Source organism: Onychomys torridus, chromosome 1, assembly GCF_903995425.1.
Source record: "Onychomys torridus chromosome 1, mOncTor1.1, whole genome shotgun sequence".
In the NCBI taxonomy this organism is placed as follows: Eukaryota; Metazoa; Chordata; class Mammalia; order Rodentia; family Cricetidae; genus Onychomys; species Onychomys torridus.
In genome coordinates, this window is record NC_050443.1 from 109,318,686 (window position 1) to 109,389,004 (window position 70,319).

At 45.9% G+C, this 70,319-nt stretch overlaps 3 protein-coding genes across 5 annotated transcripts; all 3 read left to right on the forward strand.

Moving 5' to 3' along the window:
- Positions 1 to 1,289: 1,289 nt before the first annotated feature.
- Hmx3 (H6 family homeobox 3) lies at positions 1,290 to 3,255 on the forward strand. The gene is made up of 2 exons (XM_036181535.1): positions 1,290 to 1,689; positions 2,283 to 3,255. Exons 1-2 carry the CDS (start codon positions 1,290 to 1,292, stop codon positions 2,951 to 2,953), a joined length of 1,071 nt encoding a protein of 356 aa, XP_036037428.1. The 3' UTR covers positions 2,954 to 3,255.
- Positions 3,256 to 12,809: 9,554 nt separating this feature from the next.
- Hmx2 (H6 family homeobox 2) lies at positions 12,810 to 14,488 on the forward strand. The gene is made up of 2 exons (XM_036183751.1): positions 12,810 to 13,077; positions 13,935 to 14,488. The coding sequence occupies exons 1-2, from the start codon at positions 12,810 to 12,812 to the stop codon at positions 14,486 to 14,488; spliced, it is 822 nt and encodes a 273-aa protein (XP_036039644.1).
- Positions 14,489 to 18,657: 4,169 nt separating this feature from the next.
- Bub3 (BUB3 mitotic checkpoint protein) lies at positions 18,658 to 31,062 on the forward strand. 3 transcript variants are annotated; one of them, XM_036169924.1, is made up of 8 exons: positions 18,660 to 18,879; positions 19,127 to 19,321; positions 19,948 to 20,017; positions 21,533 to 21,684; positions 24,612 to 24,770; positions 26,646 to 26,823; positions 26,949 to 27,165; positions 29,378 to 31,062. In XM_036169924.1, exons 2-8 carry the CDS (start codon positions 19,127 to 19,129, stop codon positions 29,385 to 29,387), a joined length of 981 nt encoding a protein of 326 aa, XP_036025817.1. In that variant the 5' UTR covers positions 18,660 to 18,879; the 3' UTR covers positions 29,388 to 31,062. The 3 variants fall into 3 exon arrangements, with proteins under 3 accessions (XP_036025831.1, XP_036025817.1, XP_036025826.1); XM_036169933.1 differs by having other exon boundaries at positions 18,661 to 18,861; XM_036169938.1 differs by lacking the exon at positions 29,378 to 31,062 and having other exon boundaries at positions 18,658 to 18,879; positions 26,949 to 27,169.
- Positions 31,063 to 70,319: the final 39,257 nt, after the last annotated feature.

Below are 70,319 nucleotides of genomic sequence, written 5' to 3' on the forward strand. Positions count from 1 at the left end.
GCCACCCGGAAACTTCTTGGGGAAGTGCTGTCTTCGGACCGCAGGTTTGGAGTCGGTCCTTGAGCCGTGGACAGAGAGTGGTGTCCTTCGGAGTGCAGCCGTCGGTGCGGAAAATCGCTACCCGGACAGTCTCACAAGGGGGAAGCTCGGGCGTCGGAGGGTCTTGAGCTCTCAAGAGAGAGCCGAGATTCAGATTGACTCCTGGGTTCTCAGGGACAAAGGTCAAGGCTACGCGGATTCCAGAGCCCGCAGACACAAAAACTCTCTTCCTTTCCTCTAGACGGTGGGTGGGGAAACCTCTAATTCCCCTTTTCTTGCCCTCGCCCTGCTTAGCAGGTTTTGGGGAGAGAGCACTGAGTGCGTCCCGGGCCAAAGTGGCGCCCTACTTCCTGGGCCCGCGCGACCGAGGCTTGCCAGCCGCATGGGGACAGCTGGCCCCTGCCTTGCCGGGAAGGGTGGGAGAGCAGCGGCTGCTAGCCGAGCGCGTGTAACCCCGAGGTGACTCGGGCCAGGCAGGCTTGCCCCTCCCCCTTCCGCGGGACGGCTGCGGGGGCCCAGCCGCAGGGGGTGGAGGGAGGTGCTGGCTCCAGACTCGCGTAGGTTGGTGTGCTCCGGCCCGCCGGGGGCGTCTCCTTCTCGGGGTCCCTCGTGCGCCTCCCGCTTTGGTGGGAGCTCTCCGAGTGCCTCTTTAGCGAGAGCCAATATCCTTTTGTGCTAATAGGTTTGTCCTCATTTGCTGCCTAATTGGACTATATAAAGCCAATAACAGGCGGGCTCTCATAGCCCGAAGCCAAAGCGCCAAAATCCGAGGGAAGGCGAGGAGGGGGGCAGTGGTAGAGGCGGCTGCGGGGCCCGGGCTCGGCTGCGCCTTGGCCGGCCTAATCCCATTTGCCATTGTACGCGCCCAATCGCCGTATACTCCCCGCATTTAACTTGGATGACATTTTGATTTCATCATTAGCATCCGGCGCCGGATTGACGCATCCCAAGCCGGGGACCGCTCTCGCAGCCTCCTCCCGGGGAGCCTCAGCTTCCACCGGGCCCCCTAGCTCCCTGGGCGCAGTGGCAGGTCCGCTCCCCGCCCCTCTGGACCCCTCCCCCATGCGAGCCCGCCCCGGCCCGGTCCCCACCCCGCCCTCCCGCGGCTCGATTCGCGCCCGGGGCGGCCCCCGACTTTGAGCCCCGTAGTTGAGTTCCGTTTATGGTCTGATTTCCGGCCCCTAGCCTGCTCGCCCCGCCGCCCGCCTGTCCCGCTCCCTCCCTCCGTGGGACCCGGAGGACTGGGGACCATGCCTGAGCCCGGGCCGGATGCCTCGGGCACTGCCAGCGCGCCGCCCCCGCAGCCGCCACCCCAGCCTCCGGCGCCCAAGGAATCCCCGTTCTCCATCAGGAACCTGCTCAACGGAGACCACCACCGGCCGCCCCCGAAACCTCAGCCGCCCCCACGAACGCTCTTCGCGCCGGCCTCGGCCGCCGCCGCTGCGGCCGCCGCTGCCGCCGCCGCAGCCAAGGGTGCCCTGGAGGGCGCCGCGGGCTTCGCGCTCTCGCAGGTGGGCGACCTGGCTTTCCCCCGCTTTGAGATCCCAGCGCAGAGGTTTGCCCTGCCCGCGCACTACCTGGAGCGCTCCCCGGCCTGGTGGTACCCCTACACCCTGACCCCCGCCGGCGGCCACCTCCCGCGACCAGAAGGTACCGACCTCTCTTTGAACTTTCACTCTCTCCTCCCTCCCTCCCGGCTAGTCCTATCCCCGCCCCGGGCTGGTCACCACAGTTTGGGATGCCCTGACACCTGCAAACCCGAGTTTTGGCCAACTTCCCCCAGCCTCTAGCCCTCATCTTTTCTGTGCGCTTGGTTGTGAGGCCCAGGATTCCAATCCCACTTGGTGAGAAAAGAGGGAGAGTTGGAGGCCCTGCCTCTGCGCTTCCCGGGAAAAGTGGCCTCCAGCAGGAATGGGTGGCTTGGGATGGCCTGGGTAGGGGACTAGGCCTGGAAGGCAGGGACGAACCCTAAACACGGATAATTTTTCCGTTGGCCCCTGGCACGGGAGACGTGGGATAAAAGGAGCGGCCTTGCTGCCATCAGCGGCTCGCTGGTATTTTGGGAAGCAGGGGAGTCCTAGGTCTTTGCGCCCCCACGGCAGCCCAGCGGGGACAGAGGAAGACCTCGGGAAAGCTGAGGACCTAAGGCCAATTGTGGATTGAGCCTACTGCCCCCAGACTCCCTCCTCTCTCAAGATTGTGTCGCCGTGCTTGAGTGTGCTTCTGTTTGTCTGTCTCCGCAGCCTCGGAGAAGGCCCTCCTGCGAGACTCCTCCCCTGCGTCCGGCACGGACCGTGACTCCCCAGAGCCTCTGCTCAAGGCTGACCCCGACCACAAGGAGCTGGACTCCAAGAGCCCGGACGAGATCATTCTGGAAGAGAGCGACTCAGAAGAAACCAAAAAAGAAGGCGAGGCCGTGTCTGGTGCGGCAGGGACGACAGTAGGGGCGACTTCGGCGACTCCGGGCTCAGAGGACTGGAAGGCGGGTGCCGAGAGTCCCGAGAAGAAACCTGCGTGCCGCAAGAAGAAGACGCGCACCGTTTTCTCCCGCAGCCAGGTCTTCCAGCTCGAATCCACCTTCGACATGAAACGTTATCTGAGCAGCTCGGAGCGTGCTGGCCTGGCCGCGTCGCTTCACCTCACCGAGACGCAGGTCAAGATCTGGTTCCAAAATCGTCGCAACAAGTGGAAGCGACAGCTGGCGGCCGAGCTGGAGGCTGCCAACCTGAGCCACGCCGCAGCGCAGCGCATCGTGCGCGTGCCCATCCTTTACCACGAGAACTCTGCCGCCGAGGGGGCGGCGGCGGCCGCGGGGGCCCCGGTGCCGGTCAGCCAGCCGCTGCTCACTTTCCCGCACCCAGTCTACTACTCGCACCCTGTGGTCTCGTCCGTGCCGCTGCTACGGCCGGTGTGAGACCGGAGAGGGGAGAGGGAGTGAGCACCTGGCCACCTTTCCGGGCCCCCGGAGGAGACTGGGCTGGGCCAAGGGCGCCGAGGTGTGTCCAGCCGCCTTGGGAACCCGGCTTGGGCTCACTGCCTTGCCTCCCACCCCTCCCAATAGCATTTTGTAAGTATTTGCAATGCATTTTCGTGCAATTCATTCCTATGAATTTGAGGCGCTTCTCCTCTTATTTTTGGTTTTGCTTACCATTGAGAGAAAACCGGGTGGGAGGGCGACAAAATTCCCAGGTCAAAACTTCCAACTGCAAGTTTTTTGATGAATGTGCAGCCCTCCCCTTAAATTTCCGTTGCGCTGTGGCCTTTTCTTTTCTTTTCTTTCTTTCTTTCTTTCTTTCTTTCATTCTTTCTTTCTTTCTTTTTTTTTTTTTTTTTTGATGGGGTATTTTTACAGAAGGAAAATAAGCACGGAACCCAACTTCCTTTAGTTTATTCATTTTCTATAGAACTGTCTTCAAAATCCGGAGAGAAAAATGCATATTTTTGAATTCATATTTATTTCTGGGTATCTGGGTGTGGTTCTTCTTTTCCCACCCCAAATCAGTTATAACACACACACACACACACACACACACACACCGGTTTTTCAAAATCTAAGTAACCTCTGGTGGGATCCCTACTTGGCCGGCCGATCTGTGGCAGTTAAGGACATTCGTCTCAGTTTGTAACTAAAGAATTCTCTAACCAAACGTTTAAAGGGAAAAGGCAAAAGCCCCAAATTAGACCTTTAAAAATTGGAACAGCCCCACATCAGGGTGGGTGCCAGTGCTCTTATTTATCACTAGCATTTATTTAGTGGTATGTCACTGGCCCGAAAATTGTTACTTAACATCACCATGACTATTGTGTTACCTGCTTGAGAAATTGGTTTTTTTTTGTTGTTGTTGTTGTTGTTTTTTGTAGGAAAAAAAGTACATTTTATCCTCTCCCATTTTTACTTTGCTGCAACTATTGTGCTTTGACCTGTGCAATATTGTACAAAATCTCCCAGGAGCCCTGCCCTTGCCTCCGTGGGGATCAAGACCACCAAGCCCCAGCATAATCATTAGTATAGAGGGAAGATCCAGCAGGGGTGAGTCGGGAGGAAAAAGCAAGCGAGGGTAGCAATGTTGAGAGGAGTAAGCCAGGCAGAGTGGAGCGCTTTAAGTGAAGGACAATCAACGTAGGAGAATCTTAACTTATTTGATAAATGTACAGTTTCCTTGTAAAATTCACCCTCAACTCCACAGGGCCTCTTGCTCTGTTTTCCTGTTGGCTGCACCTGTTGTTCTGTCATTCCTGAGTAGTCTGTTTTCCTTTCCCTCCCTGTCCTCTGCTAGACTTCCCTCCCTTTTTAAGAAAACAAAGCAAAACAACAAAAAAAAAAGCTCCACAAAATATTGTTACACTTAATGTTGTTGTGGAATCGAATTAATTAAAAGAAAAAAATAAGCCTTTCATGTTGCCAGAGTGTGTAACTTTGGATGGTTTCCTTTCTCCCTCAGAGCAGGTGTCCAGGGAATCTCTTCTTGCCTGGGTCTCTGACTGCCTCTGTGCTCTCTAAGCCTGACCTGGACTCACGCCCCTAGAATTTAGCCGGCAGAGGAGACAGAGGCGGCTTTGTTCAGGACCAAGGGCGCTCTATCCTCCATATCTTCTACTGCTTGAAAGGCCCTCATCAGCAAGGAAGACTGAGGGATGGGAAAGGTATAAAGACCAAGATTTTTAGTTTGCAAAATTGAGCAAAACGACAGCCCCGAGCTTAAAGATAGATGGTAGTTGGAAAAGAAAGGCTGAAGCTTGTCATCTTTCCCCAAGCCAGGGTTCCTTCAAGAGCTTCTGGGCCAAGCATCCCTAAAATGCATGGATGATAGTGGTAGCTGCGGTTGTCCCCTGAGGTGTTGGAGGAAAGAAAGGAACACAAAGCTTGGAAGTTCAGCTGAGTCTGGAGGTAGATCGTTACATCTAGCAGACCTTGGGCTGGAGAAGGGGCTACTACTTCTAGAACAGGAAGGTTTCATCTGAGCTGGGAGAATTTCAGATTCCTAGTGTAGAAGGCGTGGGGGATGTGCCACTGGTTGAGGGAGGCACGATTGCAGTTCACTGCAACCGTGCTAGCCAGGCTTTCTGTGTCCATCAGTGCCCAAAGCTGCCTCAAGGGTAGCCTGTCTGGACCCACCTGTCCTGGCCAGTGCTTGGATGCCTGTGCTTTTCCTCGGGGCCACTGTACTCTTGGTCCTCAGCACTGGAGGCAAGGCATTCCAAGACCCCTTAGAAGAACTGCTCTGCAAGGGAGGTAGGTGTTCAGGTGTCCCTTGCCAACTCAGCATGGCTGCCTGCCTTCAAGTTCTGTGGTGTGTGTGTGTGTGTGTGTGTGTGTGTGTGTGTGTGTGTGTGTGCTCTGATCACATTCCTGGCTATGTCCCTTTGGAGCTGGGGAGCCAGAAGTGGGGGGCTGAGGAAGAGCAAGGCAGAGAAGATTTCAGCCAGACTGGCGACAAGCAGGACACAACCACTGGGGAGCGCCTGTCTGTGATCTCTCGTCTACTGTGTTGCCAAGCTCCTCCAGCTCAATCGACACAATTGATTCTACGGTGGCTGAAACTCGGCTATCGTTTTATTCTGTTGATGGAAAACTGGCCCCAAGTAAACCAGCGTGCGTATTTGTGGCAAAATTTTAGCCTGGACCGCAGTGAAGATAGATCTGCCTTTATTTTCCTCTGGTTTGGAATAAAAACGAGGGCATGTGTCGTAAATGAAAAATAAACAGAGTATCAGGGTCAAAATATGTTGTTCCTTGTGTTACCTGCAAACAGAGTGATGCCTTTTACTGTTGGCAATACTAACTGCGGGACAGGCCAGTAACAGCTCATTAAAAATAATGTTGCAATAGCAAACATGTCCTCAGATTTTACAGCCAGAGCATGATGTTATCAAATGCCAAGAAAATACTTCTTTATTTGTTTGGATTCTAGAAAACGGTTCTTGACTGACCCAGTCCTTTGAAAGTCAAGACATAACTGGTTTTCCACAAGCACAGTTTATCCTTCGCCTGATCCCCGTGGCCTCACTTTTCCTCCTACATGGGAATTTTGCTGCTCTGGGCTGGTAGTTCTCACCCCAGGGCCACAGTTTAGTTCTGGAAGAGGAGAGTGGTGTTCACATTACCGCCAGCTCAGTGGAGTCCTGCTGGTGTTCTCAGTGTTCATGGAGGGAGGCTATGACATTATGGAATACTGGAGCTTTTCTGACTGGGGGCACAGTGGGTCTTTCTGAGACCTTCCTGTCAGAAGGAACCCAGTACAGGACTTCAGAGCTGGTTTCTCTCTTATCCTCTGCCCACATCCTCCTGCTTCTTCGAGGACTCCCAGGAGCTTCAAGAACTAGTCACCAAAGAAGACATGGGGGGGGGGGATGAGGCCTCCTGGAATTCCTCTGGATATTCTGTAGGGGAAGTCAGGGCAGCCAGGGTCCCCATTCCAGGGTGCTGAGTGGACACTCCTCATTTTAGCCTTTTACAACTTTGGGTTGTGGAACCTAGCTTTCTCTCTGTCTACCCGCACTTCTGAGCCCGATCTTCACACCGGTCAATGCTCTGTTCAATGAAAATGATCTCACATTCCACACTGGCCACCAAATAGATAGATGAGTGTAAACGACACAGAATGCACTCACTTGACACACCACACATGGTGCCTATCGTTTGTATTTCTCTGCCAATACAAGTAGCCCGAGATTTCTAACACACCCACGCACAAATTTTTTTTTTTAGCACCACTCTGATAGCTCAGGCATACGAAGTTCATAGTCATGAACTTCGTTCAAAGTGACCCGAGGTGACCCTGGTTTTCTCAATGGCCCCTGGTTAAAGTGAGCTAAGGACAGATGGCATGGGTGGGCAGGAAGCAGGGGCTCTGTGCTGTCACCTCAGTTCTTCCCACTAAAAAATTCCCAAGCAGCACATTGATGCTGGAGTTTTGTCACAGGCCACCTGGTCAAACCAGCCTAACCATACCACTACCTGATGACCAGCGACCCTCACCCTCCTATGTGCCAATACTGTCTCCAACAGTGCTCGAGTACCTCTGACTGCCTTCAGGCCCTGGGAGAGCTCCAAGCCAGCCTTCGAACTGTTTCTGTTGGCAACACAGATGTATTTCTTTTATTTGGTAGTAAATAGAGTGGATGTGTGTACATCAAACAACAGCAAGACATATAAACTGCACCCCTGCCACTGGCGCTCATTTCTAAAGGGGAGCGTTCCCTTGGCAGGTCAGAGTCAGAGACCACAAGAGGCTGGCGAGCCCCAGAGCACTCACCTCCCCTTTCCTGGGAAACTGGAAGTGGAGCTGGGGAGAAGGAGGTGAAAAGGTGGGTGAGCTTTGTCTCCTTTCCAAGGGCATTCAGCACTGGGCCACTGAGGAGTGAAGGTTGATCCTTGGGTCTCTAGGGCTGTTCAATCTGGGTGCTTCTGGTGCTCTGGGAGATCTAGCACCCAACTATGGAGCCAACACCCCTGCTTCCATCTCTCTGAGTCCATGGGATAACTGAACTTACTTCCGGAGTCTTTATGGGGGCTTCTAGCCTTTAGTGGATGGGCTCTGGACCACCTCAAAGACCCCATTTTAATACTGTTCTAGAAGCCCAGTGACCATTCCCTTTAGTGGCCCAAACTCAAACACTGCAAAGTGACTAGGAAACTGAGCCCTGGTACCAAGGGTGCTCAGACCCGCAGAAATCCCAGAGGCAGCCAGGTAGAACCAGGGGACTATGCCCACACAGGCACTTTACTGTGGCCTTAAAGGAGCCACCTGCCTAGCCCCTCCTTTTTGCCTCCTGCTAGCTCGCTGCCCATCACTGGGCAGCATTTACAGGCCCTCCCTGACTTTAGAGTGTCAGCCACTCATTGCACTAGCATGTACACATCTGAAAGCCTTGAAGGTACACATTTGAATGCACACCCAGCCTTTTCCTGTGTAGAGCAGATGATGTTGACCTTTTGACATCAGATGGGGGAAGGTGAGAGCTAACTATGTTGTAAGTACCGGGGAAATCACTGCCTAGTGCCTCCTGCTGGGATCTAGGATTGAGATTTGAGCTCCACTCAATTCCCTTCTCTTGTGAAAGTGTCTGGAAGGATAACTAGTATAGGAAACAGCCCTTGAGGTGGAGTCCCAGCCTACACCCTTAGTCCCAAGTGGCTCTATTGATCTGCATGAGACTCCTCCTAACTCTCCCGCCCTTGAGCCCTTGACTTGCTACTTCGTGCCTTCAGGAAGGTGGTGCTCACCGGTTGTGCTAGGCTACTGTTCCAAGGAGATGAGTCCCTGTGTGAAACTGCGCAAAGTTTGGGGTGCTGATGTTGCAAAAGAGTCCTTTCTGGTATCAGTGCCCAGAAAAAGGTGTAGCAGGAGAAAGGATACTGGAGAAGAGCGGCTCCCATCACCAAGTCAGGAGCAGTGAGGTGAGGTGGAGTCACCTGGTGTCCCTCTCCCCAAAGCTAATGTCTTAAAGAAATATAAAGAATCCTCTTTTGAGTTCCTTCACCACCCCCTCCCCCCTTGGTGATGGAGAGCAAGCATCAGATTTTCATCCAAGTTCTATTAAGTGAAACATAGGTTGCAGGGCACCCTTTGATTGAAACAGTTTAAATTTTAATTGTGTTTTTAATTTGACATATAGTTGCAGAAAGGAATGACACCCCGTCGCCAAGGGGCGGTCGATTTTCTTAATTTCTCCCAGAGGAATTGATGAGTCTATCAGGCTACTAGATTGGAAACCCATTAAAGCTCTCTGGTTAGGCTTCTAATTGGAACTTGATGGATGTGGGAGGGGGGGTGTCGGGACTAGGCTATGCTGATCCAATCTTCATGACTTTCTGTTTTCCAATAAATTACACAATTCATTTTCCAGCCGCAGATTACATAAATTGTACACCTCTGGGGCTCTCTTTTTCAAGTTGGGAGCCCTTTTCCCCAAAAGCCTATTGTGAGATGTCATTTGCACCAAAGAACGAACAGCAGAGGCCCTTGAATGAAAATCGAAACATAATCAACGTTTATACTTAGAAAATTTATTGAGATCATTTTCTCTGGTATTTCCTTATTTTAAAGTTTGGACGCGCCATATATCATAATCCACTCGTGGAAAAGGGCGGGGGGAGACTGTGTTTAATATTTATCGAAGCTTGATTCCAAGATCAAACTTGTTTATGGCTTCATCTGTCATTTCAGAGGGAGCCTTCTTCCACTATAACCAGGCTCAGCCAGCCTATTTCCCAACTGCCGCAGAGCAGAGAGGATCAATTTTTATTAGGCTCCTCCGCAAGTTTGCTCTGGGCCGCTTTAATATTGAGCAGCCACATAATCTCAGGGCCTAAACTTTAAGCGTTCTTTCAGTCTGGGAAAGTTTATCATTCCTTGGAACTGGGTTTATGCCTGATTCCTATAGGAAGGTGAGGAAAGGCCCGGAAGATTCCAGAGCGCAACTCCCTAAGGTGTCCATTAAAATAGGGAGGGGAGGGACTGTCTGGAAACTCAAGGGTGGAGCCGGTGTGGGGGTAACTAGGTTGAAGGATTGCTTAACTTGGTTGAGAGACCTATAGCTAAGGGTTCCAGGGAATGGGTTTCATAGCAGTGTGGCACTCAGAAGGCTTCTGGTCTTTATCTACGCTCTTGGTGAAGCCTAAGACACCCCCAGAAACCTGAAAGAGGTGGTGATGTACAAAAGATGTTTCTATTGTAGTGTTTCTGGTTCCCCCTGTGACTGAGTAGTACTTGAGAGTCACAGGTGACCAGCCAGTGGAAGAAGGCCTTGAAGTCTCTTGTGCCCACCACCCCCTTTTACTTAACTAGCTTAGTGTATATTCTCTCTCTGTGTGAGAGAGCCTTTCTCTCTCTCTCTCTCTCTCTCTCTCTCTCTCTCTCTCTCTCGTGTGTGTGTGTGTGTGTGTGTGTGTGTGTGTGTGTGTGTGTGTGTGAGAGAGAGAGAGAGAGAGAGAGAGAGAGAGAGAGAGAGAGAGAGAGAGAGAAATTGAGATTTGCTGAATCCATGTGTGGGGCTGAACAAGTGTTTAAATAAGGGTGTACTTGTGGCTTAAACACTGGTCTGGGCTTGGAGAAAGCAGCCCACCGTAGACAACACTCTTGGTTACAATAGTTCTTTGACTTTCCAAATCAGCCTGACAGAAGTTTGATCATGAGATTTCAGAGTTTTCTAGTTTAGGGGTCTTGGACTTGCTTCCTTTAAAATGTGCCTTGTTGGTCTTTGCTCTGAGACCCACCTCCTCTAGTCCCTGCCATGAAAAAGGTCAGCTCTTCCGGTGCTTGACCTCATACCTCCTTGGCCCTCGGCTCTCTGGAGATTGATTCCTTCCTTACAGCTCTTCTCCAAGCTGATTGCCAGTGCCTACTTCTCTCTTTGACCTTCTTCCAAGAGCACAGTGCTGGCAATGAAACAAGTCTGAGCATCCATCTTGTTTCCGACGAGCCTCAGTTTCCACGTCTGTACAGTGGCGGCAAAGATCCGAGTCACATTTGCTGTGAAGATGAAAATGAAGTACCATGAGTAGCTTCCAACACGTTCATAGGACCAGATACTTTCTAGCTCAGAAAGGTTCAACTAACTCTAGCTCCTCCTCTTTGCGATCCCCTCCACCCCCATGCTTATAGCGAGCTCTGACCCTCAAGTTGGCCATACAGTCCTCTTGTGGTATTGATTTGTCTCTAGCCTGGACGACATCGCCCAGATGAGCGTGCTTTTGAGAAGCCAAGGGTTAGTGAATGAGTTGGACAATTCTTTCTGAAATCCTTCTCTCTACCTCCGCGGGATCGTGCTGAGGCCGGGGAGCTTGTGCCATGGCCGCGTTGAGCAGGACGCACAAATTGTATTTCAGCGCCGGGTCCTTCCGGGTTAATGAGCTGACACCATGATTAAAGCTGACCATTTGTAATGTGTCTCGACCCTGCCGCAGAGCCCTGAAGAGGTTAATGCGGTGACGGAGGCCGGCACCTGCCCCTCGCCAGCCTCCTGGGCCTGGGCACACAGCCTCCTGGCCCTCCACTCCCTCCCCTGCCCCTGTCCCGGCTGCGCCACCGACCCCTAATCAATTAGCCCATTAACGAGCCCTTTGAGGAGTTAAGTAGGGAGAGTTCTGCCATGGGCAGGGCCGCAGTCGGTAACTCACCGAGGCTAATGATATTATAAGCGCTTTACTCAATAACCCGGGAGCGGTGCAGGCGAGGAACTGCACCGTCACGGTGCAGTCTGGACATTTGTGGGGACCGAATCTATAGTCTCTCTTCCCTGGTCTAAGGAACAGGGCTCCCCAGACGTCAAGGCCGCAGCCACAGAGGGTGGGTTTGGCTGGGCACCTTGGGCCTCCCTCCTTTCCATAATGCATGTGTAGATAACTGTCTCCTCAAAACAAATCCTTTAGCTTGCTCAGGGATGACTCTAAATCAGGTAACAGGTGCTCTAGGGATTAAACAAGCAAGAGCCTGGCCTCAGAGGGAGGCCAAGAGAAGGAAGGAGAGAACCAGGTTTTATTGAGTTCCACCTTGATCTCTGAAAAGAAAGTAACACACATCCAACGATTTTAGGAATGGGGAAAATGAGTCTTGGAAAGTCTACATATCTTGCCCCAAGACATCCTGTCCAATTCTAAAACCGCCCCATAGCTACCTTCTCCTCTTCCCCTAGAAACAATGTAGCAAATTTTTGAGACCGCCAACTTTACACAAAAAGGCGGGGGGAGTTTAGTTGTGGCATTGGAAGGCAAGCTGTGTGGTATTCCGTCAAGGTTTAGGAAATAACTATCCTGCATTACGAGGGCATGTAGGTTTCTGTGCATTTCCGCCCCTAGCCGACAGACACACTGGTCTAAGGAACAGACACATCTCTACACAGAGAAAGAGGGGTGGGCGACACTACGAAGTTTGCCAGAGGGCAGAGATGCTTCTCTTGGGACCAGACTTGTTTAAGTCAGCACAATGCAAATGGTGCTGGAATGTGAACTGGCACTTCATAAGATCTAGGTCCGTTTCCAAAATCCTGTGGCCCCTTTAGCTAGTGGGGTCTGCAGATGGAGAATTGTAGAAGTTCTTTGCTCCCATGTCTCCCAGCCACTACCCAGAGAAGGGCATCTCTCTGAGCCCCATACTGTTAATCTTCCCTAACCTAAGGCGGCAGGAGACTCAGAGCTCTTTGCCTGTTTCTCCTAGGCTGGAAGGGGTTGAGGGCTCACGAGGTTGGCAGCAGTCTATGGGGAGCATCTCGGGTGCGAGAGAATCCCACCAGAGCCCCGCGCTGTCTCTGCCTCTGGAGAGACAGGAGTCCAAGTTAGGGTGAGATCAGGAATCTAGTCTGCAATCTAAGCTGCCTTCGGCCCCAGACCCTCCGGGCTGGACAGATCCAGAGAGGGTCAGGTACCGGGAGTGCTCTAGGCGTTCCCTGGTGCTGCGTGCTCGGCTCCAGCTTTTTAAAAATTTCCGGGGCCGCTCGGCGGCGCTGCGATTGGCCGCGGTCGAGTAACCTCTATGCAAATGAGGCCGCGCAGCCTCCGCGTCGCCCGAGACCCGTGGAGTTGGCAGGCAAGGAAGGGACATCGGCACCGGGGCTGGGCGGGCTCACCCAGAGCCGGGCCGGCAGGGACCCGCGCGCAGCGGTCCGGTGCCTGCGCGTCCTGGCGCAGAAGGGACGCCTCGCCAGCCTCGTCGCCCCCTCCTCTTGTTTTCCCTCCCGCCCCTCCCCCCGCCTGCTTGCCCGCACTACCTTCCACCCAGACCCGCTCTAAAGGGAGTTCTTGGTTTCCTCCGATTTCTTATGAACCCAGGATGGGCAGCAAGGAAGATGTGGGGAAGGGATGTCCGGCGGCCGGCGGCGTCTCCAGCTTCACTATCCAGTCCATCCTGGGCGGGGGCCCTTCCGAGGCACCGCGGGAGTCAGCCGGGTGGCCAGCCAGGAAACGCAGCCTGTCTGTGTCCTCGGAGGAGGAGGAGCTGGAGGAAGGCTGGAAAGCGCCGGCTTGCTTCTGCCCAGATCCGCACGGCCCCAAGGAGCCAAGCCCTAAGCACCATCCCCCGATCCCTTTCCCTTGCCTGGGTAAGGATCGCACGTCGGGAGTCTGGCCCGGAGTGTGCATGAGCTTACGCGGTACGCGCGTGTCGGAGACTCAGGAGCTCGGGCCACAGCGGGGCCGCTGGGGGTCCAGGCCAAGGGGAGGAGGACTACGCACCAGTGGTGCCTTCTTGCAAGGGCCGGCGCTGGAGAGAAGTAGAAAAATATTGAGGGGCGTATAGGGGAAGACTGTGTTGGAAGGAGGGTGAACTGGAGTGGGCCAGGAACTCTTGCGGGCGGTACTCTCGGTGCTGGCCAGAATCCTTTCGCACACGGGGTGTTTTCTTTCCTGCCTTGAGTTCTTCAGATCTGGTCTAGGTGTTCTGTTTGTCCTCCAGTCCCTTTGGGTCTTTCCCTCCTCTCAGTCTTTTCTCGAAGTGATTAGTACTCTAAATGATTGACAGTGGTGTTTTTCAGAGAGACTTCCTCTTGACAACAGCTGACAGAGGAGAGAGCCCAGGAGTTAGTCTTAAGCCTGACTTCCAAAGAAACGGCCTGTAAAATGATGCCAACGTATAAAGCTCAGTGCTTATAAGGCAAAAATCACCTTTTAAAAATGGCATTAATGTCTTCACTCCAGACCTGTTACCACCTATACTTTTTTTTTTTTTTATAAGAGTGGGAGCGGAGACCCTCAAACTCGGATGATATGGGACCCTCTCCTGTTGCTTTGAAAGGCCGATGTTCTGGACTTTGGGTGCTAACGGGACGTGGCAGAAAAGAAAGGGGCTGGTAATAGGGGGCCAAGGATGCAGGCGTCAGCCAACCTCCTTGTCCTAGGAAGAGCTGAATCTTCTAGGCACCTCAACTCCATGATTATTTTGTTTCTGCTTACTCTCCAGGTACCCCCAAGGGCAGCGGAAGTGCAGGGCCTGCGGGCTCGGAGCGCGCGCCTTTCCTTTCTCCTTCTCACTCGGACTTTAAGGAAGAGAAAGAGAGGCTCTTGCCGGCGGGCTCGCCCTCTCCGGGCCCGGAACGGCCGCGGGACGGCGGTGCGGAGCGGCAGGCCGGAGCGGCCAAGAAGAAGACGCGCACCGTCTTCTCCCGCAGCCAAGTGTACCAGCTCGAGTCCACCTTCGACATGAAACGCTACCTGAGCAGCTCGGAGCGCGCCTGCCTCGCCTCCAGCCTGCAGCTCACCGAGACCCAGGTTAAGACTTGGTTCCAGAACCGCCGCAACAAGTGGAAGCGGCAGCTCTCGGCCGAGCTGGAGGCGGCCAACATGGCACACGCGTCGGCGCAGACTCTCGTGGGCATGCCGCTGGTGTTTCGGGACAGCTCACTGCTGCGAGTGCCGGTGCCGCGCTCGCTCGCCTTCCCGGCGCCGCTCTACTACCCCAGCAGCAACCTCTCGGCCTTACCGCTCTACAACTTGTATAACAAGCTTGACTACTGAGCCGCTCGCCGGCTCCCGGGGCGTCCCGGGCCGCCTGCAGCCGCCTGCATACCCGGGCGCGGACAGCATCCCTCCCAGGGTTCCGGAGCAGAGCGTCGCGTGTTCAGAAATATTAAGAAATACACCATGTGTATTCGTTATGTCTTATTTATGGCCTCTTCTTTACTTTTTTGGTTTGTTTGTTTCGGGTATTTATCCGCATTCCTCGCGCCAGAACACCTGCTTACTACACAAAAACCAAACTTAAATGCGTTTGAGAACTCTTTTGAAAGGGGAGATTCTCGGGTGGTGGTGGGAAAGGGCATTTTGGCTAGGTAGGTTTGGGCTGGTAGCAAGCAAAACCAAAATATATATCAGAACACCAACAAAACCGGATAGTCTTTCTCCCATATATACACCTGTGTATATATATATATATATGAGTGTGTGTGTGTATGTGTTGTGTGTGTATAAGAACACACGCTCAGCCAAGCCGAGCCCACTGGGCCTTGGTCATTGAACTAATCACCTCTCTTCATTCCCTTCATCTTGAGGGGTGAAATGAGGAGAACACAGATCTGTAAATATTTTTAAAGAGAAAAAAAAAAATAAAACGTTTTAAACACGGTTGTTAACTTTGGAAGGATTAATTGTCCCGCGACACAATGCACAGAGTAGTTTCTGGATTTTTAGTGCCAGAGCATGAAGATTCTCTACACCCTCCCAACTTTCCCCTCCCCGTACACACGCCTTCCCCCTCCGCCACCACGGCCCGGCTCTCTTTACCGGAGGGTGGGGTTGGGCTCAGAGGTTAAAGGTCGGGATAGTGGGGCTGCCCAGGCAGCACGTGACTGGAGCTGCTTTCTGGAACATCACAGTTCCCACGATCCAGGTGTGCGGGTTGGGGTGCACTCCAGGATGGAACCGAGATCCCGAGCCCTCACCGAGAAAGACAAAGGCGGAGAGGCAGGCCGGGCTGCTGACGGGTTGCCTCTGGGAATAAGTCGGGCAAGAAGGTGAACATCTCCCTGGCGCTGGGATCGTTTTGAGCTATACTGAAGCTGGGCCCTCCATGAATGGTCAAAGCCGACTGGCGCGCCTGACGTCCTCCTTTGCAGAGTGAGACGAAAGCGTCTGCTTGGGGTCCAAAGCCCCACGCGACCCCGCTTGCAGCCACACACAATTCTCCGGCTGGTGACAAAGTTGTGTGTTCTGCGCGGAGAGGGTGTGTGTTTGTTGCGCGCGGGGTGGGGGGGGTGGGGGGCAGGGATCCTAAAGGCCACATTTCGATGGAGGGATTCGTGGAGCAGGTGGTAGAGGAGCTTCCCTACACTTTCTGTAGTTGTTAAATGTGCAGTGTGAGCGGCTAAATGGTCGGATCAGCGGCCGTCACACAGCGGCTGTTTCTGACTTGAACCTTGAGGTGCAGTGGAGGCGTCCACCGACTGCGGTGCCCTGACAACCTGCCTCCACGCAGGAGCTGGGGAGGCGCTGCACCCAAAGAACAGCAGCACCGGAATTATGCAAATCGCAGACCGTTCTCTTTCTCTCTGTTCTGATAGCAGCCACCTGTTCCTTGTTAAAGCTCAGAAATAGATGCAAGACCTTGGAGGAGGCCTCAGGTGGAGTTTCTAGGTCCGCCTGCCTCCCCTTGGAGGTTGACCCGGTGCAAGGAGCTAGGAATCGGCAGCGACAAGGCCTTATTTCTTTCTTCAGAAGGAAACGTTCGCCTGACTGACCTGTCTCTGCGCCAAGAGGAATCGAAATGACTTGCATTTTGTAGAAATACACAGAATGCAAATGTTTACATGATCCATACCATTCCGTGTAAAGTGCCTGGTCGAAGAGATTTGCTCTGATATTGCCCATTTTTCTTCTTATCACGTTATATTTCGTAAAACCGGCAACTACTCCAAGGTGACGTCAGATGGATGCTACTCAAGAACGCACCTGCCAATACTAGGTTGGTTCACTTGCATTTGTTTCATTAGCTGTGTTCGTGTCCACAAATATTTGTTGAGGCCCTAACACATGCTGAGAGTGTACACTAAATTTGGGGTGGTCAGAGAGAGAACATCAGTTCTCTTCTTATTTACTGAATGTCTGTATTTTATCTCATTAAAGATGTCACACTAATCTCTTTGCATTCTTTCCCTGATAGCATTCTTTGAACATTCTGCACAGAAACAACCAAATTACTTCAGAGGAACATCTTGTAAAAAGAATATTCCACTCAGATTATTTTGGTCTGCATTTTGGTAGATTACAATTTGCTGATGGACTTAACAGTATGGGTCACCATATTCTCTTTAGGCTGGCTTTCTCTATGGGTAGTGACTTGCTCTACTCACTGTCAGCACATAACGCGTTGAGTTTGCCCTTCATATTTTTGGGAATGCCCATTGTCCCAGTTTCATATGTATATGGTTGACATGGTTGACTTTCTTCACTCACCCAGACATTAGCTGTGACAAGTGACCTGACACTGGAATGAGTTTCTAGGAGTTTTTCCAACAGGTGACTGAATATCACACGCATACACACACACACACACACACACACACACACACACACACTTCACATTTGGGTTGTGAATGTTCAAGACTCTACTGTTGCCAGATTTCCCATCTCAAGTCTATCAATTCATTTGAATAATCAGCAAAATAGTCCATCTCCTTTCAGGCTCTAAACTTGATTTAAAAGATTGACGTTTCTTAAAACTCAAATAGAGTTGGGCTGCAACTGCATGGCCAGAGGGACCTGAATCATACACACACTGGATAATGAAATACACTTAGATTTTATTAGCAGGTAATTTATGCTCAGAATCTGGAAACACTAATAGAATTAAATAAACAACTGGGAAAGAGACTCAAATAAGTCAGGAGGGAAAATTATTTTGCTAAAGTTAGAATGCAAAACAACTCACTGCATTTAAAAAAAAATTGAACTTGGCCATTGATTTGTTGAAAGAGAAGAGGAAGAGAGGACCAAACATTAGAACTATCTGAAGAGAAAAGAAGTCCAGAATATTTAGCCGTAATAATCAACTTCAGAGCAATAGGAGAAAGACTTTGTGTGTGTGTGTGTTTATTGTGAGGAACCTTAAGTGCATTTATTTCAGATTGTGTGCATACCTAAAGAGCAATTTGTCATTATTAATGTCCCTTGAAATTTAAATAGCTTAATCCTAGCGACAAGTTTCTACTTCACGAGAAATTACCAAGTAAAAGAGACTGTCTCAGAAATGAGAGGGCAGTGAGAAAGAAATCGTAGCAAGGATAGGATAGAAACTCTCAGTAATGTTTTGCATGTCAGTATGCCAGCCACTATACTCTGTTCGTCAAGTACTGCTTTTCTTTCACAGAACCCAAACAGTTTCTTGTCACTGGAGTGATCCCCTGAGCTCTTACACGTTTGGAGGATTTTAGAAACAGAAAATGCAGCAAACTGAGCCTGCAGCTCCCATGGTGGGGGAGAAGGGGACTCTTAGGACCTACGATGAATATCCCTAAAAGCCTCTGCTTGAGCTTTAAAACATTGGAAGTCTCCCTGTCCTTTTGGGATGCAGTACTCTTGTACAAGGAGTAGTTTGGTTGAATTTGTATCCCCAGAGCCTCTTGCCAAGCCTGGCATTCAGGTGCTTGATAATTGTTGAGAGATTAAAACAACAAACAAACAAACAAACACCTCTGGAAACAAGGGCTAGTTCCTATGAGATCACTAGAACTCAAGGGAAACGAGACTGTACTTCACAGAGGGAAACTCCAGCAAAATGAAGGCAAATAGTGCAATTGACTAGAACCTATTTTCTTCAGTATGTCTAATTTGGGTTAATTCCAGGGGTATGTGCATGCCCAGAAATAAAATATTATTTTATCTCTATAGCAGTACCAACCAAAACTGGATTCTGTGTCTGAGAGTCAGGGGAGAAGTGTGTCACAACCAGAGCTAGATAAAAAAAAAGAACATCTTTCCTGCCTCCTACTCTGTGGATGTAGATGGTCAGGCAGACAGCCCCAAGAAGACTACATCTCCCAGCATGCAGCGTACAAATGTGGGCGGGCCTGAGTGGCTCCTTACCCTGAGCATACTTGGGAGTTGTAGTTTCCCTCCGCAGCTTCGCGACGTAACCTCTGCGTGGTGGTACTGAGACCCGGTGAACGGAAAAAACCCGCGGTTTCCCTTTGAGCCGGAACAGGATGACTACGGCAATGACTCGAGCTGCAGATCCAACCAATTAGCGGCCGAGATCGAGCCGTTGGCGTTCGAAATCAGCCAATGATAGGCTTGCACCGGGGCTTCCTCTCTGCCTCCTCCGCTAGCCTGGGAGTGCTCGGAGAGAAGAGGGTTGTTGGTGGCCGGTTCGGAAACGTTGCTTAGGCGAACACGAGGTAGAGGTCCGGGCGAGGGTGGGTGGAGCGGGATTTGCGGCCTGCAGCCAGTGGGTCGGTGCATAGGGGTATTCGGTTGGCGTTCGTTATGTATTACTTGGGGAAACGCGGGCAGGGAAGGAGGCCGGGCCGGGTAGAGCTCGGCGGGAGCTGGATGGCGGCTAGTCTTAAAAGAGTAAGGCCGACCCGGGCTCTGCGCAGGCGCAGACCCGGGCCGGCCTCTGTTGCTCCAGTAAGGGACTCAGACTTAGCATTTGTTCTGCAGATGACGGGTTCGAACGAGTTCAAGCTGAACCAGCCACCCGAGGATGGCATCTCCTCGGTCAAGTTCAGCCCCAACACCTCCCAGTTCCTTTTGGTCTCCTCCTGGGATACGTCTGTGCGCCTCTACGATGTGCCCGCCAACTCCATGCGACTCAAGTACCAGCACACTGGTGCTGTCCTGGACTGCGCCTTCTACGTAGGTGGACTCAGTTTCTGCTCCTGGCCCCTTACTGAATTAGTGTAGGCAGGACACGGTTTGGAGAATTCGGACAGTTCATTGTGTTCTGGAACACTTCCCTTGAGCCTAGTTTTGAGCCTACTTCCATGGTTTGTGTGTTTTTATTTCCCCTTTCATCTCAGTTTCAATCTCCCCTTTCAAGTTCAGACTTGGGTAAACTTTCTGGACGTAAGATAATTGTATTTGAAATTCTCAGCAGTACTAATTTAGCTACCTTATAAAAAGGAGTGGTTGAAAGGAGTGACTACCTAGTTACAATCCTACTATTACTAGTGACTATCTAACCTCTAGTTAGCTGCTGGTGTCAATCGAGATAAAGCTGCTCTTTATTCGTTTTGGCGATCACATACTTGCGTTTTTGTTTACTTCTTAGAGTCTGTCACACTGGGCATAACCCAAACAGTTGGCTGTAGAAATTTAGTAATTTTGAAATGCTTGCTAAAGCTTTGTGACTTTGAAATGGTTCAAAGCTTCTTAAGGGGCTGGGCATGGTGGCCAAGCCTTTAATCCCAGAGGCAGAGGCAGGCCTGTTCTATATAGTGAGTTCCTGTCTCAAAAAACCGAAACAAAACTTTACTTTGTAGGATCCAACGCATGCCTGGAGTGGAGGATTAGATCACCAACTGAAAATGCATGATTTGAACACTGATCAAGGTAATATGGGCACATTTTACCAGTGTTTCTTTGCTAGTGTGTTAGTGTAGAAATGCTTACCTAGGACGAGTAGCTGGTTTCGATGCTTAGGTGAATGTGGAAAGTGGCTTTGACAACAGGCTTTTAAAATTGGAATGACGTGTCCACAAATGGAGTGTGCATTTGGCTGTAAAGCCCATTTTGAGCGGTGTCCGTCTTAAGAGTTTACCGGAAATGTCACTTCAGCATTTGAGCACCACCTTCAGACCCTTTTAAAGGGGACTGGATCCATGGTGTGTGATTTGTCAGGATTTCCTAGGACTGTTTGATACTTTAGGGTAGTCTCTTCATAAACTAAAGAGAAGTGTGGTTTAAAAATGCAGTGCAAAGCCAGTCACGTTCAGCTTAGCGAAGCTTTTGTAGTCTTAGCAGGAGATTGTATTTCAGTTGCGTGTGTAAAAACGTTTCTTAGAGTTTGCATGATTTCACTGAGGCAGAAGTTGGAATGGAACTCAGATACACAGAGCTCTGTGAGCTTTGTTTGCTTGCCCTGTATGATGTAGGTATACTTGAAGGAGAGGGCAGGGTGTCGTGATGAACTACCTAGAGGCTCTGTTGAACCATGGGAGGATGCACAGAGAAGGACCGAGCTGGTGGTGCTGTAAGCACAGCACTGGCAAGGGGGAGGCAGGAAGACCAGAAATTGAAGGTCAACCTCAGCTACATAGCCGGTTTGAGGCCAGCCTAGGCTACATGAGGCTGTTTCGAGGAGAAAAGAGCAGTGTTTCCTTGGAAGAGGCCTTTGTGTGAAAGTGACTTTTCCTGTGTATTATGTACATGCTAGGCAAGCGAGCACTCTGCCTGAGCTACATCCCCAGGCCTGTACTCGTCCCTGTGTCTCTTTATGTCACATGAGCTTTGGCACATAGTAGATAATTATTAGATGTTAACTGGGTGAACAGATGAGATATTGTGAAGGTTGGAATGGACAGGAAGGAAATTATGTAGTAGAAATTTGACCTTACCATGAGAACAAAGTGAATTACCTGAAAGACACCCTCAGATTTCAAATCCTGTGACCATTTCTTACTAGCATTGGCTTAATGTGAAGAGTGTTGTCAGGGTACAGGAAACCTGAGATCTCCACTCATTTCTTCATTCAACAAATATTTCTTGAGGACCTACAATGTACCGAATCTTGTACTAGATACAAAAGCAGAGAGAGTTAAACCAGTTTTCTTATAAAATTTAGGATCAAGTTGATAAGCACTCACCATCCTAATACAATTGGAGAGTCAAGGCAGCTGTGCTATAGTCTTGCTATAGAATTAACCGTCGCAGTGTGAAGAAGTAAGTTAGAGAGGAATGGGTAACTTGTAGTTCTGGAGAGATTGTTCCGCATGCAGACATCTCTGTGGAGTTGATTGAGACAAATTCATTTTAGTTGGATGTCCCCTTAGTTCATTTGAGGTATCCCAGGTAGTTGAGACAGTAAAGCTAGATGTGTTGTTTTTATGTTATTTTTCTTGGCAATAGAAAACCTTGTCGGAACCCATGATGCCCCTATCAGATGTGTGGAGTACTGTCCGGAAGTGAATGTGATGGTCACTGGAAGCTGGGATCAGACAGTTAAGCTGTGGGACCCCAGAACTCCTTGTAATGCCGGGACCTTCTCTCAGCCAGAAAAGGTAGGGTGCTTACGTTCAGCAGGGGTGCTGTGTACACTGGGGTTGTTCATTTTGGTGTGTGCTTGATGAATATGCTGTTGAATGGGTTAAGAACTGGCAGTCTGTTTTAGAAAACTACCTACATGGAAATGCTTCAATGTGAAGGGAATTAACTTTAAATTTGGGTCATCTTTTTCTGTCAGTTGTTAAACGTGGGCTAGAGAGCACAGCTGAAATTCTTGTTCCATGTTATTGTTAAGCTTTAGATCTGAGCTCTGAGAGCTACCTTTTCAGAGAAGCAATTTACAGAGACGGATCATCCTAAACTCAGCCTGACATCCCAAACCAGAAAATGGGATGAAGCGTCACTCATTTTCAGTTGTGACTTGAGGTCCCATTTGAATTGACAGTTGAGAATGAAAAGGATTATCATTTCAACTTGAGAGAGAGGGAGAGAGAGAGAGATGTGTTCTCTGGTTTATTGCTGTGTGTGTATTTCATTGCTGGCAGATGTAATGTGAAGGCTTGTAGTAAATAGTAAATGGAGCTTTTAAACACTGGATCTAAATCCTATTTCCCACAGACAGTGTCATAGCAGGTCTGGGTCTGTTATTGTTGTTGTTGTTATCTCAATCCAGTTTGGTAAGCTCTACCTTTAGATAAAACCGTTTTCATCTATGGTTCCTTTTTGTTGTTGACAATTTCATGAAAATGTATGTACATGCTAGGCAAGCAAGCACTCTGCCTGAGCTACATCCCCAGGCCTGTACTCGTCCCTGTGTCTTTATGTCACATGGGCTTTGGCACATAGTGGATAATTATTAGATGTTAGCTGGGTTTTCTACCCTCCAACTCCCTCCACTAATTCTCAGGTTCATGGCCTCTTCTATAATTATTATTTTATACACATGCACACATGTGTTTATGGCTGACCACTTAGATAGCCTATGGTGTCCTGTCCCTGGAGAAAAATGATTCTCCTGTGAATGGAGCTTTTAAAACTAACTCTGTGTCTTCTAACTTCTTGATCTGCTTGGTAAACATACTTTTTTTTTTTTCCTGGAGCTGAGGATCGAACCCAGGGCCTTGTGCTTGCTAGGCAAGCGCTCTACCACTGAGCTAAATCCCCAACCCCTGGTAAACATACTTAAACTGTGTCCTCATCAGACTTTTATCAGGTGGTAGTTAATTTAAAGATGGATTGTTTTAGCCGTTTAAAGGTGCTCTCCACTTGTGTCCATTTCCTTAGTGTAAATCTCCGGTTCGCCCTGTTAACCATCGTGATGTACAGCAGTGCATCCAAAGGGCCATTCCTTTTGTCACGTCACAGTCGAATCTACTCTGGCAAGACCTTTGTCCAGAATAAAATAATTGCATTGTTTCTAGTTTTGATTTATGGTTGTATGTAACATGTTAAGAGTGGTGATAAATTGCTGACAGAATATCATACACTGGACAGCCACACTGAATCAAGCTGCTTATTGGTTCAGCGAGGTTCATTATGTCACTTTTTTTTCATACTTTTCTCTGATAAATGTATATACCTAGTCAGTAGCATGACACTGGTTTTCCTTGATTTATGATCAGTGGGGCTAGAAAGCAGCTTTAGAAGCTTGGTGTCACCTGTGTAGTAAAGATTGAAGGTAAATTCCTGATACAATTGTACCACTGTAAACTGATCTCTTTCTGGTTTATTTTTTTAAGTTCAGCACTTCATATGTTATAGATTAATTTTTCTTTTTCTTTTTTAGAAAATACTGGCTTTCTGAATAAACATTCTAATATTCTTATTTAAATATACAATTACTTAATATTTCAATTTTCTAAATTCCTATTTTCCTTCAGTTACACTAGTTGTTAAATTTTAAAGTCAGATTATAGTGGCTACTGTTTGGGCATTGTATTGTAACCTGACCTGTTTTTTTTTTTTGGCTGGTGGTCTGTAGTTAACGTACTGGTGATTATCAGCTGTATGGCTTAGTTATTGAGGGTTAAAAGGAAGTCTTACCATAACATGGTTCCTCTGCATTTTTTAATAGCAATTCTGTGGAGGTTGAAAGTCAGCAATAACCTCTGTTATAGATCTGAAAGCTAGATTTTTAAGGAAATGACTAGTTAGGAAGACACTTGCTGCTCTTCCATGAATTTGTTCCTTCTGGTGTCCATGTAACATCTGTAAGTAAGCCCCTAAATGTTCTTCTTGTAAGAAATTTATGATTTCTTATAGAGGTATTTTGTGGAAGTTTAAATATTGAAGAGAAGACATTATGAGGGAGAAAAATAGATACTTTCAGGGGATAAAATGCTTTAAGTTTTTTTTTTTTTTTCATCTCCTTAAGCTGAGCTTTCTTCTTTGAACGTGATGACATCAGAGCCCAAGGATTAGCTTCACTTTGTGCAGCTAGCCTTATCTTTTCATTCTGTGTTTGTGCCTGCAAAGCCGTGAGACAGCCTTAACAGGCAGGCTGTCCTTCTCCACTCTTCCTAGAAGACTAGCTGGGAGATGCCAAGAGTTTTAGAGTTGCCAAATGAAATCTTTAAAAAGCTGGTCTGGTTGTAGAAAAAAATGAAAATGATTCTTTTACAAAAGCCAGAAGCTCTCTCAAAGGCGTTTTGACTTCATTGCCCTGTTTTGAGTGGGTTTAATACTTTTATCTTAAATGAGGCAAGAAATTTTTGGGGAAATATCGTAATAATAGTGTTGTGTCTTCAAGAGTGTCTACAAGTTTTGTTGGAGTATACTTAGTGATGTACTGGGTGTGCTAACTTTATCTAAGTCACCTCACTTATGTCTAAAGTGGATACCTGCTCTGGGAACCCATTCAGCTAGCTTTTTTTTTTTTTTTTTTTTTTTTTTTAATGGTTTTAGGATTAGATTGACTTTGGGAGCAAAATGTTATTTTTCAGGAAGTAGATGATGACTATCAAGTTTTGATGTTTTCTAAAAGGTGTACACCCTGTCAGTGTCCGGGGACAGACTGATTGTGGGGACAGCAGGCCGCCGAGTGCTGGTGTGGGACTTGAGGAATATGGGTTATGTGCAGCAGCGCAGGGAATCCAGCCTGAAGTACCAGACGCGCTGCATCCGTGCCTTCCCAAACAAGCAGGTACTGGTCCCCATACCCTCCCTTTTCTGGAATTTCCAAGTAGTAGTGACTTAAAATTTGCCTTAGGCCTGCTCTCTGTAATCCTTTAAAGACAGCTGCACGTTAAAGGGGGAATAACTTAACTTAATCCCACATTTTAGGGAAGATGTTGATGTTCCAGAGGTCAAGTGCTTTGGATAGAAGTCTTATTGCTGCTTTTGGTATGGGATGCTTAATTAGTATGCATTATCAAAGAGTTTAACATATTTTAGTTTATAAGCCAATCAAAGCTTAAATTTGGAAATTTATGTTTATAGAATTTGCCTTTTTAAAAATGTATCCTAGGTTGGTCTCATTTTTACACCTCCTTAGCCTCGGCTTCTCCAATGCTGGAATTGCAGCTATGTATTAGGATGCCTGCCTTTGTGTTTTTTAATCCTAATGTTAACAGTGGTTTCTCTCATTAACAATAGGGCTTTGATATTTTCTTTTTCCTTATTTTTATAAGAATGCCATTGAGATCATGTAGTGTCTCATATGATGACGATCTCATGCTGTATTGAGTGAGTCCCTTTCATTAGCAGTACTGAAGCCGGAAGATTGTGAGTTCAAGGCCATCATGAGCTATAAAGTGAGACACAGTCCTAAAAAGTATAAGGGCAGTTGGTTGTGAGGTGAGCTGCTGTAGGAATTTTTTTTTTTTTAAGAGGAAACTTCACTTAAAGCAGTAAATGCATCTGGAGTCAGGGCTGTCCTTTAGCTGCTGTGGAATATGGGAAAGGAAGTCAGTTTTCTTGGCCCTTTGTCTCACCGTGAGCCTCAAGTGGTGATCATAGTTCTTTTAAAGAAAGGATAAGTATTAAAGGCAATTAGCTGCAGTTAATGAAACTTAGATAGGCTTAAATGTGATTAAAACATGCTTGCATTACAAAGACTATTTTTGTGTCTTTATATTTAAATTTTTCTGTAGGATTATCTTTGCTTTTATGATGGATGCTTAAAGTAGGATTTTATTTAAAAAAAAAAAATGGAGGTGGCTCAGTGGGCAGAAGTACTTACCACCAAGACTGACACCCTGAGTTCGATCCCTGGGACCCACGTGGTAGAAGGAGGGAGCCATCCGCTGCGAGTTGCCCCCCTGACCTCTACTCCCAAGTGCCTCTGCACACATACATGCATGCACATAAAATAAATGAGAAGACAATAAAAAAAATGGATTATGTTGAATTCATTTTCTGTGAGCAGTTTTTGGGAATAACTTAACACCTTGACCAAAATGTAAAAATGTAAAAAGCACAAATTTCATAATCATTGCATTATCTTTTAAAAAATATGTTATTTCAGCGAAGACGGAGGTCTGAAACTGAGAAGCACTCTCGACAGTTGCTCACAGTCTGGTCTGTGCAAAGCTGACTCACTATAGTATATGCAGAGGCAGGCCAGCTGAGCTGGGGCTTGATTACTGACTGGTCCACCCTCCTGATGGGGGCACAGTGCTTAAGGAGTTAAAGATGGAGAGGGGTTTAACTGAGGCAACGGATTGGAGTCCCCTTCAGGGCAGGAGACAAAGGATACTAAAACTTAAACATTTTTGTTTAGATTTAGTCTAGGTTTGTTTAGATGAAGTACACAAAACGAGTCCTTTTTGGTTGCAGTATGTTAGGTACTAATGGTGTGGAGAAAGCAAGCGGGGGTGGCCCCATTTCTTAGAAAGCATTGTGTTGATGTTCTTAGCTATTTATAGAGGTGTCATGACTGTCTGTACAGCTCCAGTCCTTTATTAAACCTGGCTGAACTTTCATTTCTGAAATAGTCGTCCTTATGGATTGAATTGGGGACCTCGTGTGCTCTCGGGAAGGCAGGTTTTGCCATTTGGGGCCTCTGATCTCTCGGCAGGGTTATGTGTTGAGCTCCATTGAAGGCCGGGTGGCAGTGGAGTACTTGGACCCAAGCCCCGAGGTTCAGAAGAAGAAGTACGCTTTCAAGTGTCACAGGCTAAAGGAAAACAACATTGAGCAGATTTACCCAGTCAACGCCATTTCCTTTCACAATATCCACAATACGTTTGCCACAGGTGAAGTATGACACCTAGGCCTGAGCTGAGTTTTCAGACTGTGCCCTGCTTATGCTCAGGCAGAATCCTAATAGTCTGTTTGCTTTGGTACAAAGGGCCATTTTAACAACTTACATTACTTGCAGGTGGTTCTGATGGATTTGTAAATATCTGGGACCCGTTTAACAAGAAGCGACTCTGCCAGTTCCACCGCTACCCCACTAGCATTGCGTCTCTTGCCTTCAGTAATGACGGAACCACGCTTGCAATTGCGTCGTCATACATGTATGAAATGGATGACACGGAGCACCCTGAAGACGGTATCTTCATTCGCCAAGTGACAGATGCAGAAACAAAGCCCAAGTGAGTATGCTTCACCTGGATTGAAGCCTTTTCTTGCATTCAACCCAGGACTTATTAATTTTTCTCAATTCATGAATAGCATTGTTGATGCCTGCTCGATAGTGCAGCTGACTCTAGGGTTGGAGTTGATTTTATCTTGTTCTCCCAAGCTTTCAATATCCGTAGGTTGATAGACGTTGTGATGGATAAAATTGTGCCTGGTTGTTTTGTAGGGAAGAATGTCAAACTCTCATTCTTCTTGAATAGGCTCTATTATTTGAATCCCTGGAGTTACTACCAGATCATTGCTTTAAAATTAAGTTGAGGAATTCAAGAATAATATATTTTAGTAAATTCTATTTAAGATATTTAAGAATTTGAACTGCTCCCCCACCCAAAAAAAAAGTCCCTCTCCAGAGATTATTTCTGTACTATTTACAGAAGTAAATGACCCTTGGGTCTTCATGGAGACTTGAGTAATATGGCCTTGCCTAGCCTAGCATAGCAGATTTACTTACTTTTGGAATTTTCACCGATGGTGCTAGCTGTGGGTCCTAACTCTTGACTGAAAGGGGCCTCTGTTTTGCTGTTTTGGCAGCAGCAGTACCAAGTCTTTTATTTAGTGACCTCTTCTAGACTCTGAGAACACAGAGGCTTAGGCACACAATACACCATGCATTGCCTGCCCCATGTCCTTGTCCTCTTCCTTGTCCCTGTTCTCAGGTCCTCAAAGGAAATCCTCAGGGAATATTTGTGATAAGTAAATGTGTGTTGGACTTCTGTGATTTTCTTAAGTGCCCTTGCTAAATGTGTTGGGTCCCTCTCTGTAGGAGCAGAGCGTTTACAGGGAGTAATGTGTGTGCTTTTACAGGTTGGATTGTAGAGAAGTTTTAGACTGTGGAGCCAATTGGATAAAGGGCCATGTTTGCATTTAATCTGTCACTTTTATATTTCATGTCCTGGCTGGCCATTTTGAGTTCATGATGTTCTTTCTTCTTTTGAACTTGTAGGTCACCATGTTCTTGATTTCATTTACTTAAGTGCCATGTTGATAATAGTAAAATAGTTGGTCCTCCCCAGTGGTGGACTTATAACTGTTAACAGAGAAATCGGGGAGATACTAATTAATTAATTATTTTTTTTTGAGAACCTGAAAATAAAGGAAAAGAGGTTTTTATTGTTTATTTTTTTTCTCTTGATGAAAAGTTAAGTGCATGAGATGGTTTCATGGTGTGCTGCATTAAAGGTATTTGGCCAAACAGGACTTGAGGGCAGTGACTGCACTTTTTGAGAAGCAGTTTTGACCTTGAGTTTTGTTTCTATTGTGGAAATAAATGTTTGTAAATAGAAGTAATAAAAATCCCTTTGTGTTCTTTCTGGACATTAAATGGTAGAGGAAAAGGCTCTCGAGCCATTGATTTCTTTGCTGGTGATGGTTGGTAATTCGAAAGCTGCTTCAGACTGCCTCATGAGGAGGTTAATCTACAATTAGACAATATTTCCTCTTGGCCGTCCATTATTTTCTGAAGCAGATGGTTCATCATTTCCTGGGCTGTTAAACAAAGCGAGGTTAAGGTTAGACTCTTGGGACTCAGCTAGTTTTCAATCTTATTAGGGTGCAGGAGGAAAACTAATAAGAAAACCTCCTAACATCATTTTGTGACTGTAAACAATTATTTATTAGCAAACAATTGATCCCAGAAGGGCAAATTGTTTGAGTCGGTAATGAGCTGAGAGAAGACAGAACATAGCTGTGCATTTGGGAAAGTCACTGTAACGTAATTGCAGTACATTTAGACAGGCATCTATCTGGACCTGTTTCTATCGCTAAATGAATTTTTGGAAACATTAATGAGGTTTACATATTTCCCTGACATTTATACAGTTCTCATGTCCATTTCAGTTGCCCAGTGCTGGTGATTAAAGGTTAAAAAGAAAAAATTACAGTGAGAATGAGATCCATTTTGATGTAATGTCTTGTAGCAGAACACGAACTTAGCTTGGCCTGTCTTAAGTAGTTTTGAGTGTTTCTGTTGCCAGACTTCTTGTTCTCCTGTGTATTATTTGTAAATGTGCATCTCTGAATAGGACTTAGACCTTTACTGGAATTTATTTTACCCAGAGTGTCCTTTGGGGACAGAGAAAAGTCTTATTTTTATTTTGCAGATTGTCAGTGAGAACTTAGTGTGAAGTCTTAGTGTGGGTCCTTTGAACTGTGTCTTCTTTGTTACAGGTCCACATAATCATCTGCGGAAAGCTGTGCCTCCTCGAACCTCTTGCTCCCCCCCAGGGCTGCGTGTAGTCATTGGACACCCCGTCTAGTATGTGGATTTCTCTGTTTCCTGTCAACAGAACAGTCTCTGTGTCCTCTGTAATTGTGTGGGGGCGGGGAGGCTTTGTGCCCTTGTACAGTAGTTAAGTTCTCCTGTCCCTAAGCAAGCCCTGTTGCTGTTAGTGTTTCAGTTCTTTGTAGCACAATCTAAAACTGTTCATATTTTTCTGCTGTCTAATAAATCAGATTGGAACTTTTAAAAGTTGGGTCTTTTTAAAGATTTTGATAATTATTGTCATTTACTGCATACCAAGACTTCTCTTAGGCAAAGTGCTCTGCATCAAGGACATGTTGTGGGTGACATTTGTTTTTAAATGTACTGTCTCATTTATTCATGCCTGCTCTTGAACATTGGGGATCCAGCTCTGGGTAAAGTAATCCAGTTGAGCTCATTCCTCCATTTTGCTTATGTTCCTTTGGCGGATCAGTGAGGCCTGTGAGCTATCTCTACAGCTTCCCTCAGTGTGGGCACAGGCTGGCAGCCTCTGGGCATGTCTGGCCTGACTGGTAGCAATGCCAGTGCTGCAGCGCTCCTGCATCCCTGCGCTCACAGTAACATCTTCTGCAGGGGACCAAATGTCAGGCACTTCTGGACTTAGCCATCAGCTGCTACATCATAGTGAAGTCCTCGAGATGGTAAATGATGTAACAGCCGGGAGCTGACTGCTGGCATTGGTCCTATGGTGTGGTTATGTGCTTTTTAAAGTCATAACCACCTGGTTGAGAGCAGAGCACAAATTCCACACATTGTGTTAAAGATGGCCAAATCAAAGCCATGTTCCGGACTCGTGTTTGATGTGGTATGAGAAAGCTTCTTATGGTTTCATTTAGGTGTCCTTCTGTCCCTTAAAACAAAATGTGTGTCTACCTGCCTCTCCTGCATACTACTTGCCCAGCTCGCCTTCTCAGTTTGCCTGTTTATTATTATAGCTCCCTTTACCTCCAATTTCCCTTTACTTCCAATTTCCCTTGCCTTTTTCTTTTTGAGATTGTCTTTATTTTTATTTTATGTGTTTGGGTGTTTTGTTGGCCATGAATGTCTGTGCACCAACAGTGTGCAGTACACTGGGAAGCCAGAAGGGGGCATCAAATCCCCTGGAACTGGGGCTAGAAATGGTTGTCTCCTACGGTGCTGGGAATTGAACTCTGGGTCCTTTGGAAGAACAACCAGTATTCTTAACCTCTGAGCCATCTCTTCAATCCAACATTGGCATTTTCAATTGGTTTTCTTACTGATACTGTAAATGTTTCTTCACTCTGTCTTTCTGCTGACTGCAACTGTTCTCAGGGTCCTTTGGGTGCATGTTAAACATTCAGTCCTTTTTCTAAATCCTGTGTCTCCTAGAGTGACGGCTGTCTTGTGTTTTAGCAGAGTACAAGTCAGCATAATGGTATGGCAGACTTACGTTTGGTCAAATTTGCTCTTTTTGTATGTGGGGTATCTGGTGAGTGCGTACATATGTGTATCACCTAAATTTAGTGCTAGTTATGATGTCTTGACATGATTTTACAATAAATACATTGTCACTTGCAATTTTCAGAAACTGTTCAATGTCTTACAAAATTAAAAACCAATAACACTTGTATGGTTCTGTCTTGGAGTCTCATGTTTCCCATTCTCATAGTAGTCTGTTAGTAGTCCCGGAAGGCATGCTTTTGGAGTCTTCAGCTGTCGGGAGGGATGAGGTATTCTCAGGAGAATGGGGCGGGGCTGCTCTTCGGTAGGAATCTTAGTAGGTATGTAAGATAAATTGCTGTGGCAGCAGCCTGTGTTCCTGAGTCCTACTCCAGAAATGGAAAGGTGTTTGCTGCTCATCCTCTGTCCCTTGGGACATAAGGCTTTGACTTAAGGACTGAGGCAGACCTGCTCCTGAGGGCTGGGACTAAAGGTATAGCCACCATGCCCAGTCTAAAGGCCTTTTGAAAAAGCCATGAAACCTACTGCTATGGAAGCATTGTAAAATATGCACATATATACAGAGATTTAATGGGGGTGCCTGTTTACATATTTTTCAATTTAGTACCGCCCCCCCCAAATTCCTTTGACTTGCATATCCACTTGGCTTTTGTTTATACCTGTAACTGTGAAGCCCTCGGTGCTTGTTTAGCTCAAAACTAAGGGGCCTTCAGACTGTGTAGAAAGTGCTTCCTGCCTCCGCCTTCAGTGCCTGGAGCTTTTGAGGATGATTTTAGAGCCCACATTTACAGGATTGTAGCACAAATCTTAAATGGTCTTATTAATGAAATCAAACCCGAGGCCAGTTATTGGGGTGAATGCTGGAAGATCAGAGAAGCAGAACAAGCCACAGTTTCCTCACCTTGCCAGTTCCTCAGCTGGTCTTGTTTCCTCAGACTGCTGAACTGTGCTGCTCCAAAGCCTAAATTTAAGCTTAACCAGCGAAATGCTTCTAACTCTGGTGCCTGGTTTTCACGCCTTGTATATCTTTCTACTTTGTGCATCACTCCCTGGGATTAAAGACTGGATTTCTGGGATTAAAGGCATATGTCACCAAGCCTAGCTGTTTCTAAAGTGGCTCTGCCTCCCAAGTGCTGGGATTAAAGGCGTGCACCACCACCACCCAACTTCTGCTATGGCTTGCTCTGACCTATTTTCTAGCCACCATTTCTGGCTCTGTTCTAGTGGCTGTCTGTTCTCTGACCCCACATAAAGTTTATTTTGGGGAACACACAGTATTTTGGGGGAACACAATACCACATTTCCCTTTTTGTCTAAAATTTAAAAAAGGTTATAACTAATACAAGAAAAATCATATCCAACAAGTATATACAATTTATATATATATATATATATATAGTCAATATTACATTAATGATGTCTAGTCCATTAACATTTGGCAGATTCAGGCGGAAAAACTCCATTTTATATATAACAATGTCCAGTCCAGTAACGTTTGATAAACTCAGACAAAAAAAATTTTCATTACTTATCCTATTTAAAACAAGTAATTCCTTTTTAAAAGTAGATTCAATAATTGATCTTTTTTATCTGATCATATCCATATGCTCTCTTTTTTTCTTTTCATAATAGCTTCAGTAATCTACCTTTTGTCATTTTTACATTTTTACATTTTTCTTTTTAGTGTAGATTCAATGATCTATCCATTTATCCTATTATTTCTTCATCTTTTTTCTCAGAGTAGATTCAGTGATCTACCTCACAGGATTTCTCTGTGTAACTTTGGAGCCTGTCCTAGAACTCGCTCTGTAGACCAGGCTGGCTTCAAACTCAGATCTGCCTGTCTCTGCCTCTCAAGTGCTGGGATTAAAGGCAATTGCCGTGCATTTACTTTTCTGTGTGTGGGTTCCGTGGCACACAGGAGAGGCTACGGACAGCTTGTGGAAGTCAGTTCTTCCACCATATGAGTTCTGGGGATTGACTCGCGTTGTCAAGCTTGGCCCAGCTACCTTTCCTCACTGAGTGAGTCACTTCACTAACCTTGCCTTTCATTCTGCTGATTGATGAAGGTAGTTCCCTTTCAGTGTACTTCAAATGCAGTTTGGGAATGTTGACACAAAGGTGTGTTAGCTGTGACTTCTGGCTTTGCTAGTTCAGTCAGTATTGTAGAGCCGATCCTCAAGCCTTGACGGTTTGGGCTTCACTGCTCCGGAATCAAATCTGTTTCCTGGGGCAGAGTGTGAATCGTGGAGCTTTTTTCAACTCCAGCTTTAGCGCCCAATTCCCTGCATCACTAGGCACAGTCCCCTCAGTCTTCGTCTATCTGTATTGTGGAGGAAACACTGAGCTGACAGTGTTATGAACAATTCTGTGCACTCTTTACCAGAGTGTGCCAGCCACAGTCCAAATGCAAATCCCCTCTGTGTGGGTAAACATTCATCCCAGGCTAGGAGTGTAGCTCAGTGGTAGGGCACTTACTGTGTGTGAGGCCTTGGGCTTGGTCTCCAGAATTGCGGGGGAAAAATCAGATATGATTAATTGGTCAACTGACTTAATTCTTTTCTATAAGTCAAGATGGTTCTCAAGTGATTATTGGATTTCTAGTTATTAAGGATACCTGTATATTTTAAGATTTATTATTTATTATGTATACAGCATGTATGCCTGCAGGCCAAGAGGGCACCAGATCTCATTACAGATGGTTGTGAGCCACCATGTGGGTGCTAGGAATTGAACTCAGGACCTCTGGAAGAGCAGACAGTGCTCTTAACCTCTGAGCCATCTCTCCAGCCCTGCCTGTATATTTTAAAAAAACATGAACTCAGGTAGCAATAAAAGTCCCAGAGCACACACCCATAAGCCGTCATCTGGCTTGGGAAGAGTTCAGTGTTTTGTCTGATTCTGAAGTATCTGCTCATGTGGAACCTCACTGTATCCTTTAGTACTGCACCCTCTTACACTTATGCTCACCGTACATATTTTGATTTTTGCATATATGCTATAGTTTCTTCTAGAATGAACTTGTCCCCACCCAACATGAGGTTTTGTTACTAGGATGTAGTAGAAGGAGGAGCTGAAGCTATGATGAGCTCCACCCAGTAGCAGCAGCAAGGTTGTGTGGTGACCTGACTGAGCCAAGTGTCCCTTTCTAGGAAATCAGCCCCATTACACAGTGAATGGCAGTGGTCTGACTCGTTGGCTCTTTCAAGGGTGAAAATTTCATAACCTAGCGAAGGTTTTCTTATCCCCAAATATGTATCCAGTAACGGGGTGGGAGGAGTGTCTATTAAGATGGCATCTGTGTTGTCAGCAGGGAAGTAGACACACCTCAGCTTGAATGAGTCCTCCTTTGACTTCCCCACCTTAGCCTCTGAAATGTCCCAGGGCACCCCATCTTTCACGTGGGGAAGCACTGACTGAAGCTATTAGGGGTAGAGAGGTTTCCTTTCTGAATGGCACCTGGCTACATTGCTTTGGAACAAGTGCTAAGAAATGAAAGCCTGCTCCCAGTGGCCACAAATACCAATTGGGGCACCGAGTACAAAGGCACTTTCCCCTTGATCAGTGGCGGCCTGAAGCAGTGCTTTCATTTTCCAAGGATGCCCAAAGAACTTGGCCTGGGGTTGTTGTAGGGCACTGGCTTTTTAGTTTTGTGGGCTGATGTGGGAAAGAAAAAGTCTGAAGGTGAAAAATCTACTGATTTACAGAGATCTGTATTGGGGAAGTCGTGACATGAGCTTGTCTGTTCATTTAATAGAACTCATGATTCGGCAACTGGTCTTCAGAACCTACTTTAAATGAAAAGCAATTGATTGCCTTGTGTTGCTGTGTTTTCCTTAAATACATCCCTGGCTAACAGCATGCCTTCCCAAATTACCTGCCTTGGAAGAGGAAAAGGAAATGCTTTACTGACCGTTAGGGCACTATTTGTCAGACTTAAGTAACCGAGGGTTCATCCTGTGGTTTATTTCATTAACTAATTTCTTAAGAAATATTTGTTCACCTCTGCCCAGTTCTATGTGGTTAGCACAAAACTGAAGAAGCAGTACAAATCATACCTGCTGGTTTACTAGGCCAATGTAATGCAGTACCTTCATCCCTGTTACAAGACTCTGTTACAGGCTATTGCAGTAATTTAAAACCCTTGTACCTTAGACTCTTGACCTTGTTATAACATCACTTTATAATTCTCAAAATACTTGGCTCTTGAAGATTTTCTTAGCACCAGCCATGTATTCTTAAAGAGCCCGATTTGTCTCCATTGGTATATTACAATATCTCCTCTGCTGAGACCCAACATGCTCAGAGTTGCCTGGCAAAAGCCTTCCATTCTTATGGTGGCACACAGTGCTGTTCCCAAGCTGAGTGTGGAAGCGGCTGCCCTCCTGGTTACGGTTAGTTCATTGCGAATGCTGATAGTAGGGAGGAGCTGAGCTGTCCACATGACCCCCGCATGACGGTAATTCTGGAAGAGAGGACAGACATACCAGTTCTTAGCTTCTCAAGCTCTTTGCTGCTATTCACTGGTTGGTCTGTGTCCTCCCCAGCCACCACAGAAGTCCAGATGGGCATTGCCCTTCCAGAGCTCGTACCTGGTGTCCTGGCAGCCTGTTCATTATTTATTCAAGATTATAATATAATTGCACCATTTTTCCCTTTCCTTTCTACAACTTGTATGCATTCCATCCCCTGATCTCTTTCCTATTCATGGCCTCTTTCAGTTGGACTGTGTGTGTATGTGTATTCCTAAGGACATAAGCACAGCCTGTCCAGTCCATTTAATAATACTCACGTATGTTTTCAGAGCTGACCATTTGGTATTGGATAGCCAGCTGGTGTGCACTTCCCTGGGGAAGGCTGTGGGTCCCACCCTCAGCCTTCTTGGTTGCCTGCAGTTTAGGGTAGGGCTGAGACCCCTTGAGCACTCCCCCTTTCCACATTAGCACTGTTCAGGTCTCTTTAAGCAGCCGTGTTGATGAGACTTCATAGCTTCCCTGACATTTCTAGGATACATCCTCTCACATCAAACTGTTCCTCTGGCTCTTAGAATCTTTCTGCCCACCCCCACCCCCCACCCCCACCCTCCGCAGTGATCCCTGAGCCTTAGGAGCAGGAGTTGTGTGGTAGATAAGGTCAGTGAGGACTAGGCTCCACAACTCTGCATTTTGATTAGTTACGATTTTCTACAGTGGCCTCCATCTGTTGTGAAGAGAAGTTTCCTTGATGTAGGGTGAGGACTATACTTACCTGTGGGTGTACAGATAAGTGCTTAAAATGTAGTTACCAATCATGCTGGTTTAGTAAAGGGGTGGTTTTAGGTTCTCCAAGATGCATGACTTCACTAGCCCCAAGTCATTGGCTGGGTTTCCATTACCAGGCATGTTGAGCAGGCCTCTCTCAGTCAGAGAGCTGTTGGTTACCACGGTGTGTGCCACAGCCGCACCCTTAGGGATAGCGTGCCATGCTGGTCATTATGGCTCATAGACATCGCAGCTGGGCAGCTGCGTAATTTAACTATACTAACAGGATGTGTGCCAGTCTCCACTGGACTTGCCTTTTGCTTTACCTGGCTTTACAGTAACATACCTGTGCTGCCAGGCGCTATCCAGGTTTTGCTTTTGAAGTGGAAAATCATCTGAAACCGTCAGATGATGAGAGAAATACCATTTGTTTGGACTCCAGGGAAACAGAGCTGGGCCAGTGAGATAGCTCAGTAGTTGAAAGCACTTGCCCACTTTACCTACTTGCCATGAAAGCCTTGATGACATGAGTCTGGTCATAGAACCTAGTCAAAGGTAAAGAACTGACCTCACAAATTGCCCTCTGACCTCCACATGTGGGCTGTGGCATGTGCACAACCACATACATTACCTCCCTCCATTATAAATTTAAAAGACTCCAGAATATGTGATAAATTGACTTGACTAGAGTAAGAGCAAATGGAAATAAGAGGGGATATATTTAATTCCTGGATAGTGAATTATTTATAGATAGTAATGTACTGTTAGTAGTAGCAATATTTGATCAGTACCACTTACTTCCTGGAAACACTAAGTTGAACATTTTATGTTTGTATGTGTGTTTGTGTGCATGCGTGAGTCAGGGTATTGTTGTGTATCCCAGGATGCTGCTGAATTCAAGGTGATCCTCCTGCCTTAGCAGTGCTAGGTTTACAGGTGTATGCCACCATGTCTGACTCAACGTCCAGTATTTCTATAGAAACACTGTTTACCTAAAAATAGATTGGCCTGAAATCTCTAGGATAATCCTGTGGAAATGCAGAGAAGTTAACCTCTTTGGATGACTTGGGAAATCAGGGCTATCTGAAATTTAAATTTGAAAGTTTGTTTTTAAAGTATTTATTTATTTATTATGTTCACAGAAGAGGGTGCCAGATCTCATTACAGATGCTTGTGAGCCACCATGTGGGTGTTGGGAGTTTAACTCAGGACCTTTGGAAGAGCAGTCGGTGTTCTTAACCTCTGAGCCATCTCTCCAGCCCCCAAAATGAATGTTTTTTGTTTTTGTTTTTGTTTTTTGAGACAGGGTTTCTCTGTGTATATAGCTTTGCGCCTTTCCTGGAACTTGCTTTGTAGACTAGGCTGGCCTCGAACTCACAGAGATCCGCCTGGATCTGCCTCCCGAGTGCTGGGATTAAAGGCGTGTGCCACTGCCTCTGGGTAAATTTGAAAGTTTTGATTTCATAATTTTAGGAAAGACTTTCTTATTAAAGGCACCACAAGGCCAGTGTGGCACATGCCTTTTATTGCTGCACTTCCGGGGCCAGAAGCAGGAAGATATATGTGAGTTCATGAGCAACTTGTTCTACATATTACTACATATTAACTTTTAGGCCAGCCAGGGCTTCATAGAGACCTTGTTTCAAAACTAAATACAATAATAAAGCAACAACAACAAAACAAAAAGAAATGATCCTCAGTGAGGCAGTTTGGGTCACACTGTAATCCTAGTCCTTGAAGGTAAGGCAGGAGAACTGGTGACTTTCATTGTTAGTCTGAGCTATACAATGTCAGCCTGAGCTAAAGAATAAAATCCCGTCTCAAGATGGTAAAGGAAGCTGGGCCATGAAGGTACATGCCTTTAACCTCAGCCCTTGGGCAGGTCTCAAGGCCAGCCTTGTCTACAGAGCAAGTTCCAGGACAGCTGGGGCTAATCAGAGAAATCCTGTCTAAAATAAAGCAAAAAACAAAATCAAAATCGAAAGGAAAAAAAAGGTAAAAAAAAAAAAAAAAAGACCCCAGAATGAATAGCTTTCTTGGGGTAAACATAAGTTTAGATAAAGTTATTTTCTTTTTAAAGGAGGGGTAGGGTTTTATTTATGTATTTTATGTGCATTGGTGTTTTGCCTGCATGTATGTGTGAGGCTATCAGATCTTGGAGTTACAGACAGTTGTGAGCTGCCATGTGGGTGCTGGGAATTGAACCCAAATCCTCTGGATGAGCAACCAGTGTTCTTAGCCACTGAGCCAATTCTCCACCTTTAAACAACTTAAAAAAAAATTTTTTTTTAAATTTTTTGTGTGCATGCTTGCACATGCCACGATGCACTCAGAGGTCCAAAGATAATTTGTAGGCTTTGGTTTTCTCCCAGGTATCCAATTCAAGTAGTGTGGCTTGGCGGCGCGTTCCTTTACTACTGAACCATCTTGCTGGCATGGGGAAGCTATTTTTTAATGCTTGCTCTGGGCATCTAGTTGTAGCCTTGGGATTTAAGGGGCAAATATACTTGGAATAGGCCCTGCTCTTGGCAGTGTGAGAATAACCTGGCAAGAGAGAGTACTGGGCAGGGTGACAACCGAGCCAGAGTATGAGCCTGTAGTGTTTGTGGGGAGGGAATTGCCACTGTTTTTGGGTGAAGGGGAATAATCTTATTTTTAGTAGCTATTCAGAAATAAAAGGCCAGGAGTTGGAAACTGAAGTCAGTTTTAAATAAACCACTCGACTGAGGGTTATTTATCCTAACTCCTAGGACATTTAAAGAATTGGATTCTGTGAAGCTCCAGAAGGCCTCATAGAAAACTTGGAGTCCATGGGTGTGGTGGTGCACACCTTTCATCCCAGCACTCGGAAGGCAAAGGCAGGCTGATATCTCTGTGATTTTGAGGCCAGCCTGGTGTACATAGGGAGTTCCAGAACAGTAGTAAGGAGGAGGAGGAGGAGGAGGAGGAGGAGGAGGAGGAGGAGGAGGAGGAGGAGGAGATGAGCCATTACCATTCTTCTCATGGAACCATCCACCACTGGCAAGTACTTGCTGGAAAAGAGTATCAGGGGTCTCCCACAGCAGTCTCCTAGCTCCCCAGCTGGATGGCTGTGATAACCAGTGTGCTGTTAATGGTCTTCTTTAGGCTGCTGGTTCAGGCGATGTAGGCATATGGCTCTTCTTTCCCTCTCTATTTCTCTCTCTTTGCTTTCTATCAACAGACAATAAAAGGAACCTGCAAGACTTGGCTGGTAGTTTTTGAGATGGAGGCTTGAGACACGTATGCTGTTTATTCCAGATGGTGGTGGGTGTCAATGGCTAAAAAAGTTGATTCGTATGCCCACAAAGTCTGGGCTGGATTTGGTTTGCCGTGTGTATGCCATGAAGTACTGGACCTTTTGAAAGCACAATGACATAGCCCATTTAAAAACTTCTAGTATAGTGGCTAGAGAGGTGGCTCAGTGGTTAAGGGCTCTTGGTTTTTACAGAGGACCTGGGTTCCAATCCTAGTACCCATCTAACAGCTTAAAAACTTTTCAGTTCTAGGGTGCCTGACACCCTCTTCTGCCTCTGTGGGCACCAGGTGTGCATATGGTGCAGACATACATGTGGGCAAAACAATCAAACGCATTAATAAATCTTAAAAAGAATAAAAATGTATGCAAATCCATTATAATACTTAGGTTAAATATGGAAACTATTAAAAAATAAAAATAGTTAAGAAACCGTATAGTACATTAAATCTCTAAAACATTGTGAAGGGATTCTGCCAGGCCCTGGGGATACTCTTATCCCATTAATAGGCCCTACTCAGGTGTAGTTGAATGTAGGGTTTCAGGACAGTGTGTGTTTGAGAACACTTGTAGTTTGGTTTTTTCTTTTTTCTTTTAATGTTCTAATTTTTATTTATTTATTTATTTATTTTGGTGGTGTTTTGCCTGCATGTATGTCTGTGTGAGGGTGTCGGATCCTCTGGAACTGGAGTTTCAAACAGTCGTGAGCTGCCATGTGGGTGCTGGGATTTGAACCGTGTCATCTGGAAGAGCAGTCAGTGCTTTTAACCTCAGAGCCATCCCTCATCCCTTTTTTAAAACACCTTAATAAGATAGCTTAATAAGATATGTTCTAGGTCTGATAATTTTGAAGGGAAGAAGATATTTAAATAATGCTGTTAGTTTGTTCTTGAAGCAAAATTCACCCTGGCAGAGGCTTCCTAAGAATGTGGTTAAGTCATGAGAACAGCTCTGGGCTTGTCAGGGTTGTATCGTATTGGATCCTGTGTGAAGATCCCAAGTTACCTTCTGACCATATTTCAGCCATGGCTTTACATCCTCAGCAGCTTGAATTATTTAGAATCTTTTTGAGATTACATTTTTTATTCCTAATTATATGACAAAGATATATACCATGAAATATTTATCATGTAATTATGATTAAAATGTGCAGTCTCTCCAAAGATGTGAATAATCACTTCTAAGTATTCTATATTTAACTAAAGGAGTCTGGTGGACCGCTGGGTCAACCTGGTTCAGCATCCCATATGGTTCCAGGTTAGAGTTAGCTGGAAGGGGAAATTAGCATGGAGTCGGGAGGCTGAGGGAAGCAGGAGCTGTATTAAGGGTTTCTTCACAGCCAGGTGCACTGAAGGATGGTTGGGTACCTTTTGGGTTCCATCACTTCTTATTCTGCTCTGACACCAGAGACCTATTGCCATATGCTTTGCTTCAGACCTATAGGATCTGAACATCTCCCTAGGGCACTTGACAGTGGCTGGGGTCAGAGGACCACCTGCTTGATGACTATACCCTTTCTTCCAGCATCCCTTTGGACCTTTGTCTGTGTTCCCCACAGCATGACTGTATGCGGTCACCCCAGTCTGCACTCTGCTGCAGGAGCAAGCGTGCTGTCTTCTGCAGAATGATGTCCATTCGTTCAAAGCCGTTGCTTTTAAAGTTGTGAAGGTAGGGCAGGTGTCGGGAGGTGACTGGAGGTGCTAAAACCTCTGCGGGATCTGTGATCTCTATGACTTAATTGAGATCTCTTTGCCTAAGAACATGACCTTTCAGACCTACCACTGTTTCTGAGGATTCAGATGTGTGAACCTCTAAGCAGAACCACTGTCGGCCATGAGGCTGCTTGCATTTCCCTCTCTTCTCCCTTTCTCTAATGCAGAGGACCCTCAGGTGTTTAGGCTCAGTGGTAGGGGTATCTCTGTCACAGGAACTTGGCACACTCAGTGCCTTTGGCCTCCATCAGGAACATGTGTCAGCAAAGAATTTTCTCTTATCTATATTGTTCAATTTTACATTTATTAGTTTCTTAGTTTTGTTGTTCAAGTATATGCTTATTAAATTTTGAACTGTATCATTAATTTTCTGATTTTTATTTCTTGAGATGGTTTCTGTGTGTAGCGCAGGCTATCCTGGAACTTACTTTGTAGACCAGGCTGACGTGTAGCTGTAAGTTTCTCTGGTTCCACCTGGCCCCTCAGTCCTGCAGTCCTGCAGCCGCTTATAATATAATCATTCAGAGGCTTATATTAATTACCAACTGTATTGGCCTATGGCTGGCTTCTTGCTAGCTAGCTCTTATAACTTAACCCATTTCTATTAATCTATAAATTGCCACATGGCTATGGTGTTACCGGTCTGCTGGCATCTTGCTGCTCTTTGGACTGCGGCTGGCATCTCTCCTACCTCTCCTTTCTCCTTTCTCCTTTCACTGTATCTCTTGGATTTTCCCGCCTCGCTCCATCCTGCCTTGCCATAGGCCAATGCAGTTTTATTTGTTAGCCAATGGGAGTAACACATATTCACAGTGTACAAAAAGACATCTCACAGCACTTCCCCTTTTCTGTCTAATCAAAAAGAAAGGTTTTAATTTTAGTATAGTAAAATTACATATAATAGAACAGTTATCAAGCAAGAATTACAGTTACAGTATCTAGTCTATATTTGGCAAAATTAGAAAATATTCTGTCATCTCTCCCATCTCACAGCACTGGCCTTGAACTCAGATCCGCCTGCCTCTGTCTCCTGAGTGTTGGGATTAAAGGCATGCACTACCATGTTGGGCAGATTTTCTGATATATTAAGCTCTTGTTGTATTGATTCATCCGTTTCTGTTTATAATTCTGTCCTTGCTTTATGTAATTTTTTTACTTCTATGTTCTTACGCATTTTGTGAATTATATTATTTTGAGACCATGTTATTATGTACATATGAGTTTATTATGTCTTCTAGAATGATTTTCCCCTTTAATTATTACAAAGTATGGGGGCTGGAGAGATGGCTCAGCAGTTAGGGATGCTGACTACCCTTCCAGAGGACCCAGGTTCAATTCCCAGCAACTACATGGCAGGTTACAGCTGTCTGTAACTCCAGTTCCAGGGTACCTGACACTCTCACCCTGACATACATGCAGGCAAAACACCAATGCACATAAAAACAAATGAACTTATAAAACTATTTTAAAATATGGCTTTCATCTTTGCTAATACCTTTTGCTTTAGATATGATCATATCCAGTGTCATATTCTGTATGATTTATTTTTGTTAGCATTTGTATAGGATATGCTTATATTCTATTTTTTTCATCCTTCTGAGTTTTAGGCATGTCTATTTTAAGTTATATTAGAAAAATGCAAGCACAGGGTTGGGTGTCGTGGCACAAGCCTTTAATCCCAGCACTCAGGTGACAGAGGCAGGCAGATCTCTGAGTTCAAGGACAGCCTGGTCTACAGAGTGAGTTAGTGAGTTCCAGGAAAGCCAGGGCTACATAGGGAGACCCTGTCTCAAAACAAAACAAGTACAGCAGGGCAGAGGTAGGCAGATGTCTGTGAGTTCAAGGCCAGCCTAGATTACCTACCCAAAGAGTCCCAGGCCAGTCAGTCAGTAATACATAGTGATACCCTGTCTCAAAACAAAAAACAAACAAACAAAAAAAAAAAAAAGAAAGAAAAAAAAGAAAAGAAAAGAAAAAGCAAGTACAATCTAATAATTTTATCAGATCTTTGGGAATTTCATACAGAGTGTTTTGATTATATTCACTCACCCAAGTCCTCCCAGATATGTCCCCTTCCCTCCTCGCCCTCCTCCCCCCTCCCGGTCAGGTCTTTCTTGTGTTGTATATACACTATTGGATGTGTGACTTGGCTGGAGCATGTTGACCTACCAGGGACCACACACACCCTTTAAGGAAACTGGCTCTCCTCCCCCCAGCCCCCTCTTGTCAGTAGCTCCTCAGCTCAGGGTGGGACTTGATGCCCACCTGCCTTGGGCCTTAATCCTTTTGTACATTTTAGTAAATAGTCATGTGAATATGAGAGTATTTCTTTAATTCTGTCTTATTTGATTATTTTAGTTATAATTCTACATTATGCTTGATTGATCATTTTCCTATTTTTCCTTTCTCCCCCATCTTAGACCTCGTTTTTGAAGCACACCTAGCCTTACAATTATTGTTAAACCTCTGTCCCTCATGATTAATGTGTGAATGTGAAGTATGTTTGGTCCTCCACTGGCGGAGCTTGTTGAGATGTTACAGAACCTTTAGGACAGTGGTTTTTTTAACCTGTGGGTCTTGACCCCCGGAGGGGTCACATAGCAGATATCCTGCATAACAGATATCCTGCAAAGCCGATATTTACGTTATGTGTCATAATGGTAGCAAAATTACAGTTATGAAAGAGCGATGGAATAATTTATTGTTGGGGTCCCCACAGCATGAGAAACTGTGTTAAAGTGTCGCAGCATTAGGAAGGCTGAGAACCACCGCTCTAGGAGGAAGTGGGTTGCTCAGAGTAAACCTTGATGTTTTCTAACCAGCCTTTCTTCTATCTGGTCTTTGTCCTGTTCCAGTGGGGTGTGAGGAGGTAAGGACTGGACTCCCAGCCACATACTCCGGCTGCCACTTGTTACTCTCTCCCTATAGATTGAATGAGAATGGCCCCCATAGGCTCAGATGGTTGAATGCTTGGTCCCCAGTTAGTGGAACTGGTTTTGAAAGGATTGTGAGGTGTGACCTTGTTGGAGGAGGTGTGTCACTGGGGTGGGCTTTGAAGTTTGAGGTTTCAAAAGCCCAAATCAGGCCCCGTCTGTATCTCAGCCTTCTGCCTGTGGATCAGGATGTAGCTTTCAGGACCATTCTTGCTTGGCAGCCACCACACACCCTATCAGGTTGATAATGGACTAATCCTTGGAAACTATGCAAGCCCCCAGGTAAACTCTTTTGTAAAGTCATGGTGTCTCTTCACAGCCATAGAACAGTAACTAAGATCACCCCACCCCAACCCACTCCCACTCTGGCCAGTCCGCCATGATGAACTGTATCCTCTTAAACTGTAAGCCAGAATGAATCCTCTCTCCCTTAGGATCCTTTCTTGTCAGGCTGGCTGAAGACCAAGGGAAGAACTGTAGTTCAGGCCTAAAGTGTCTGCTAGTGAGCCAGGACAGCAGTTACAGAGGGAGTCTGAAGACAGGACCTCTTCATTTCTCTTGAGTTCTTCACCTGACTGGATAAAGCCCACCCACATTACAGAAAAGCAATCTGTGTTATTGAAAGTCTACCATTTTCAGTGGGTCACAGTTTAGCTATGTTAACACAAAGTTAATTGTGGACATTCTTGTTGGATGTGGTGGCTCATGCCTTTAATCACAGCACTTGGGAAAAAAATTCTTTCAAGACAATTTTTTTTTCCAAGACAAGGTTTCTCTGTGTAGCCCTGAGTGTTCTGGAACTCACTCTGTAGACCAGGCTGGCCTTGAATTCATAGAGATCTGCCTGCCTCTGCCTCCCTAGTGCTGGGATTAAAGGCCTGCACCACCACTGCCTGGCTAAAATTCTTTTAAAAAGGAAAAAGACAAGCCCTTAGCTCCCACACTTTGAAGGCCATTAAATCTGTTTAACTGTGTATTCCAGCTTCACTGACATGTTTAGTTCTGGATTTATATACCTCTGCTTGCTTGGTACTCAGAGGTAGTACAAAGCTCTGCTTGGCCACACTGTTATTATATCCCTGAGTGTTGGCTTCCCACCTGCCCATGCGTTCCTCCCCTCCCCCCCAGCATTTCTCCATGTCTGTTAATTAATATTTTCATAATCATTTTATTTTCTCTCCATGCCATGTTCTGGATCAGTTCCATAGACCTCTTTTGCCATTTATGAACTCTGTCTAGTCCAGAATTTATTTTAGTTTTTCTTCATTTCTAAGTTTTCAATTCTCTCTCTCTCTCTCTCTCTCTCTCTCTGTCTGTCTCTCTCTCTCTCTCTCTGTCTGTCTCGCTCTCCTTCTCTCTCCCTTCTCTTGCTCTCTCTCAAACTGTGAGCTAACTATGTCCACTTAAAAATTTAAATTGCATTTATTTATTTATTTTTTAAATTTGTGTGTCTGGATTGGGGTGTATGTGTGGAGAGCTGTAGCAGACCGGCACACTTACCACACTTCCACTGTTTTTTGCCCTCATGCTGTTACTGACGTGTTCTGGACCAGGAAGAATGCATTTGGGCCACAGAGCTCTGAGGAGCAGAGCATTTTTTTTTTTAACTTTTATTGATTCTTTGTGAATTTCTCATCATGCATTCCAATTCCACTTAGCTCCCCATCCCCTTACATCCACCCTCTGCCCTTGCAACCTCCCCCCACCCCGCTGGGGCAGAGCATTTTGAGTGGCGACTGTGATTTACACACACAAATACGGACCTGAGCAGGAAGCTCTGTGTCCTGGGCCTATCTTAGCTTCCTCCTGCCAAGATGAGTGGCTGAAGTAGGTGACAGCCCAAAGTCTCTTTTGTTGTCCCACCTATACTAGACTTAGGCAAGGCCTGGCCCTGGAGTGGGGATGGAGGTGAGTGGTCCTTGTTGGGTCTCAGGAATTGATGTTCTGGTTTCTTCCTGAGAGTGACCCCTGGAGACCCTTCTCGGACCATCTGCCAAGCTTCTGACTGATTATTTCCTGAATTGGAGAGTTGGTTCAGTGGTAAGAACACATTTATTGGTCTTGCAGAGGACCCGGGTTCAATTCTCAGCACCCACATGGCAGCTCACAACTGCTTGCAACCACTGGGGATCTGATGCTGCCTTCTGACTTCTGCAGGCACCAGGCACACACAGGGTGCACAGACATACATGCAGGCAAAGCATTCATACACCTGATAACTAACTAAACAAGCAAATGCATAAAAAACAAAGTGATCATTGTTGATGTCTTCCCTACCCTGGTTCCCTGGTGAATAAAGATTAAGGTTAGTGTTGCTGGAGGCTGGGGTAGTGATATTAAGTCTGCTGCCTTTAAGTGGCTAAGGGCACCTATCACCAAGCCTGATGATCTGAGTTTGATCCCAGCACACATGTTGGAAGGAGAGAACCATCTACTTACTGCAAATAAGATGGTCTGTGTTGAGGATATGCACACAAACAAACAAACAAACAAACAAGTAAACCCGCTGCTTTTAAGCTAACTCTCCACAGAATTTAAAGGCAAAGAGGGAAGAGGGAGGAGATATCCTAACCTAAGCTTGGAAGCTTTTAAATGGCTGGGGAAAAAAAAAAATCATTGCATTAAGCCACAATATACGGCACTCTGCAGGTATGTTATAATTTTCCTTTTTATAGAAGACATCCAATGGCTGTAACTGCTTTTGTATTGGAGCAGGGAAGCTCTCCCCGATTTGAAAAGCTTTCATCTGCTATTCCTAATACACACTCCAAGGACGACGCCGTCTTGAGGAAGCACAATTAAACAGGGGGTTACTCCTTTCTCCCAGCCCTCAGGTTTAATTTTCCTGATTACAGTAGATTATGAGCCGTTGTGAATCTTGGTCTCCAGGAGAGACAGCGCCTTCTCCAGGTCCTTCCAACAGTTGTTTATGGCAGTGCCAGCCTCTTTCTGCCTCTCGGAGGCTCTTTATTTTTAAAGCAAGGCAGACAAGGCCTAAAATTATTCCATTAAAGAGGGGCAATTTTTGTAATGGGACTTAGAGTGCTTTGCAGAAGTGCAGGCAAGTTTCTTCAATATCCTGAGCATTATTCGCTCATTTAGTTAAATGATGTTTCTAATTCTCTGGTAATTACACGTAATGAGGCACTTTTTCTCTTCTTGATGAGACTTTAGCTTAATATGAGATGGCGTATTTTTTTCTTCTTCTTTTTTTCCCATGGGGATAATTACCCCTTCCCAGGAAAAGCAGGGTTTGTTGTGCAGAATATAGCAAATTATTTTATTTCCTGCCATCTTGACTGCCAGTAAATTATAAAATTAAGTTTCTGTGGCGCATTAGCACCATTTTGGAAAAGGCTGGAGACTTTTTCTTTCCTTTTTTTTTTTTTTTTTAAAGAGAGCTTGCCTGCTCCAATACAAAAAGAAAAGAAAAAACAAAACAAAACAAAACAAAAAACCAAAAAACCAAAACCACCTTATGTACTGTTGGCTTCCAGGGCTGTAGAGGTCATTATTCATAGAGTAGACTTTTTTTCCCTGCTAGTTTCTAGAATTCAGATATATTAAGGCAGCAACATGGTTTAATTTTTCTGGATAATATCCATCATAGAATGTTCTTGTAAGTGCCTTTGTGCCCAGGTAATTATCATCACAAAGTTAAGTAATATGTCTCTTCTTTTTTCTGGACATTTTTCACTCATCCTTTGAACATCAAATTACGTGTGTGTGTGTGTGTGTGTGTGTGTGTGTGTGTGTGTGTGTGTGTGTAAAATGCTTCCACTAAATGCAAAGCAGCTAAATTTGAATCACACGAAGGCGATGCTAAAAGCAAGAAATTCTGAGTTAATATGGTCATTCTACTTAACTCTTCCTGTTGGAAAGCAAATTTGAAGGGAGAAAACGTGGAGGAAGAGCATCATTAAGGATAATGTCATATTGACTTTGGCCTTCTGGGTGCGATGATTTTTGCAGGTTTTAAGAAAAGTGTGTCAATGCATATGTGCACGTACTTCTTATTGCTTGTTTGTTTCTGCAGAGGGAATCTTTCTGTGGCAGAAATAGCAGACAGAGTGGAAACTGGAGCCCCTGGCTTGGGAACCAGAGCCTAGTGAAGGTGGGCTCCATTACTCGTAACCAGCCGCGTGGTTTACCTTTCCTTCTGTAAAGTGCTCCCTGGAGACCATCTCCAAATCAAATCCAGTAGGGAAAGGATCATGTGACCTAGGTCTGAAGTGTGTGTATTGTCATAGCCCCTACCTGCCACCATCCCTTTTAATGATTCTGTTGCCAGGTGTCTAAGTGTCTCTCTCTCCACCCCTACTGAATGGACAGTGAAGAGATGATGCCCAGTATAGGGTCTGCCCAGAATCAGGGCTTCAGGGATGTTTGATCCAAGATCTTTCAGTTCAGCACTGTTTTTCTTCACTGGGTAAGTGTGTCCCTGGGGCTTCTGAAAGATGGCTTAATATTTCACTCCTCTTGAGGGAGACTGAAGGCTTTTTAAAAAATCTACTTTATGTTTTTATGTTTGTATGTCTGAATCCAAATGTGTATATTGTGAAAGGATAGAGCATGTTGGATGTGGACTGATTTCTCCAAGTTTGGGAAAGGGATATTTATCAAACTTGATGACTCTTTCTCATCTGTGTAATAAGCCTGCAATAAAAGCCACCCATCTGGAGTTCTGATTTTAAGAAAGTGTGTCTACAGTCATTTGGTTCGGCATAGTTACACTGGTCACCTCCTTTGACCCCTTGGAGTCACTGAGGTGGCTCCTGTGCCCTTCCTAGTGGCCCTCCCTCCTGACACAGAGGTCCAGACCCAGCCTCTATCTGCCTTGCTCCCAAAAAGAGCTTCCTGATGTCCACAGTGCTGTGAACTAGGAAGCCAGCATGGTTGAGATCAAGACTGGGTTAGTTACTCTATTTGTTTTTGTGACCACTATGAGAAGCACTGTAGGGGGCTGGAGAGATGGTTCAGAGGTTAAGAGCACTGACTGCTCTTCAAGAGGTCCAGAGTTCAATTCCCAGCAACCACATGGTGGCTCACAACCATCTGTAATGAGATCTGGCGCCCTCTTCTGTATGCATAATAAATAAGTAAATCTTGAGAGAGAGAGAGAGAGAGAGAGAGAGAGAGAGAGAGAGAGAGGGAGAGAGAGAGAGAGAGAGAGAGAGAGAGAGAGAGAGAGAGAGAGAGAGAGAGAGAGAGAGAGAAGCACTGTAAAGGAGGAAGGATTTCTTTTTGCTTGTGGTCAGAGATGGTGAAGTCCATCATATAGGGGAAGGCAAAAATATGAAGAATCTGTCACATGTGTCCCCGGTCATGAAGCAGAGAGCCATGAATTCTGGTGCACCATTGGCTTTCTCTTTGATTTTTTTTTATCCAGAAACCTCCTCCAGGAGGACACCCAGATGTGGAGGGTGTCTTTTTCTCAGTTCATCTGCTCTGGACACTCATGGACATGCCCCAAACTCAAGTGAGCATAATCCACTCAAGCTGACAAACTGACTCTTGCAGAACCCAGAGTCCATGGATCAGCTCCCAAGTTCTGCATCTGCCATCTCTCAATCTGGGAACTTGTGCAAGCTGCTTTTTTTTCTCTGAGCCCCCTTTCCTCACCTGTAAATGAATGTCATAATGATAACTTATTATTGATAAAAATGAGGCATTACTTCCTAAGATTTAATTGCTCAGTAATGTGAGCTCTGCTACTGTTATTACTGTCTCACCACCTACAGTTTGCCTAGGTGTGTGGAGGCAACATCCCAGCCACTGTTCCCTTAACTTAAATAGTATTTGCATGGCCTCCTGTCTACCATCTTATTCCTTTCTTATCCCTAGCTATCAGTTCATTCAGATCTTCTCCATTCAGCCATCAAGTATGTCTTTGCTACTTTCCTATTGCTGTGAAGAAACACCATGGCCAAAGCAATCTATAAAAGAAAGCACTTAACTAGGGGTCTTGCTTACAGTTTCAGAGGGTGAGTCTATGACCATTATGACAGGGAGCATGGCAATAGACAGGCAGGCATGGCACCAGAGCAGTAGCTGAGAGCTGATCTACAGGCACAAGGCACAGAGAGCTAACTGGGAATGGTGTGTTTGATATTTCAAAGCGCACCCTCAGTGACACACCTCCCCCAACAAGGCCACACCTCCAAACACTAAAATATATGAACCTATGGGGACCATTCTTATTCAAACTACCACAAACTATTTGCAATATGCCTACCATATGCCAGTTCCACTTGCCTGCGCTGGTCATCTCACACACTTTTGGTGACAGCCCTAGTCAGAAAAGCCCTGTGTTTGTTCTCCCTGAAGGCCTGAAGGACCATTCTTGGCATGTAGACACAGGCTCTGCAAGCCTGAAGACCGTAGGCATGGTGGACCACTTGTAATTCCAGCCTTGGAAAGTGGAGACAGGATCCCTGAGCAAACTGGGTAGCAAAATTAGTCATATTGACGAGCTCTGGGTTTGATTGAGAGACCCTACTTTAGTGAAAGAGCAATTGAGAATGATTCCCAGCCCAACCTCAGACTTCCACATGCATACACTCTCAGATTCAGATACTCCCCCACAAATGTCACACAAAAACATCCATCTACACATGTATCATACACATACACATTTAAAATAGAAAAAGAAAAGGAAAATGGAGTCCCTGGGTCCCAAAGATGGGAGGCCTGCTGAGACAGAGCCTCCACACCTTGCTGGCTTCCTACTTGAGTCAGTCTCTTCCTGGTGGCAATCCCCACAGGCTGTCCTCACTGGACACTTTCCCCAGGACTCAGAGGGTGGAAGCAGGGAGACCCAGGAGTATGTAAAAAGAAGGTTGGAAAATTCCTCTTAGCATAGGAATAAACACTAATTTGAATATTCAGTCCTTGAGGTTATAAATAACTGAGTTTTCATTGATGTGTAAGCGGTGATACGTTTTGTACAATAATTAGTTATTTGATTACTTTTGTTTTAGCCTGAAGTAGAGGACAATTGACAACTGGGAATGCCCTAGAGACGGATGGGGCCGGGTGAACTCACTTTATTTATTACAAAATGCAATTTTATTAATATGAATTGACAGTAATTAATTTGCTAGTGTTGATGTTGTTAATAATTGCATGTAATTTATGAAATATTCATGCTGGAGTGAAATAAAGTAATGCACGGGTCCTGGGGCTCGGTTGTTAAGAAAAGTGTGAGTAGTTCAGCCAAGACTTTGTACTTCAGTGTGCCGATGAGCAGAGTGCTGGAGACAATACAATATTTGCATGAGGATAACCTTGAACTGATGATCCTCTTGACTCCAACTCCTAAGTTCTGGGTTTGCTCAAACCCAGATATTTATGCATTCTAAGTAAGCAGTCTACCAACTGAGCCATACTCTCAGCATCTTATTTTGGAGATTTTAAATTGACCTCTAGGCATTTGGGGGGTTCTGGATTTATGCTTCAGGGAATCATAGAACTCCCTAAAATTAAACAGTACCTAATTTCATCTTTCTAAAAGTCAGCAAGCAGTTATTTTATCCCCATTTCACAGATAAAGAAACAAAGGTCAAAAGACAAGTCTTGGCTCCCAGGCAAGCTGAATTATCAGATGCAAACTCAACTCTAGGACCTCTGCCTCCTAAGTTCAGGACCACAAAGTAAAATTTAATTTTGCTTTTATTCCATTTTTTTTTTTTTCTGCCTATGAAGGAAAGTATGGATGACGCTCCCTCTAATTCAGTTTGGTCTCTTGTTCCTAGAAAAGGATTGCAGTTAGAGGGCATCACAATTGAATTCTGCTAATGTAGTCAGTGGCGCAGGGGGCCCTTGCTGGAGCCTGTGGTCCTCTGGGTCGTGGCACCTCAGTCTGCAGGCTTGCTGGAGAGGACCCCTTGCCACGCTGGGGGCGTCAGGCCAGGAGCCCAAGGAGCAGCTGTGGGGAGCTAAAACATGCTCTGACCCGCCTCGGAAGTCTCGGCCCACTCTCCCACTTAGCACGGTCCACATTTGGTGTCCGTCCTCTGCCGCCATATTGAAACTGTGAAAAGATTTGAACGTATTTCATTCTCATTTCACACCAGACCTACAAGTTATGTAGCTGGTTCTGCTCTCCAGCTGAAACTGGGAGATGGTCTGAGACAGTTAACCACTTTCAACTCTCACCTTTCATCTGCGAAATGGGATGAGTGTAAAGAATAGAAACTACAGGTAGGCGGAGATGTGCCCTAATCTCTTCCCTTAATCCTGTGGCGCAGGTGAGGTATCTGGTAAAGGGACCACCCCTAGGAATCGAGGTCGCCTTAAGACAATGCATGTTTCCTTCCCAGATTTCCTGTTCCCTGCCGCATCCCCTATGAGTGGACGGGAGGTTCTGCTAGCTCTGCCCACTTTTCTGAAGCCAGACTCAGAAAGGTGTAGCCTTGTCGCCCCACACCTGCCAGAGCCTAAGTATGATTGTTTGTTTGTTTTTTGAGACAGGGTTTCTCCATGTAGTTTTATTGCCTGTCCTGGAACTCACTCTGTAGACCAGTCTTGGCATCGAACTCACAGAGATGTGCCTGGCTCTGCCTCCTGAGTGCTGGGATTACAGGCGTGCGTCATCACTGCCCGACTCTAAGTATGATTTTTAACTCCTTAATTGCTCCTTTTCTAAAACTCCCTTCTCCATGGTGACTGCTCTGTAAGTGGCTGACCTCCACACACCCTTAGCTCAAGGAGCCTGTTTTTTTTTTTTTAAATTATTTATTTATTTGTTTGTTCGTTTGAGATGGGTCTCTCTACATAGCCCTGGGTGTCCTGGTATTCACAATTCAACCATTGTAGACCAGGCTGGCCCCAAACTCACAGAGATCTACCTGCCTCTGCCTCTGAGTCCTGGGATTAGAGGCGTGCACCACCAGCCCTCTGTGGGCTGTTTTTTGTTCCTTCTCTTCTTTATTGTCCTCTCTTTCAGACAGAAGAGCTACTTACAGCTTGCCTGCCTGGAGCGTTCTGTGGAAACTCTGTACATTGTCCCTGAGCTTCCGTTCATGTTCTGTCTGAACTTCCTTTATTAATGGGACTAAGAACCCCAAGAGGGGACTCTGATTTCCTGGGCATCATGTGATGGCTCTGCAGGGCTCCCCTCAAATTCCAGTAACATTTCTTTTTGCTGTTTACTTCTTTAGTTGGCAGGAAAAAAAAAAAAAAAAAGAACCTGGGGTTCCGCACCCTAGTTTGCATCAGAATGTTTGATGCCATCAAGCTCTGGAGGGGTTGAATGAAACCATGGCTTATAAATTATGAGGTGCGGGGCCAAGTCAAGGTGTTTGGGCTAGATTTGTGTCTTTCAGTACTCACAGGAGCGAGCAAGAGCTGTAGCATCTTCCAGAAGGAGGGCGAAGAGAGATGGAGGCCAGTCCAGAGATCTCTTTGTACTCTCCCTGAGCCTGTAGGGTCAGAAGCAGGGAACAGGCTGATAAATCTGTAGCTAATCCAGGTTTTCAGTGTTCCCTGCAGTCTTGGTTGAAGATTTTGGCGGTCACCCCTGGAGTCAGAATGATGGGGGGCTGTCTAGGCTCAAGCTAACTATACTGGTTTCCTCCTCAGGTTTGAGCTTCACCAGTCAGAGGAGAAAATAGAGCTGCTTTCTGCACACTGTTTTCAGCGGACGACCATTTTCCCAGTGAGACATGCTTTCTCCCAGAACTAAATTTCTTGTAGGTGTCAATGGTGTCATTTTTCAGGTGACTTCTTGGGCCAGGAGACAGTTGGGGGTGCCCAACACGGTGACCATAAAAGATTCTGTGTGGGTAGAGTGGTATAAAAGTGATTTTTGCAAAGCTGTGGCCCACAAACATATATGAGACAGCAACTTAAAAGGAATAATGGTTTATTTTGGCTCACTGGCTCAGTTTCAATTCACAGTCCTCGGCTCTGCTGACTTAGGATCTGTGACAGATGAGGCAGGATGCCGTGGTGGTGGGAGCACATGCAAGAGGACCCTCTCCACCTGGCAGTGGACAGGGAGCAAGCAGAGAGACAGAGACGGGGAACCTGGTAGAACCTTCAAGACCACATCCTATCTCCCCACCCCTCATCCCAGGTCATTTCCAGAAGTTTCCAGAATCTCCCCAAACAGGATCACCTGGACTTGAACTCAGGACCTCACACTTGTGCAGGAAGCACTTTCATCTACTGAGTCATCTCCCTAACCCCCCAAAGGGATTTTTTTTTTAAATTAAAATTCAATCCAACTGTTTATTTTACTTTGTTAATGTGGCTTGGAGAATATATATATATGTGTGTGTGTGTGTGTGTGTGTGTGTGTGTGTGTGTGTGTGTATGTATGTATTTATTTATATAGGAGATGGACCAAAAGACCTTGTGTGTGCTAGGCAAGCACTCCATCACTGAGCGATACTGCCTGCCCGCCCGCCCGTGTTTCTCTCAGGCAATGCTGGGCTAGACCACGAGTCCAGGATGGTCTTCTCATTAAAATCTCCTTAGAGCTCCCAGAAGGCTCAGTATCCATGCCCCAGTGAGGGTTCAGAACACAGCAGATTTCTAAAGAATATAAAACAGGCAGCCAAAGACAGAGGGAGCATGATACTCTTTGGAGTCAGACAAACCTGGATTCAAATCCTGGCTGAGCCAGTTCCTGAGCCATGTGTGGGATGGGTCTGCTAGCCTCTGCTCATCACTTCCCTCTTCAGTCAAAGACCTGCTCATGGAGAGCTTGGTAGATCCGGCTCCCAGCACGGTGCATGCTGGCCTCGGTCTGAAAACAACTGGGCTAGGGGTGGGGTGAGTGTGAAATGTGGCAGGGTGGCTGACACAGTCCTTCTGAGGACACATCTGGACCAGGCTACATACTTCCTCTTCGGATATTGGCAGAAGCCTCTGGATTAGTTCCTGAGCCCGCTGGTGGATGAAGGTAGAGTATCTTGCCTGGCTCTGACTGTCCTGTCCCGACCCAGGTGACAACTCGGAGGAGGGGCCTCTTGACAGTAGTGATGGGCAGGGGACAAGGGCATTTCAGGTCAGTCCCCACCTTTCCCAAGAATCCCTCCCCTTGGGGCCTGCCCTTCCTCACCTCCCCTGCCAAGAGCTAGCTTTGAGCTCTACATCCCTTGGCTGTTCCCAAAAGGACCTGAGACACACAAAAGGGAGCTGCATTTTCCGTTATCAAGACACAAAATCCTTACACTTAATTAAAATGTGCCATGGCAACAAGCCAGGCACGTGAAGCTGCGAGCCGAGTGGCCGTCACTGCCTAGGGCCATGCCCACGTGCCATCCTTTTGTTCTGGGCTCCAGGAGGGGTGACTGCACCGAGTCTTTTGTGAGTGTCCCCTTTGTCTGCAGCATGGGGCAGAAATGCAGGGCCTCCGTGGGGCCTATGCCTGCAGCCTTTTTGGAGCTAACACCCTGATCAGACAGTGAGACTGGGAGTCTGGAGCAGGTTGGGCCCAGCCTATATCAGCTGAGGATCCTGCTGGCTGGCATACAGGTTTGAAAAGTCATAGTCCCTGCATTCTGGATGCTCCTGGGAGAGGCAGACACAGAGCAGATTGTTCTGTGACAGAAGGAGAAGGACTTTGCTGGGATATGGAAGTAATGTGATGCCAAGGAGAGGGGTTGGATTCTGAAGGCTTCCTGCAGGGGGCGCCCTCCAAGCCCTGTGGCAGTTAAATACAGAAGGGAAAACATTGAGGAGTCTGGAGGTGAGGAGGGAGGGTATTTCCTAGCGCAGTATGAGCTGAGGTAATGGGGGTGGGGGGAGAAAGGGTTTGGATGTGTGGGGATGCACATCTCAATGCCTCAGGAGGAAGGGTGGGGACTGTGGAATGCTCACCTGCTTTGGTTAGCCATGGTAGAGCAGCCGGAAAAGCAGCAAGAAGAGTCATTCACCCTCACCTGAGCACCAAATGCATGTCCCCTTCGTGAAGCCACTCCAGATGCGAATGGCGTGGTAAGGCGTGGTCAGCCTCTCCCCCGACTGACTGAACAGTGCCCCCTAGTGTGGGCGGGATGAGTGAAGAGGAACATCAAACATCCCAGCATTCCCCACCAGATGTGGTGGATTGAGCAAGTGTCGGGAGAAGTCAGGCCAGGCCAGTGTTGGCAGCATTGACCGTTGCCAAAGAGACATTAGGCTCCAACTGAGGAAAGAAAGTCACTGTAGCTTCTCACATTAAGGCTTCTTGGCTTTTGTGTGTGTGTGGGGGGGGGGGGAGCTGGGAATCGAACCCAGGGCCTTGTACATGCTAGACAAGTGCTCTAACAAGAGTTACATCTCTGGCCTCGCTTTGAGGCTTTACTTATTCCAGGTACTTCTTGGCCTCATATGAGCTGGTGTGTGGAGAAGGGAGGCTCTTGGCTTCAGTGTGTACTTCATGACTCTAGCTTAGTATGGGAAAAGGTCCAGCCTGGTAGGGCATGCATAGGGCCAAAAGGGGAGCCTAGAACCTCGTGAATGAACGCTATTTTATGTAGTACCGAATTTATGTAGTACTGGGGATTGAACCCAAGGCTTTGCGCATGCTAGGCAAGCACTTCACCAACTGCTACATCTCTCAACCCTCTGAATTCTCTTAAAAGCTATCGATATAGAGGCTGTAGAGCCCTGTGGACAATGATTTTTTTTTTTAAATAATTTTTCCAGCGTGAGACATTGCCTGGTTCCCTCCAGTTTTATCCCCTGCCTTCTCTGGGCTGCCTTGGAAAGTAAGGACTGATTCTTCTAAAATAAATACCGGATGCGGTGGCTGATTCAAAGGGCCAAAGGTCTGCTGGGACCCCTCGTTCCTCTCAGAAGGAGTGGGACTTGGAACAGGATTAAAACACAGAAGATAAGAAGCCTTGAAGGCAGAGATGATGACTCCTGGGGTTCCTCCAGGTACCTGCAGAGCCCGTGGCAATCTGCCCCACAGGGAGCCTGGGCCACTGAGAGGGAAATGGCCCAATTCAGGACTGGTTAGAAATTGGGCTCATATGCCGGCCATTAGGGAGCTTGACCCGACGAGCAAATGAGAACTTTTTGTAGTTGCACAAGAGAGCACCATTCTTAGTTCGCCCTCTTCGTGGCCGTGGGAGATGAGCACTTTATCTGAATCTCAAGTGCCCAGACTGAGACTCGAAAGGAGGAAGCCGCTAGTGTGAGAAAGGGGAGCCAGCTGTGCCCCGTTCCTCTGTGGCCGCATGTCCACGCTGTGTTCTTGGTGTGCGGTCCCAGGAGCAAGTGCAACCGCACTGGATACAACGGGGTCATGAACGAACGTGTGTCCATCAGATGGACAGAGAGGCTCTTCCCCCGGTACGATCCACCGAGGGTGACGGAGAGCGCACTGATTTCTGCCCAGAGGATGAAAACTGCTTTCAGAGTGGCTGCCGGGACATCTCTGCGGGCACTTGGTGCTCTCTTTACATTATTTGATGGCCAGAGGGAAGCCTGATGTATGCTTTTGGCCAGCCTGTTGTCCAAGGTATACACTTGGGTGCAGTTTTGTTAGGTAAATACATTACTGGGGGATTCTATGGTCTTGGGTCCAACAAATTATGGGTTGAAACTAGTTTTTAAAATTCCCATGTTTAGAGCCAGAGATGTGGCTCAGTTGACAGAATACTTGGCTAACATGCTTAAAGCCTTGACTTTGATCTTCAGCACTGCACAAACTGCAAAACCATGGTGGTGCATGCTGTAGTCCCAGCACTTGGGAGACAGAGATGGAGAATCAAGAGTTCAAGGTCATTTTTGACTACATAGTAAGTTCAAGGCTAGCCTGGACAATGGGAGTACCTGTTGAAATACATTATATATATAGTATTTGTGTTTCAAATTATATGAATACCTTGTTTCAAATGTATAAGCAATTATATATTTGTATATATATAATTGTATGTATATGTATATATAAAAGTTTCTATTCTGAACACATATAGACTTTTTTCTTGTCATTATCTTCTAAATAATATTATGACAACTATTTATATTGTCTGGGATGTTAGATAGGTAATCTATAGACCCTTTATAGTACATGAAGATATACACAGCTTATGTACAAAGATGACACGTTAAAGCTAGGGACTCATGTGCCTGTGGATTTTGGTATCATTGGGTGTCCTGGATAAGAAGTGGGATCTGGGAGAACTCGATGTTAGAATGTTTTCTACCTTAAGCTGTTGGACCTTGGACTTTGTACAATACCTTTCCAGACATGGAAAATATGGTACACAGACTCATGGTCAAAACTCTATTTGGGTCTGGGTTTTGTGACTCTTTAACGGCTTTCCTTGTCCCAGACTTTCGCCAAAGTGATGTCAGCATCAGAGAAACCAGTCTTTTGATGCTATTGTCCCCTCTAGGCATCCAATAAGCAGTTAACCACTGGTTAATGACAGCGCCCATCCACCCATGGAGCGTGGGACCACTGGCTCCAGCAGATCTTGTCACGAGTAATCCCAAGGATGGGACGTACTTTAAGAAACTTTGGGCATTGGTTGATACTACAGGCTGGTTTAGTGCATGTTATGCCTGACATTGAGAGACATGGTTTTGCAAGGGCCTGGGAGGAAAGTGACGTCTGAGAAGGGTAGATTGGGAAGATGTTGGGGGTGCTTTCTGGGGACCCCTTGTGTTTCTAGTACAGCAGGTTTACTGTGTCCACCCACATTATTTGATAAAATCCCAGCATGGGTGTGAGGCTGGTCTTCCTCTCAGACTCCTCATCACTACGACTGATTCCTAGAAATCTTTCTTTTTCTTTTCTTTTTTTTTTTTTTTTAATAAATATATCCATGAGGAGCTGGAGAGATGGCTCAGAGGTTAAGAGCACTGACTGCTCTTCCAGAAGTCATGAGTTCAATTCCCAGCACCCACATAGTGGCTCACAACCATCTATAATGAGATCTAGCGTACAGGCAAAACTTACAGAAAGAACAGTGTTTACATAATAAAAATAAATCTTTAAAAAATATATATCCATGAGACAGTTTGCAGATAATAACAACAGAACATTTCATTACATTCTAAGTCCTTAAGTGAACTACACTGTGGTCATTCGTGTTAAAATGTTAACTTGACAGAATATAGAATTACCTGATACATGGGGCCCTGGGCACACCTGTGGGAGATTATCTTGAGGCAGGGAAACCTCCCCACGGTGGGTGGCACCATTCTTTGGCAGGGATCCTTGACTGTCTACATGGAGCAAAGTTGCTGAGCAGCACGCATTTGCCCTGCCCTGTGTCCTGAGTGTGTGACCAGCTGCTTCAAGCACTGCTGCCTTGACTTTCCTTGTCATGATGGACTTTGCCTTGAATGGTAGGCTGAAATAAACCTGAAGTCGTTTTGTTAGAGTATCGCATCACAGCAGATGACTTAAGACATGCGTGTTCCTGTTAGTTTTTCTTCCATTTGCCCAAGACCCTTGCCTCTGGAACCTCTCTCATGAAGCCTCTGATGTTCCTTGGCAGATTGTCCTCATTGTCAAATTGGAATGAGAGCGCCCTCTAGCCACCTGGAGGTGTCTCTGCACCATTCCTTTAACAGTTCACTAAGTGACAGCTGGCACCCTCTCCTGAATGTCCAAGAGGCCTTCTTATTTAATTCTTTTCATTTTTCTGGTGCTTGTTCCTATGGTTATAAAAGCCTTGCCCTGTTTAGCATGTAAAAGACATGCAATACATAGTTCCTGAAGGAACATAGCTCTTTAACAATCTTTTCTTTTGTGGGGTTGGAGAGATGGCTCAGTTGGTAATGTGCTTGCTTTGCAAGCACAAGGACTTGAGTTTGATCCTCAGAATTCATGCCAAAGGACTGTAGTGCACCCTTGGACTCACTGTTCTGGGGAAGCAGAAGCAGCTAGACCCTGAGGTTCGCCAGCCACTGGCCAGGCTAGCCTACTAGGCAAGGTCCAAGCCAGTGAGAGGTCCTGTCTCAAAAAGGAGCAGCAACACTGGCAGTTGTCCTCTGTCCTCTGACCTCCACATACATGTGCACATAGACACACATAGCTACACACTCATACGTGTGCACACACACACAAGCCTCAAAAGTTTAAATAATAGGCAAATGTCTGAAATAAACTATAAATGGTTTCTTGTACTCTGTTTTTGTCCTAATTCTCTGGGTAATTGGGTTAACAATTTGTTGTATGTTTTTCAAGGTTTTACAAATATAAATATAAGCTTCATGCACATTTATAGGAAAAGAGAAATACATGTGGGCCGCTGATGTGGTTCAGGCCGTAAAGGTACTTTCGGCTAAATCTGGTGACTTGAGTTCAGTCCCCAGGACCCACATCATGGAAGGAGAGAACTGACTCCTGCAAGTTGTCCTCTGGCTTCCACTTGTGCATGCGCACATGGGATAAGCCAGTAAAATGCAAAACCTGCTTTAAAAACACAGACAAGGGTTGGGGATTTAGCTCAGTGGTAGAGCCCTTGCCTAGCAAGGACAAGGCCCTGGGTCCAGTGCTGAGCTCTGAAACAAACAAATAAACAAACAAACAAACAAACAAACCACAAACATAAACCATAGACTGAGATCCCTTTTCTCTCTAAAAAGAGGTAATTTCATCTGTACCGTTTGAATATTTTGTTTTTTATTTTATTTTTTTTCCTGTCCATTTTCTGGCTCTTGCAATGTATCATGGGTATCTTTCCATTTCAGCTAATATTCAGCGATCAGGGCTCTCTAATAATCTATTTACCCAACCCATTGTTTCCCATAGCATAGAGGCTATGGCCAGAACTTATCTAGCTACCCTTGCACAGCTGTGTGAATGTCTCTGTGCAGAGATCCCTAGAATAAGATAGGACCTTTTAATTAAAGCCCCTAACACAGGCCCCAAGCCTTGGAGGGCTGCTCCATAAATACTGGCTGATGACAAAACCATGGTGTCATATTAATTAGAACAGGAAGAGACCCATTAGGGCAACCAATGCACAATCATAGGGCAAATCAGTCCTAAAAAAAGAAGACAGAACACTTAATATGCTCATCTGCAAAGACAAAAAAAAAAAAAAAAAACCAACCCGTATTAACTGTATTAAGTAGCAAGTTACGTGAGCACCAGCATGGAAATATGTTCTCAGAGGAGAGTTCGCAGCACAGAATGCATAAAGACACCGCATTAAAGATGAAACAAGAGGGATTATTTACCCAGCATAGTTACCTAGAAAATATACAATTTGATCTAGATAGAGGCTTTTACCGTACAAATTATTGTGGCCTCTACCTCAATCACAAACAGCCTTCAAGTTGGGCAATTGCCTTATAAAAAAAAAGGAGACGAGAACAGTTTCCAATTGTCTGGAATGAGCTTCAGAAACAGGCTGCTCGCCTCTGATGGAACAATTTAAGCTGCTCGTCTCCTTATCAGATGTGGACATCATTTTTCAGAAGGGGTAACCAGCTCAAATTAAATAGTTTTGCTGCAGACAGTCTGTCTGCCTCCCCTCCCCCCACTGCCTCTTCTCCTGCACACGGGGACCTGCAGGCCTCTGCTAATTTAGGAAGATTGGTCTGGGCAATGGTAAAGTGAGATGAATAGAAACAACTTTAACAGAGAGAAAAATGAGCGATATTAAAAAGAAGAGAAAAGAAAAGAAAAAGAATAATAATGGCCGGTCAGGCTGATTTGACAGGGGAGAGACTATATCCTTGCCTGGTCGATTGTCTCCTAAACCCTTTTGAAACCCCAGGTTTTATTTGCAAATGATCTTCACTATGGTCCAAGAGTTCAACAGGAAAAATAATGAGCTAAAGGCACGAGTTGGCTTGAACCAAATAGGGCTCTCGTGTCTTTGTGAGAGGAGGTGAGAGAGAACAGCTCCTGGACCATTTTGACCAAATTGCCTCAGTTCAGGCAGGGGCTGGTTATCTTATTGTCTCAGGTGTTTCACAGCCTCCTGCACTTGCCTGGTCCTCCTCCTCCATTTTCACTTGGGCCCAGTGAGCTCAGCTGCAGAGAGGAGGCGCCTCTTTCTCCACCTGCCTGCAGAGCAGAGCAGTAGCATTCTGGGGGACTGCCAAGAGCAGTGGCTGCCCTAGAGAACTTCAGGGAATCTAAGGGAGGCCAGCCAGCCCTCCCTCTTTCTCTCCCTCCCTCCCTCCCTCCCTCCCTCCTTCCCTCCCTCCCTGCTCCCTCTCTCCCTCCTCCCTCCTTTCTTTCCTCCTTCCATTTCCCTCTCTCCCCATTGTCTCCCTCCCTCCCCTCCTCCCTCCCTCCCTTCCTCTCTCCCTCCCCCTCCCTCTGTTTCTCCTTCCATTCCTTTCCAAGCACATTCTGTCAGTTCCAGTTCTACCACTGGAAGTCTACCCCCAAACTCTCAGTGTACAAATGTGTACTTGTGAATCTTAAAACTTCATTTTGAAATCATTTTAGACATGGAGGGAAGCTCCTATGTTACTAGTCACTCAGCCCTGCCAACTGGTGTTGTTAGACCATGTTTGCTTTAGACCTTGTTTAAACATCCCCACTCTACTCACTCCACAACTAAATCACATTAGTATAGTTGTAAGTATTTGTGTGTATTGCCCCACACAAGGGCGTTCTCTCTTATTTATTTCAGTTTTCTTGAGGCAAGATCTTACATAGCCTAGGCTGGTGTCGAACTTACTAGGTAGGCCAGGCTAACCTTGAACTCAAGGACTTCCTAACTCAGATTCCCCAGGCTGGGATTAGAGGTATGTGCCCTTGGTTTATGCAATGCTGAGCCTCTAACCTAGAGCCCTATGAGTCTCATCTTAGACCAGCATAAGGCTGATGTTATGGGATGAAGCTGCAGATGAGCCCTCCAAGGTCCAGAGCCATCATTTAGAGAAGGCAAGGCCTTTCTGCCAGCCCTTCACTGCAGCAACTGTCTATCAACAAAGAACGGGTCAAACAGTGGCTCTTGAGCTGAGCCGAAGCACAGGGATTTGTGCTCCTGATGGATGTTTCTTGGTGGTGTGGGCTCAAGGCTAACAGCTTCCCCTCTGGTATCATTTCCTCATCTGTATCCTGTATGAGGGATTGATGGCAGCCTCATCTCATAAGGCTGGCAAAAGTCTGAGATATCCTGGTAGAGGTAAAGTGTTCATGAGAGCATCTGCTACATACACAGCTACCACAACAACCATAACTACCACCAGCATAAAGAAGAACTATATGTGAAGGCACATGGTGGGTTGTGGGGCTCTACACCTGTGGTAGTTGGAAAAGACATGCTCTGGTGAAGAGCCTAGGTAGCCCTAATGTAACATGTGCCATTAAATGACTGATCACATGCATGGTCCTAGGAATAGGAGCAGCCAATGTGACCACTCTGTCTTCTAGGACTAGCTGGTATAGCATAGAGAAAGCAATGTTAATATCATCTTCTTTGCTACCAAGGTACTTCCCTAAGATGACAGGATGAAAGGAAAGTAAAGACCATGGTTTAAAAGCATCTCCCCCCCCATTTCTTCAGAGGGTGAGGCATGCAGAAAGGGTAGTACCCATGAAGATAGGAAACATTCCCTTGAATGGGGTTCCTTTTCTCCCAGGCTTATTATACCTCAGGACTTGCTTCTCAGTGACATATTGCCAGATTGACTCAAGTCCCCAGACTCTCAGCCTCATCGTAGCTGCCTGAGAACATAGGAAATGGAACTGAAAGCTGAAAGTCATGGCTTGCTTCCCTACTGTCGATTGCACTTGACACAGAAGAATGGGTCCCAGCCTCCCTCCCTTGGTGATGGATGGGGTAAGTTCAATTTGCTTGAAAGTTCCACTTGGCGGGAGCTCCACAGCCACATCTGTCATGACAGTTTTCTGCTCCAGCTGCTGCACTATCATGGAGAAGGGGGTCTGTGTTCTTAGAGGCCTTTCATCTTTGGAGGGTAGACCAGTGCTAGCCATTCCCAGATGCTGACTACAGAACCCCCTGTGTGATCTGGGTGGGATGATCTTTGGCTCCTGGCCTGTGGATCAATCCTTCTTTTAGGTTGGCACTCATCCTCTCAACACAGTCTAACCATACTCACCCTGAATAAAGCTTCATTTAATTCAAGGAACAGTTCATATGGTTTTGGTTTTGGTTTTTGAGGGGAGGGGGCATCAGAAGAGAGAGATGGTAGATCAGTTATGTAATTATTGAGTGGACATTGCTTTTTTTCATTGCTCTGCCAGGCCTGACAAAAGTAACTTGGGAGAATTGGCTTTGTCTCACAGTTTGAGGGGATACAGTCCATTGTGGTCGGGAAGTTAGGATGTCAGGTGGCTCCAATGGAGTAGGAGGCAGAGCCTTAGCAGGAAGGCAACCCTCCAGGGTCTCCAAGAGGGCTCTACCTCCTAGAGGTTGCATAAGCTTCCAAAACAGGAATACTAAGTGCTCAAACATATGAGCCTAAGGAGGACATTTTACATCCACACTGTAACAAATGGAGAACTTGTTAGTTCTCTCTCTCTCTCTCTCTCTCTCTCTCTCTCTCTCTCTCTCTGTCTGTGTGTGTGTGTGTGTGTGTGTGTGTGTGTGTGTCCCTGTTCCAGGACTTCTCTTCCTACAGTGTCTCTCTAGAGTCTTCAGTAGGGTGGCTGGACTTTTTACATGCCAGCAGTGGGTTTTTAAGAGGTTAAAACAGAAATTTCCAAACCTTCCAGAAGCCTAGGCTCAGATACGGTGTCATTTCTGCTGCATCTAGAACAGGTTTCAGGCTTAGCCCAGATTCAAGAATAGGGAGCTGTCTGAAGGCATGGGTGTCAGGTGTGGTTCACTGGGGACCACCAAGGTACAGAGGACCTGGATCGTGGACTCCAGAAAGCAACCAGGTCTCTTTTGTTTATTTAGCTAGCTGCCTGAAGAAGATATGTTCATGAGAGATACAACAAAGCTAACTAAACTCATTGACCATGGAGATTATTTCCAATCTGCAGCCTTGTCCTGAGCCCAGAAGGCAAATCCCACTCTGAGGTCGATGAAGAGTTACTTGACACTGATTCCTCCCATATGCTGTCTGGGCTTCCATGCCTTTGAGCACAGGTACCATCACTTTCCATGTGGCCTGCTTTTTCTTTAGTGTTTTTATGACATCTACCTGCTAGGGGATGTCTCTCTGTATGCTGTGAATATATGTTGTTTCCATTGGTTAATGAATAAGCTGCTTTGGCCTTTGGCAAGGCAGCTTAGAGGCAGGTGGGAAATCCTCCAGACTTATGCTGGGCTAACTGCCTAGATCAGTGGTTCTCAACCTGTGGGTCTCGAGTCTAATGACCCTTTTACAAAGGTCGCCTAAGACCATCGGAAAACACAGATATATACATTATGATTCATAAAGGTAGCAAAATTATAGTTACATAGTAGCAATAAAAATGATGTATGTTCCACAACATGAGGAACTGAATTAAGGGTCGCAGAGTTGGGAAGGCTGAGAACTACTGGCCTAGATTCTTACACCAATACTTCCAGGCCACAATGCCCTTCAGTCCATATGGTGACTCACTGATGGACAAGTTGGCTTGTTTGGTTTTTCAGAGAACAAACAACCCTCTCTTTGAGGATAATATCCAAAATGATGTGAGAGGATGCTTTTTGCAGACACAGTGCACAGAGAAGTAGGTAATACTGGGAACCCACAGCTGGGGTCTGTGTCCCCCAAAATCCCAGGAGCTATCACACTCTTCTTCCTAAGGAACAGGTCAGCTCTAGTTTGTAACAATTTTAAATGTCTTAACAAAAGTAAATATTTGTTGATGTAGTAGAAAATGCTCACCTCTCTAATGCTTTGAATAGAGAAAGTTCCTCTGATGCAGCCATGGAGGAGGCCCTGGTAGGTACCCCTGCTCTGTTCCCCTCAAGCCCTACTTTGAGCCCTCCCAGCCCAGCCTCCCCCATCTTGAAAACCCATTTGTAATCATTACTCGGTGTCAGGTCTATTGATGAAGTACATTTTCGCCCTTTGCCTTGGTGGCTGCACGCAGGGAGAGGCCTGACCACAGAGGTGAGAGGGAGATCCAGTCTTGCATTGCCCAAGGTGCATGAATCATGTCAGGAGGGGCTGGTAACCTGAGCCCATCTCGTGCCTCATCACAGACCTCCATGACACTCCTTCCAACTTAATTTCAGCCTAAGGGATGCTTTTAAGAAGATTTTAGAGCTCAAAAACATCTCCTCAGAAGAATTGTAGTTACATTAAAAACTAATTATCCGAGCTTAGGGGTATAGATCTGCTGCCATATTTTACACAGGGAGCAATTCATCTTCCAGGCTCTGAAATATCATTACATAATAGGTTAAAGACACTAACCCAGAGGATACTGGGAAAAAGATAGTAAAATCACCTGAAAAATGAAGCGCGGTGAGATTATGACAGAACGGCACTGCTCTCCTGCAACAGCTGTTTCCAAGAAGACACAATTTAAGACTAAGGCCCCAAATGAGCCTGTGCAAAAGTGTGGGGGGCAGCGTGGTTTGCCTTAGGCCCTCAGGTTAAATGTGATATTTATCTTTGAAGCACTTTGCTTTTTTTTTTTTTTGCCACAGGAAATTAGATACTGCAAGAAGAATATGGACAACGCAGTGACTCCAACTACCTGCAGTGGATTGGAAGACTTCTCAATTGCACGGTATGGCTCTTGTGTGTGTCTGAGTCTCCCAACAAACACATGTAGGTGGGTATCATCATCATCATCATCATCATCATCATCATCATCGTTATTATTATTATTATGCAGTTGAGGGGACACTGTGAATCGTGGTCTTTTGGGGGAGTTAACAGGGAACCCAACTCAAAACAGCATCATTGGTAATTTACTATTTCAAGTAACTGAATGAAACATTGTTAATTTATGCTTCAAGTCAGAGGCTCACTACTGTAGTGATGGACTCAGTTTCTTTCTATGCTTCTGCCTTCTAGGGTGTCCCCTTCTTCCTCCAACTGAGGCCCTTCATGCTCCCAAGATGGCTGCCAGTAGCTCCCAGGAGATGACACCCATAGGCTATTTTCATCTCAGCATCCACTTAGAGAGTCCTGGAGTTCTTTCTGACTGGGCTATCTTTGGTCATGTGGTCATAGCTGAATCAGTGAATAGGCTCTTGGGCTTAGCTTAGAGTGTTAGTCCTGCCCCTGGAGCTGATGTTACAGTCATAGTTCCTGGATAAATGAGGACCTCAAATGGGAGCCCAGAGAAGCTTCAGATGATGATGATGATGATGATGATGATGATGATGATGATGATGATGTGTGTATGTGCGTACGTGTCTATACAAGTTTGTGTGTGTGCATGTGCATTTGTAAGTGGGGTACCCATTCACATGTGTGCCCATGTAGGTGGAGGCCAGAGGACAGCCTCAGGTATGGCTCTTTAGGAGACATCTGCCTTGTTTATGTGAGACAGGGCCTCTTAGGGAGATGTGAGACTCCTGGAGTAGGATATTCCAGCTGGCCGGTGAGTCCCAGGGATCTACCTGTCTCTACATCTCTAGTTCTGGGATTATAGGTGTGTGCAGCATTCCTAGATTTTTATGTGGGTTCTTTGGGATTAAACTTGGGTCCTTGTGCTTATAAAACAAGCACTTTTATGGGCTCAGCTTTCTCTCAACACTTAAGTTCCAAACATGTACCAGAGACAGGCAGCTGCTCCATGGTTCATGAAGGTAATTACTGACAGAACGTGGATTGAACCCAGGTAGCCTCCTTCCAAGGCTTTCCCCCTGAACCCTTGTCCTTCTAGCATCTCCTCACTCTTAGACCTCTCTCTATGATTTCCTCACTGAAAAACGTCACTCTGACCTTAATGACAATAACTTTCCGTGGCAAAACCACAGGAAATGTGATCTTATGGCATGAAATGGTGAAAAGGGCCAAGAACAGAGACCTAGTCTCCTGATTAAACTTGGACGGGTCACTTCCTCTTCCCAGGGCCTCCACCTTCCTCACTGGCAAATGGAAAGCATGCGTGCTTTCTCCAACAAACCTGTGCAGAGATCAAGCAAGACAGTTCTGTGTGAACGAGTCCCCAAACATTTGTTTGTACTAAACAGTCTCTTCGTGGGACGTCTCTGCCTGTTTTGTTCCACGTATGAGAAACTGACATGAAAAGTCTTTCATTACACCTCCAACAGATTTTATTCAACAAAGCTTCTCACTGATACAGTCTGTCAACATTGCCTCCAAAGAAAGGCAAAGATCTTCAGGAGCACTCTGTGAAAACTGCGCCAAGGCCGAGGCAGGACGTGCATTCATAAGAAGCTCTTAGCTTCCTCTTGTGGAGGTGGAATGATTATGTATGTAAATGTTATTGTACTTTTAATTAAACTACAGCCTCATGGAAATGGAAGGTGGAAAGATCCCCGACCTGTTCCATGTCTAGATGTAATGTACCTTTGAGGTAGGAAAAAATGTGGGGGCATAGTTCGAATCAGATGTGGGCTCCCCCACCCCATTATCTGCCTTCTCTGTGGCTTTATTATGAGTGAAGACAGGCCAATGAAGTCATGCTGTCAACAGAATGAAGGAGTCCCCCAAAGATTCGACATTGCTTCTCCAAATATCAGGGTACTGCTGGACAACCCTGAGCTCTCAGGTCTGGGTTGGGGTACGCCTATCCAATGCTCCCTATTCTTCATTGTTGTAATAAGTTCTGAACTAGCTGACTTCTGCCCCATTAGATTTTGGCCTCTAGTATGACTCAGACAGTTCTGTATTGGTCAAGATTCCATCTGTGCTGACTACTTTAACATCAACTTGACAAAAGCTGGAGTTATGTGAAAGGAGAGAACCTCAATTGAGAAAATGCCTCCATAAGATTCAGCTGTAGAGTATTTTCTTAATTAGCAATTGATGGAAGAGGGCCTAGCCCATTGTGGATGGTGTCATCCCTGGACTGGTGGTTCTGGGTTCTGAAAGAAAGCAGGCTGAGTAAACCATGGAGAACAAGTCCATAAGTAGCCTCCTCCATGGCCTCTGCATCAGCTCCTGCCTCCAGGTCCTTGCCCTGTCTGAGGCTTCTACTGTCCTGACCTCCTTCGGTGATGGACTATGATGTAGGAGAGTAAGTGAAATAAACCCTTTCCTCCCCAACTTGCTTTTGGTCTTGGTGTTTCATCACAGCAATAGGAACACTAAGACACCATCCAGTATCTAGTATGTAACCTGGCACATATCGGATTCATGCTTGCTGATTGGTTGGTAGGTTCATTTCTTGGTTATAACACTGAAGTGTTTTATATATATATGCATGTCATCAGATCTCCTGGAACCAGAATTACAGATGGTTGTAAGCTGCTACATGGGTCCTGGGAATCAAAACAGGGTCATTTGGAAGAGCAGCAACTGTTCTTAGCCACTGAGCAGACTCTCTAGAACCCTTGTTTGTGTTTTGGATGGTAGTTATGGATAGTTTTGGATGGGGTGAGATGAGATCTGCTTCGATTCCTCTGATGATACTAGATCTACTTACATTGTTTGTGTCCTTTTGGTTTGGTTTTGGGAGCTCATGTGCATTTATAAATTTAGTCATTTCTTCCTGGCTTTTCAACTTAATCATAATATAAGTTTTTAAAACCTATGTTTCATTGGTAATTGTTGTAATAATTCCTTTTCACCTTTAGTTTATTTATTTAGGTCTTCTTTCTCTTTAATTCCTTGTTTTCTTCTTTTTGAATTTCTGTTGATTAGTCAATCATCTGTCAATTTTGTTTATTGTTTTGAAACCAGCTCTTTGTTTCATTGATTGTTTTGTATTGTTCATTTAGTCTCCATTTAATTAATTTCTTGCCTGGTGATTTTTAAAATTATTTCCACATGTTAATTTTTGAAATTTGTTTGTTCTTGTCTAAGATCTTGAAATACATCATTAAGTTATTTATTTAGGTCAGGTGGTGGCGGCACTCACCTTTAATCCCAGCACTCAGGAGGCAGAGACAGGTAGATCTCATTTTGAGGCTAGCCTGGTCTACAGAGTGAGTTCCAGGACAGCCATGGCTACACAGAGAAACCCTGTCTTGGAGGGAAAAGTTATTTAACATCTGTTTGAAGTCTGTTTGATTGTTATTATTACTTGCTTAATTTTTGGAGACAGGTTCTCATACATCCCAGGCCTCTGAAATTTCTTGGTTATTTTCTTTTTTTTTTTTTGTTGTTGTTGAGGATAGCCTTGCTGTTGATGAAGCAAGATATTTACACCAGCCACTCTTATTGCATTTGGACTCATTCATCTCTTCATGTCCAGTAATGTTTGTTTTCTACATTAGATCTATCAAATTTTATTGCACATTTCTTTACAATTGTTAAACTTCTTGATGGATTGTTCCCTTTATTAATATGCA

Coding starts and splice junctions, on each gene's coding strand:
- Hmx3 (XM_036181535.1), top strand. CDS start 1,290: ATGCCTGAGCCCGGGCCGGATGCCTCGGGCACTGCCAGCGCGCCGCCC. Junction 1,690..2,282: donor CCACCTCCCGCGACCAGAAG/GTACCGACCTCT, acceptor CTGTCTCCGCAG/CCTCGGAGAAGGCCCTCCTG.
- Hmx2 (XM_036183751.1), top strand. CDS start 12,810: ATGGGCAGCAAGGAAGATGTGGGGAAGGGATGTCCGGCGGCCGGCGGC. Junction 13,078..13,934: donor GATCCCTTTCCCTTGCCTGG/GTAAGGATCGCA, acceptor CTTACTCTCCAG/GTACCCCCAAGGGCAGCGGA.
- Bub3 (XM_036169924.1), top strand. CDS start 19,127: ATGACGGGTTCGAACGAGTTCAAGCTGAACCAGCCACCCGAGGATGGC. Junction 24,771..26,645: donor GTGCCTTCCCAAACAAGCAG/GTACTGGTCCCC, acceptor ATCTCTCGGCAG/GGTTATGTGTTGAGCTCCAT. Junction 26,824..26,948: donor CCACAATACGTTTGCCACAG/GTGAAGTATGAC, acceptor CATTACTTGCAG/GTGGTTCTGATGGATTTGTA.